General features: G+C 42.2%; 1 long non-coding RNA gene and 1 other non-coding gene across 2 annotated transcripts; both read left to right on the forward strand.

The window, feature by feature from the left end:
• The first annotated feature begins 10,327 nt into the window (after nt 1-10,327).
• Nucleotides 10,328-10,401, forward strand: Trnat-cgu (transfer RNA threonine (anticodon CGU)). Its single transcript has one exon. It is a non-coding gene; the product is annotated as a tRNA-Thr (tRNA).
• Nucleotides 10,402-10,845: 444 nt separating this feature from the next.
• LOC126295165 (uncharacterized) lies at nt 10,846-55,913 on the forward strand. Its single transcript, XR_007552395.1, has 2 exons — nt 10,846-11,014; nt 55,576-55,913. It is a non-coding gene; the product is annotated as an uncharacterized LOC126295165 (long non-coding RNA).
• Nucleotides 55,914-72,089: the final 16,176 nt, after the last annotated feature.

The raw sequence follows: 72,089 nt of genomic DNA on the forward strand, positions 1-72,089 counted from the left end.
ATTTCCATGTTAGAGCTCATTTTAGTTTCGTCAGTATGTACGCTTAATGGAGCACGTTATCATGATTTCACACGGGGTACTCTCTCTACCTGTGCTGCTTGAACATGTGCCTTTACAAGTACGACACAACATGTGGTTCATGCACGATGGAGCTCCTGTACATTTCAGTCGAAGTGTTCGTACGCTTCTCAACAGCAGACTCGGTGACCGACGGATTGGTAGAGGCGGACCAATTCCGTGGCCTCCATGCTCTCCTGACCTCAGCCGTCTTGACTTTCATTTATGGGGGCATTTGAAAGCTCTTGTCTACGCAACCCCGGTACCAAATGTAGAGACTCTTCGTGCTCGTATTGTGGACGGCTGTGATACAATACGCCATTCTCCAGGGCTGCACCAACGCATCAGGGATTCCATGCGACGGAGGGTGGATGCACGTATCCTCGCTAATGGAGGACATTTTGAACACTTCCTGTAACAAACTGTTTGAAATCACGCTGGTACGTTCTGTTGCTGTGCGTTTCCATTCCATGATTAATGTGTTTTGAAGAGAAGTAATAAAATGAGCTCTAACATGGAAAGTAAGCGTTTCCGGACACATGTCCACAGTACATATTTTCTTTTTTGTGTGTGAGGAATGTTTCCTGAAAGTTTGGCCGTACCTTTTTGTATTTTGTAACACCGCGTATAATTTGTATGGTGTCCCCGTTTCTTCTCTTTCCTCGTTCTAACAATGTTGTTATCACTAATTCTGTAACTATACCTGCCACTGTCAAAACTTATTCTCCGGTTGACTTCACTAAACCTGCCAGAATCACTGGTTTAGTTATTCGGCCTTAATTCTCCGAACAAATTTCGTACAACGCGCTTTCCTTGTTACTCCGAGACTAGATTTAAGTTGTCGCTAATCGTGGACTGTACAGCTGACCCTTAATAGTGTAGCGATCTGAAAAAAATTTACGACAAAATTTCATTTTCTTGGGTACACCGTAAGCCACTATGTAATCTTTCTTACCTGTTATACTCTGATAGTCTGAATCTACGGATTTCGCTAAGTATTAGAACAACGCTTATTATTCGCATAGCAAATCAACCACATAAATAATCAGCGATTGTCATTCACCCATTCGGATTTATTCGGCTCAGCCAGTATAGCCCCGCCCCCTATTGTCTGCTGGCAAGTTTTTGTTTCTAGAGGGGGCGGGGATTCCCCTCGCAGAGACATGAAGAATCAAGTTATGATTCGTTCAGGAATCATCTTAGAGTGTGTTCAGAAATGTTCAAAAACCAACACTGATGCGTTTCAAAATCATGTGAACAATCGATAGACAACGTGCGCTGGATGCTAAGCGCTTTGTCGAACACAGTTTTTTCTTCAAGAATATCAATTTGGCGCCCCCTGAAATTGCTCACAGGGGCGGATACCCCCGTTTGCCCCCACTGCACAGATCCGGGCTTGTATATCCTTGGAAAAACAGTCTTTGTACAGCTACAAATTGTCGCTGTTGTATGGAGCATCTGTTTAGTCTTACGTTGCCCGAGGATGGTCAATTGAGCTGAAGGGTGCATAACAACGAACTGTTAAGTAAATATACTGTCTAATGAAGTTTATACACTACTGGCCATTTACATTGCTACACCACGAAGAAGACGTGCTATAGGCGCGAAATTTAACCTACAGGAAGAAGATGCTGTGATATGCAAATGATAGCTTTTCCGAGCATTCACACAAGGTTGGCGCCGGTGGCGACACCTACAACCTGCTGACATCAGGAAAGTTTCCAACCGATTTCTCATACACAAACAGCAGTTGACCGGCGTTGCCTGGTGAAACGTTGTGGTGATGCCTCGTGTAGGGAGGAGAGATGCATACCATCACGTTTCCGACTTTGATAAAGGCTGGATTGTAGCTTATCGCGATCGACATTGCTGCTCGACTTGGTCGAGATCTAATGACTGTTAGCAGACTATGGAATCGGTGGGTTCAGGAGGGTAATACGAAACACCGTGCTGGATCCCAACGGCCTCGTATCACTAGCAGTCGAGGTGACAGGCATCTCATCCGCATGGGTATTACGGATCGTGCAGCCACCTCTCGATTCCTGAGTCAACAGATGGGAACGTTTGCAACACAACAACCATCTGCACGAACAGTTCGACGACGTTTGCAGCAGCACGGGCTGTGGTTACCCTTGACGCTGCATCACAGACAGGTGCGCATGGGATGGTGTAATCAGCGATGATCCTGGGTGCACGAATGGCAAAACGTCATTTTTTCGGGTGTTCTGTTGACAGCATCATGATGGTCGCAACCGTGTTTGACGACAACGTGGTGAACGCTCATTGGAAGCGTGTATTCGTCGTCGCCATACTGGGATATCACCCTGCATAATGGTATGGGGTAACATCGGTTACACAACTCTTTCACCTCTTGTTCGCATTGACGGCACTTTGAACAGTGGACGTTACATTTCAGATGTGTTACGACCCATGGCTCTACCCTTCATTCGATCCCTGCAAAACTCTATATTTCAGCAGGATAATGCACGACTGCATGTTGCAGGTCCTGTACGGGTCTTTCTGGACACAGAAATTGTACGACCGCTGCTCTGGCGAGCACTTTCTCCAGATCTCTCACCAATTGAAAACGTTCACCTCTCTTGATGAACTGTGGTATCGTGTTGAAGCTGCATGGGCAGCTCTACCTGTACACGCCATCCAAGCTCTGTTTGACTCAATGCCCAGGCGTATCAAGGCCGTTATTACGGTCAGAAGTGGTTGTTTTGGTTTCTGATTTCTCAGGATCTATGAACCCAAAATGCGTGAAAATGTAATCACATGTCAGTTCTAACATAATATATTTGTCCAATGAATACCCATTCGTCATCTGCATTTCTTCCTGGTGTAGCAATTTTGTAAGGTGTCAGGCAAATCCAACACCTTCCATGAGAACCCTGACATGATAAGCAAATCCAGTGGTATGTCACATAGCTCCGAATAAATCGTGACATTAAATTAACCGAAGTAATACGAGTAACGAGTGAGCAAATAAAATACCGCAGACTAACACAAGAATGCCTAAATGCATGTCATACCTTCCCACCGTGAGGCAGACGCAGTTCCGAGGGGAGAAACGAGAACAGAAGTCGAGAGCAGAACCGTGTTAAGCTAGAAGGCCCTACGATAAGGGAGGGACTGGACACCCACGTCGCCAGCCTACCGCTAAGACCACACCACCTGCACGTTTTAGCGTGAGACTTTTTCTCGTCTCTGTTACGTCAAGGACCACCCCCCAGCCCATGTTAAAAGCTAGAACCCTCCAGAAGAATAGTATATATCTTACGATAACGCTAAAAGGAACACACCAGCTGCAGGTTTTAGCGTGAGACTTTTTCGCGTCTTTGTTACGTTGCAAACTTTAAAAACATTGCCCCACCACGAAAAGTATAACGTTTCTCATTGGATAGACAGAATTTTTGTAGGCGGAGCTTAAGGTTAACATTGAGACCCTGAGTGGTCAGATGAAAACACAGCCAGATAGTTTTTTTAAACCAACTTCGGTAAATTGTAGGAAGGAGTTAGTTCCGAGACGGCGAGCTGGATGGTGCTGCGCCGGCCGCCGCCCCCCTGACGAACACCGAGAAGGTAGTGAACGCACGCGATGCCGCATGTTTGAGCGCATAAAGCTTCACTCAGAACTGCAGAAGTCTTATCTGTTACACCCCCTTTTTGCGTTATACTAGTGTCGATCGTCAATTAAAGCTCATGGTGTTCACATTTGCCACTTGAAGTAAAAATCTCAAGCGCGATGATTTTTCTGTTGTATAGTTATTGAGAAGCCACATCAGCCAATGTAATTTAAGACAAGTTAGATAAGTTATTAAAGATAATTGAGGGTCACTGTAGACCATTTCTGATAGGTTTTCTCTTTTGTGAAACTTAATTTAAACCTAGATTATAGATGTGATATGGCATAGGTCATCCTTCGATTCATTGTAGAACTTGTAAACCCACTCAGGGAATATTCGTTCACATTTTTGTTGAACGCAGTTGGTTTTTACCATCCTGTATTAAAACACTTCCTTTTATCAATAGTGCAATTTATAAACGATGTTTTGTGAGTAGAATAAAATTTCCAATGGTTAACTTAACTGTTTTTTCGACGTTATTTTACCAGCTAACTAAAAATGGGAAAGCCTTGAACCCCTTCCACTAAATTTCGTTAGTATTAAGATTCTTTTACAGGGAGTGCAGTGGAGCTGACGCTGAGATCGTTAAGTATTTGGTTATATCATCGCTAGTCTCACTAAACTCTTCTGAATTCTACGTGTCTTGTGTGGTCTCCTTACCAGCAACAGGTCCCAGGTTCAAACTAGCCAATTCCCTAAAAAACACGCTCAGAGCGTCGTTGCGCGAAAGTGGTAGGGAGACACGATATAGAACAAACAGACACCACCATGAATGTTTAGAATTTTAATGGCCAGTAGTGTAGGAGAAGCGTCCAATTAGTAATGGACACATTTTTATTCTGGGCATATTTCGTTTGAAAAAATGTGTAATTTGTTGTGGGACATTGTAGAGTATTCCCGCTTCGTCCTCTACAGTTTCATGCAGTTCTGATACGTGGTGGAGCTATGCATATCCCCCAAAAAGACGTCTGTAACGAGGGTACGTTCCAATCAGAGAGCTGTCGTTGATCTGATTTTGGCGGAAAACCCTAGCATTGCAGATAGCCATAGATGCTTGCATATGTGGAAGGAGCCCTAGCAGTGAACAAAAGCACGGTGAGTCGTTGGTCGAGGCGTCTGTCATCATCACAACGAGATCGCGCAAACTGCCCAATCAACCGCGTGCAGCACACAACTGTGACTCCTGCAATGTTGGAACGTGCAGACACTCTCACTTCAGACAATCGATGGATCGCAACCAAGCACTTCGCTCCACACCTGGACGTCTCCGTTGGTGGTGCTTACACTCTCGTTCGCCAGATGGGGTACTCAGAGGTGTGTGTTCACTGCATTCTTCACCCCCTAACAGAAGACCATAAAGAGCGACGAATGAGCTGGGGAATGGCTTGCGCATATGTGGACCATGGGGAGGTTATTTATGCAGTCAGTCGTTGTCTCTGACCTTGAGCAGTAGAGCGTGACCATGCGGGCATGCAGGTCCTTCCAGGAAGATGGCATAAAGCCGTCACACTGAACGGAGATTATGTTGAAAAGTAGTTTTTTGTAGCCAAATGAGTGGGGAATAATGTAGTCTATTGGAACCTTGAATAATGTGAACCTGCTTTCAGAAAAAAATACGTTCTACTGCTTATTGAACGCCCATCTTATATATATAGGGTGTTACAAAAAGGTATGACCAAACTTTCAGGACACATTCCTCACACACAAATAAAGAAAAGATGTTATGTGGACATGTCTCCGGAAACGCTTAATTTCCATGTTAGAGCTCATTTTAGTTTCGTCAGTATGTACGCTTAATGGAGCACGTTATCATGATTTCATACGGGATACTATACCTGTGCTGCTAGAACATGTGCCTTTACAAATACGACACAACATGTGGTTCGTGCACGATGGAGCTCCTGTACATTTCAGTCGAAGTGTTCGTACGCTTCTCAACAACAGATTCGGTGACCGTCTGATTGGTAGAGGCGGACCAATTCCGTGGCCTCCACGCTCTCCTGACTTCAGCCCTCTTGACTTTCATTTATGGGGACATTTGAAAGCTCTTGTCTACGCAACCCCGGTACCAAATGTAGAGACTCTTCGTGCTCGTATTGTAGACGGCTGTGATACAATACGCCATTCTCCAGGGCTGCATCAGCGCATCAGGGATTGCATGCGACAGAGGGTAGGTGCACGTATCCTCGCTAACGGAGGACATTTTGAACATTTCCTGTAACAAAGTGTTTGAAGTCACGCTGGTACGTTCTGTTGCTGTGTGTTTCCATTCCACGATTAATGTGATTTGAAGAGAAGTAATAAAATGAGCTCTAACGTGGAAAGTAAGCGTTTCCGGACACATGTCCACATATCATATTTTCTTTCTTCGAGTGTGAGGAATGTTTCCTGAAAGCTTGGCCGTACCTTTTTGTAACACCCTGTATAGGTTAACAATTAATAATAAGATGCTGCTCCACTAAGTCAGTACTGGTTCTTCGTCAAATTACGTTCGGCTACCACTGTTGTCGAGGGATGGCAAGGCCTGACTCCAATAATAATCAGCTTCAAGTGGCTGTAAGCTTAGGGTGACCAGACGTCCGGATTAATCTGAACATGTCCTTTTTTTCTCTTTGTCCAGGGTCTGTGCGGATTTTTACGGTGTCCTGCTTTTTCGCAAATTTGAGGGTAATACTGTTACATTTACAATTCGTCCTGTTCTACTGCTCTTTTCTTACATACTTGGCACAGGCCGACCGGTGTGGCCGAGCGATTCTAAGTGCGGTCTGGAACCGCGCGACCGGTGCGGTCGCAGGTTCGATTCTTGCCTCCGGTATGGATGTGTGTGGTGTGCTTAGGTTAGTTAGGTTTAAGTAGTTCTACGTTCTAGGCGACTGATGACCTCAAACGTTAAGTCCCATAGCGCTCAGAGCCATTTGAACCATTTTTATTGGCACAGCCTTCATGACAAACAAGCACGAAAGGTGGCGCCAGGATCGTCGATGTTATCGTTGATAGACCTATAACCGAATGCAAATATCGATTATTTAAAATTTTCGTTTCGTATTTCCGCTTTGTATTGGCTTGACTTCCTGTAGTGCACCTGTGATTTGTGAGTGTAATTTTGAACCGAGTGAGTTACCTAAAATATTTGGCTATGCCTATACGAAAGTGTACATTTTCTGATGTCCTTTTCTGCAAATATCCGGCTTTCAACAAAGGGTGAAATGAATTTGAAGCGGAATGTAAGATTTGTGGAGGCTGGAACATACGTCTCAGGGGCCAATAAAGGAAAGAAGTAACCCTACAGAGTGTCATGGTTTTATTTCATTGTTTGATAGCCATTCAATTTATTTGTATTCGGTAGGTTAAGTTGTAGTTTACATGCCGTCAGCTGCTGCTTGAATTGTAGATGTTGGTAGCGGTGCGGCGTCGAATGAAGGGAAGCGAATGGTCTTACGTTTTTCGCTTTGTAAACAATTCCGTGTTGTTGACGTAACAAAACAATTGACGACACATTGTCACCACAATCAATGTGTTTAATTTTTTTTATATTGCTCAGTTAACCACCACCTGACCATTAGTAACAATTGACAACTAGTTTTAATTCCCGGCAGAAACACGCAATCTTATTGGCTGCCTGAGCGCTATAAAACGAAATGCATGTTGCTTTGTCACTGAAATGTTAAATTTCTTCCAGAGGTGGCCAATATATTGAACATCATATTGCCACTCAGAAGCATAAAAAAATAAACTCATTTATTAAAAGTGAAAGTGTGTTTGATGGGGAATACTGCAGATCAGGATAGCACGCGTCAGCTTTGGACGAGTCACAAGAAAGTAGCCGATCAGGAGCGGCGTTTAGGCAGCCGTCTTTGTTAAATCATAAAACTACGCGTAAATACTAAAACAATTGATGCTACACTGTCACCACAGTCAATGGTTTTAATTTAAAATAAAAAGGTAGTGCTCTGGGAATCACCAGCTGATCACGAGTAACAATTAACTACTATATATACGAAGACAGTAACTAGTTCTCGAAAAATCAGTTACTGTTGATAACCAGCTTTTCGCTGGAATAAATGATGATAAACTGAAAACCCTCAGCTGCCGACAGGTGTTGTTGATATACCTCGATGTGGACAGCTGAAAATGTGTGCCCCGACCGGGACTAGAACCTTTGACCTCCTGCTTACAAGGCAGACGCTCTATCCACCTGAGTCACCGAGGACACAGATGAATAGCGCGACTGCAGGGACTTATCCCTTGCACGCTTCCCGTGAGACTCACAATCCCAACTATCCACAATTCTACATACGTATTGTACCTTATAGACATTTGCCCAACCACTCAACTCGCGCACGCTTTGGCGATTCCAGTAAGAGTTTGGGCAACCTGTGCGCAGCTGAGGTTTTCAGTTAGTTTATTTTATTTATTTATTGTTCCGTGGGACCACATTAAGGAGAAGTCACCATGGTCATGGAGCGAGTCAGTACATGAAATTGTAACACAATTGTAGAAACAGATTAAATCAAATATAAGTAACATATTCAGGCGACAAGTCGTTAATTTAAATGAAGAAAATCATAAATGTAACACTGGAATTTGCTTAATTTTTTAGCTCTTCCTGGAGCTCCTCGACAGAATAGAAGGAGTGAACCATGAGGAAACTCTTTAGTTTAGACTTAAAAGTGTTTGGGCTACTGCTAAGGTTTTTGAGTTCTTGTGGTAGCTTATTGAAAATAGATGCAGCAGAATACTGCGCTCCTTTCTGCACAAGAGTCAAGGAAGTGCATTCCAAATGCAGATTGGATTTCTGCCTAGTATTAACTGAGTGAAAGCTGCTAACTCTTGGGAATAGGCTAATATTGCTAACAACAAACGACATTAAAGAAAATATATACTGTGAGGGCAATGTCAAAATTCCCAGACTATTGAATAGGGGTCGACAAGAGGTTTTCGAACTTACATCACACATACCTCGAACAGCCCGTTTTTGGTACAAAAATACCCTTTTTGAATCAGAAGAATTACCCCAAAAAATAATACCATATGACATAAGCGTATTAAAATATGCGAAGTAGACTACTTTTCGTGTTGAAATGTCACTTATTTCAGATACTGTTCTAATGGTACACAAAGGGGCATTTGGTTTCTGAACAAGATCCTGAACATGGGCTTTCCACAACAGTTTACTATCTATCCGAACGCCTAGGAACTTGAACTGTTCCATCTCGCTTATAATATGCCCATTCTGTCTGATTAAAATATCAGTTCTTGTTTAATTGTGAGTTAGAAACTGAAAAAACTGAGTCCTACTGTGATTTAGCATCAAACTATTTTCCACAAGCCATGAACTTATTTCATGAACTACATTATTTGATAATGTTTCAATATTACACACAAGAGCCTTCACTACCAAGCTGGTGTCATCAGCAAACAGAAATATTTCTGAATCACCTGTAATACTAGAAGGCATATCATTTATATAAATAAGAAACAGCAGTGGCCCCAGCATCGACCCTTGGGGAACACCGCACGTAACAGTGCCCCATTGGGACTGAACATCGCTACCACTCTCAATATTGCGGAGAATTACCTTCTGCTTTCTGCTCTTAAAGTAAGAGGCAAACCAATTGTAAGCTACTCCCCGTACTCCATAATGGTCCAACTTCTGCAGTAATATTTTGTGGTCAACACAGTCAAAAGCCTTCGTTAAATCAAAGAAAACACCTAACGTTCACAACCTTTTATTTAATCCGTCCAAAACCTCACAGAGAAAAGAGAATATAGCATTTTCAGTTGTTAAACCATTTCTAAAACCAAACTGTACATTTGACAGCAAATTATGTGAATTTAAGTGCTCCAGTAACCTTCTATATACAACCTTTTTGATAACTTTAGCAAACACCGATGGCATAGAAATAGGTCTGTAATTGTCAATATTATCCCTGTCTCCCTTTTTATAAAGTGGCTTCACTACCGAGTACTTTAATCGGTCAGGAAACCGACCACTCCTAAAGGAAAAATTACAGATATGGCTAAGTACTGGGTTAACATACATAGAACAATACTTCAGTATTCTGCTAGATACCCCGTCATATCCATAAGAGTTCTTGGTATTTAGTGATTTAATTATCAACTCAATCTCCCTCTTGTCAGTATCATGGAGGAGCATTTCAGGTAACAGTCTCGGAACACTTTTTTCTACGAGCGTTATATGATTCCCTGTTGGGACTAGGTTTCTATTTAGTTCACCTGCTATATTCAGAAAGTGATTATTAAATACTGTACATATATGCGACTTATCAGTAACACGGACATTCGCACTGCGCACTGATTCTATATCCTCTACCTGTCTCTGCAGTCATCATTTATTCCAGGGAAAAGCTGCACGGTCATCAACAGTACCTGTTCTTTCGAGAACAAGTTACTGTCTTCGTATATATAGTTAAAGGCTACCCAGCCATTGACCTTCGTCTGTGCGAGTGCACACAGTTTGCCCAAACTCTTACTGGAATCGTCAAAGCGTGCGCGAGTAATGAGTGGTTGGGCAAGTGTCTATAAGGTACAATACATATGTGGAATTGTGGACAGCTGGGAATGTGTCTCACGGGAAGCGTGCAAGGGATAAGTCCCTGCAGTCGCTCAATTCATCTGTGTCCTCGGTGGCTCAGGTGGATAGAGCGTCTGCCACGTAAGCAGGAGGTCCCGGGTTCGAGTCCCGGTCGGGGCACACATTTCAGCTGCCCGCATAGAAGTATATCAGCTACACCTGTCCGCAGCTGAGGTTTTCAGTTACTCATCAATTAAGTAATAGTTTTACCGGTAATTCCCGGCAGTCACGTGACTTGTCCAAAGGTGACGGGTGGTATCGTCATCTGCAGTTGGCCCGTGTGAGGTGTCCTCCTTTTTCTTCTTTTGCCCTCCTTTTTGAAGCTGCTTGTCCTCCTTTTTAAACAACTGCATCTGGTCACCCTAAGTAAGCTGCAGTAGTGACGCCGAGATGAGACTCGCCCAGGATGGACTAGCGCAGAGAGCTGTGCCAAACCAGTATTTGGGACAGAAGACCGCAACAACAGCATGTAACTGTGTGATGAGGGTCTCGCAATCTTACAATTGTGTCTGCGCACGTGAAGGCGGCCGGGCAGATGAAGTCAGAGAGGGAATTATCAGACCGACCAATGGCCTCCCAGGGCCCACAGCAGCCAATCAGAGTGCGCCGAGCGGCTAGGCTCGCCAGCCAGCCAGTGTGTCGAGGGAGCAGAGACCAGCGGACATGGCGAGGCTACGGTCTGTGTTGTTTGCCGCGCTGCTCTTCGTCGCTTCGTGCCTCCTCTTCTCAGCAGGTAAACACCGCCACCGCGGTCCCTGTCAGGTGAATCACCTACCACGCACAGCAGCCTTTTTATTTATTTGTTGTACTTATTACATCGAACCAGGGAGTGACACATGCAATAAGGCTGGCGCTTATCGCTGAAATGACCGGTATTCAGTTATATCGAGTTTTTCCAACTCCAGTTTAACTGGACTGTTAAAACCGCTCAAAATAAACGGTTTCAGAAATGATTTACCGTTCTTTAGTCTTATTATTTCCTAATGTAGTAAATGCAGAAACCAAACTGTTTGGAGAATTCAGACTCGCTCATTTTTAAGACACACAGAATCAAAACAAAACTTCCTGGCAGATTAAAACTGCGTGCCGGACCGAGACTCGAACTCGGGACCTTTGCCTTTCGCGGGCAAAGGTCCCGAGTTCGAGTCTCGGTCTGGCACGCAGTTTTAATCTGCCAGGAAGTTTCATATCAGCGCACACTCCGCCGCAGGGTGAAAATCTCATTCTAGAATCAAAATATTCAACTAAACAGGTTAATAAAAGAAGACTTAGTCGATCCACCGCTCGATGCTTTCCTCGAAAACTGATACGTGGTTGAAAACTGCAGTACAAAAGAAATCACCAGTGTTCCCTTATTGGTTCTCATTTTTTCCAAACTCTCCTCAAAAACCATGTTGTAATCGCGGACCATTGGGCATTACCAGTAGTCAGTGCTAAAGGATGAAAACGGAGAGTGAAGAATTCTATTTTTCGTGTTAATTTGTCCGTTTTCAAGGGCTACAAGGAGATAAAGGTTTGTTAATTAGACACATGCAGCAGATCGGCTGTTTTCTATTTTTATTGTAAGCATGAGTGAATTGTTATGTTACGGGTTTTCTCCTCCTATTTTTCTCACAATTTTATTATCTTTTAAAACAAATGGAGCATTGCACTTGACTCACGCTGCACTTCGTAAACACTTCCAGCCTGAGGATGGTGGCATTCTGTAAAACAATCGGTGACGTAGAAACTACCATATAGACGATATGTGACAAGTCTCGCACATTGCACGTACACACGCGCCATCTAACAAGCCACTCCACATTGTAAATTCAATACCGTGCCAATTCTTACTCGTTTCTGCTGGCGTTGCCGGCCGAGCGGTTCTAGGCGCTTCAGTCCGGTCGCAGGTTCGAATCCTGCCTCGGGCATGGATGTGTGTGATGTCCTTAGGTTGGTTAGGTTTAAGTAGTTCTAAGTTCTAGGGGACTGATGACCACAGCAGTTGAGTCCCATAGTGCTCAGAGCCATTTGAACTGCGCAGTAGTATGGGGACGCTACACGTAAACAAACATCGACTGCTACAGTCGCAGGTTCGAATCCTGCCTCGGGCATGGATGTGTGTGATGTTCTTAGGTTAGTTAGGTTTAAGTAGTACTAAGTTCTAGGGGACTAATGACCACAGCAGTTGAGTCCCATAGTGCTCAGAGCCATTTGAACCATTTGAACTGCGCCGTAGTATGGGGACGCTACACGTAAACAAACATCGAAACACACGTCAGTCGACTACAGTGCACGAAAACCTAAATCGGGCAAGGTAGAAGTATCTTCCTACCCATTCGCAAAGTGTACAAGTTAGGTGGGTCGACAACATATTCCTGTCATGTGACTCACATGCCGTCACCAGTGTCGTATAGAATATATCAGACGTGTTTTCCTGTGGAGGAATCGGTTGACTATGACCTTGCGAGCAAATGTTTTCGGTTCCCATTGGAGAGGCACGTCCTTTCGTCTACTAATCGCACGGTTTTGCGGTGCGGTCGCAAAACACAGACACTTAACTTATTACGGTGAACAGAGACGTCAATGAACGAACGGACACACCATAACCTTGCTAAAATATGGAAAGTAAACTTTTCATTGAAGGGAAGAGTTGAACCAAGGACCTCTCGTGCCGCAGCTGCTCACGCTAACCACGGGAGCACGGCTCTGCTCAGTTCACGCTCTCCATCTTGCGCATGGACAACTCAGTTTGTATATTTCGCCTATTTTTTCATAGTTCCACACAAATTCTTCCTGTTTTATCGATTGAGCTGTGTTAAGTTTTTCAATGCCTATCCACTATACCAACTTATAAGTAAATCTGATGGGGGTGCGATGGGGAGATTTCCTTGTTAAAGCCATTTGAATCATTTGAGCCATCTGCCGGCATTATTCGTAAAATAACACTGATTACATTTCCCATTTGCTATAGTAACGCAAGATTTTTAAAGCAATGCAAATTTTAGAAATAAAAATTACCCATTCTCTAAGAAACGATTATTTAAAACGAAAAATTTTAGCACTGCAACTACGGTTAATTGATGTTTCGGTTTTTTAATAAGTTACTAGTGAAAATAGAAACAGCTGTTATAACTGGTACCAAACAAATACTGAAAAATACCGGTTATTCAGAACTAAAACACTGGTACTGGTTTAAACCGGTCGGTTTTTCCCATCCCAAACATACAGTACCTTTTTTGTATCACAGTTACCTAACAATTAACAATTTAGTGTGACAGAATCTGTGCCCCCTCCTCCCAGCCCCTCGCACTGTCCATGGCAACATATTAACTTTTCAGACAGACTAGATACACTGCCATAGTGCGAGAACACAAACAAAGCCCACCAGTTAAGATGCAGTGATACCAGTACTCTGCCTGCTCTGTAGTCTTTCTCGCGCAGTTAAAAAATACTATTCAGTTAAAAAAATTGACTTTTGCATCCTATAGCCTCATACGACAGCTCCATGGTCATCTGCCTACGTTCTCGTTAATGATCATAATTGTTGCCATATTTCGAAACTGATTAACCCACCGCACCAAAGTCGGAAAGTTTCCAATGAAATATAGCAGTCATAACGCAGTTATGTTTGGTGCAAACTCACACACTGCAGCGAATGAAATGTACCTAACACAATGAAATCTTTATGCAAGCGCAACGGATTTTACTAAGCCTCACCACAACAACACACTAATGCATTTGCAATTGCAACGAAATTCTGAACCAGAGAGCTATAAGTGAGCATCTGTGGGCAAGACACATAAATTTCGCAACTAATTATGATACAAACCATACACCTGGGCATCTCTGACTGCCCTCTCTGCTTGATGAACAAACCTTTCACGTGCTTCACTTCGCCTTAAACAAACGGTTTATTTGATACTGTATTTATTAGATGATTTGCACTAAAGCCATTTGTAGTCTTTCTACTTATAATTTTGAAATGAATTTCTTTGACTCATAGAGGCATTTTTCTGCTACATGCATAAATAAATGCATAAATATTAGATGAAAATCATTTGTTTTGCTTACCATCTCGTATTTCGTGAGACACCTCAAAGTGACAATGCTCGTTTCAAAAACAATAGTAGTGTTGAGATAAAGCTGCACTGAATTAGAGGTTTTAATAATATACGCCAGCAGCTGGAAATCTTCACCCCAGCAGTGCCAACATATTTTCAGCAAAGTATACTTCTAAAAAACGATGGAGGTACATTGTGAGCACCACAAAATGTTTTAAAAAATTTCGTTAATAATTTTTTACTTCCATTTACAAAATACTTTTTAAAGACACGTTGACGTATAAGTACGGTACATAACCTGAAATTATTGAATATACCATTCACTGTGCAAAGTCGCATCTACTAGAAAGGGGGGAGACATTGTGATTACTTCAAGTAGACTTAATTTTTAGGTTTAAAATAACTATAGAGCACGGTAGAAGAACTCGTTAAAACAATAAAAGCTGCCTATAAAAATGCTGATGTGTGGCCTACGTAATACATATCGATGTGGTGTTGAATCCATTGTTATCCGACGCATTTCGGGTGTAGCCCACCATCAGGTGTCAGTGTGACAAATAATAAAGACAAGTGCAAATAATGATATCATACAAAGCAGCGTAATCAAAGAAATGATATTACATGATCCTCAAATGTAATTAATTGTATACAAAGTAAATACACGCCATTTAAGATCATTACAAGCATTGACAGGGACGTTGAATAACTTCATTACAAAAGTCTAGCAAAACATATGTCGTTGTGTACAAAGAGTAGACCTAACAGCAGCTGATTACAGTTGCAATGTTGCTAACGGAGCCTCAATGTAAGCCCTTATCGCTAGCGGTCTGCACTTCTCATGCACGTTGTCCGCATCTCGTGCTCGTGCGGTAGCGTTCTCGCTTCCCGCTCCCGGGTTCGATTCCCGGCGGGGTCAGGGATTTTCTCTGCCTCGTGATGGCTGGTTGTTGTGTGATGTCTGTAGGTTGGTTAGGTTTAAGTACTCCTAAGTTCTAGGGGACTGATAACCATAGATGTTAAGTCCAATAGTGCTCACAGCCATTTGAACAATTTTTTTATGCATGTAAAAAAAGGAATATTAATACAAAAGAGCAAAAGTTAAGCTAGCTCTAGTGTGCACAAACATCAGTTCTAAAAAGCAGTATTCCGTTAATAACAACGTCATACAGAACCAAATTATCTGATTTGTTCATGATTGTAGTAGGGGATACCACATCTGATGCAAAGTTGATTAAAATAATTATTTTTAAATAAGGCAAATAAAATTAAAATTATCTAGGTTTACCATCATAGTTATGCAAGAAAGTCAACAATAAAGTACAACACAACAATTCAGTTTTCGTAGAACAAATGTATTTCTACATGCCAGCTTTATATTTACAGTAAAACTTCTGAAAGACAGTTCACTAATAAACTTAAATGTCGTCTTTTAAATTCCATAAATATAGTGAAAGCTAAACGAAATAAGCTGTGTTGGTTTTCATTGCTTTTTCCGGTTCACAAGTAAATCATTGAAAAACTCAAAGAACCACCTACTACTGCCTGAGCTCTGGTCATTTATTATAAGTTCTCACTCTCATTACCCATATACATTTCTATTTTTTCAAAAATATCCAATATTATGATCTTATTACGAAAATGCAAACTGGACAGCTCATATTCAGTATTTTTAAGCTGATGTTAGTTCTCCTTTAAATGAAATTGCAATGCTCTTAAACTAATTATGTATCCGTGTTCACAAGATCTAATTGAAACTCCCTTCATGTTTGTTCGTTGTAATATTTCCCACATGAACGGCAGAAAATCTTACAGATACCAGTACTACAGAATTTATTAGGTGGTGGTTCTAAGCTGTGTCGCAGCAATTTAACCAGTTTATTATTCGTTTGCTATCCCACTGTATTACTATATTTGCGGAGACATCTGCTATCCTATCTAACATGGACCCATACTATGACAACGAAACATACTTTTTCCGCCTCCTTGTTAACCACTTCATTCTTTTCTACTCTGTTGAAAATCTTTCTTCCAATTCTCCTGACTGCCGCCTCTGTAAAGCCATTAGACATTCCGACTGGAAGCACCATTTCAGTTTCTTCCTCAATCATATCTTCTGAGCAATCTAACTCAGCTAGCCGTTAAAACCTTCAAGTAAAATAAACATGCTTTTGAGTTGGCAGGCGGCATGACTCTTGCGGTATAATCAAATTCGTAGCTGTTGGCTTCCGAGATGTTTCAGTTTTAACAGTATGCCCTATTCTGGTGCTTTGTATGTCCACAAAATTTTATTGAACCCACAACTTCGATTTCATGAGTTAACTACATATTTCTATGTAAGGAGTTAGAAATATTGAAATATTCGTTAGCCCGGAACGTCATTTTCATCACCAAAAAATTTATGAAAATGTGGTCGACGTATCTACGTTACACTGTAGTCTGTTCTCATGCTGTGGCGTATGTTTCAAACAATTTGCTCTCTAGAGAATTTATGAAAATTTTTGAAAGGGTGCCTGAGATACTTGAGCCCATTACAAGACCATTTTTTGATGACTTTCTTATTGGAAGTAAAGTAATTAAAAGATAAGGATATTTTAAGTCACTCCAATAGCTCAGAAGAATATACGTAGCGACTATTCTTCCAAACACAACGAAATTATATTTGCTATAGCTGCGATTCACTGTCATACAAAACTGTTTGAAGGACATCATCTTTATGCCAGTGACTGTTATAGTTTTTTATTACACTACTGCAATTTCTGCCTTAGGCCATTATCAAGTGCTGATAATGGCATAAGTCCGAAACTGCAACAGTGAAATAACAACCTATAACAGCCACTGGCGTAAAGATGATGTCCTTCAAAAACAATAAAATTGTTATAAATAACTTCCAATGTTATATAAATTGGCACATTCGTATAAAGATTATTAATATCGAAGGATACAAGACATTCATTTTCAGGCAAGACTGTATTTTGTAAAACTGTGCCATCTCAGAACTATTTTTGACACTGAACAGCTTTTGGAAGGTACAAAATTCTTTAATTTTTGCTTGACATAATCTATTTACAGAGTATTCTGGACTTTTACAAGCGCTATCTACAGGACGAATATGGTTGTTTTCTTTACGGAGCTTGATTTGTGCTCCTAGAAGGGCGTTTTTAGGATTCATCATCAGTAACTTTTTCTTTTTCCATTTAGTATCTGGAAGCGTAATAGAATTGTTAATAGCATTTCTGACAACATTAACAAAAGGTGCAAGTGACTATTTCCCTGTACTATTTCATTTTCTTCAAAATATTTTTCTGTTTTGGGAATGTTATCTGCATCGTTAACAACAACAAATGGGGTACTCTAGTCAGGCTTTGCGACCGACATCTTATTTTTTAACAGTTTTTAGTTTAATTTCTGTACGGAGTTACACAGGCGCTTCAAAGGCCGATTTTTATTACGAGAAAGTGCAAGTGAATTATATGTTTTTATTGATATATTCCGTCTGTACAGATTGAGACAACTTTAGTACCTTGCAACCACTCATAATCTCTGAAATAATTTCTTTAATCAACTTATTAACGAAGTTTGGTGGCAGGTTAAAGTTTAAGCCTCTGTTAAGCAGTCATAAATCTTCGTGTGAGAGTGTGGTACCGGTCAAATTAACTAGTCTTGCTTCGAATTCGTGTTTAATTACTTGGTCTGTTGCAGATGTACTGCACCCGACGCGGTTTACGATCAGATGTTGCAACTTCCGCAAAGGCCTCCGTTGAACAATACTACACTCCTAACACATATATTCGTAGATTAATGTAGCCCCATCATACTCAATTGCTTTGGAGTGAGTAACGCACGAAAACGAGCGTGGAAAAGATTTGCAAAATTGTTAGTTAAAAGTTTAGATTTGTGTATTACTCTGGTTTCAGTTTTTATCCAAGTCATATCAGACCTAGCTATGATGCAATATGCACAATATGAATCACTTTACATCTTAATTTTAGCGTACTACCATCCACAAAACTATATGAATGACCTGAATTGCGTTTCGCCTGATTTGCATGCAAGCCGCATAACATAACTGTCTTGCGGGTCCTCTAATGCCATTGCAGTACAGTCGTTTCACTTTCCAAAATTGCTACCACAAGACATCACAAGGATTAAAGCAATCACTCCAGTTGCAAATTCTAGGAAACGCATAATTAGAAATCAGACAGTCCTTAACACTTGTAAACTCAATTTTGTTACAGTACGTGAAATTTCAAAATCACTACTTCACTCATTAGAACGTAAGTCACATATTTCATTACAGCAATCTTTCGGCAAAGTTAAACATTTTAACGAACAAGATATTTTGAGAAAATATCTCGACTAGTAAAGTTCTCTGATAATTCGAAGTATTTTTGCTCATTAAATGGTTTTCCCTACACTTGTGAAAAGTCGTTAGTGATATGAGTGGTTTGTCAAAAACTGATTGTTGAACTAACGAGTTAAAAGCAATGTGACTGACGGCATCAAGCTCTCTATAAAAACCTCAAAATTAACATGGTGGGACCACTATTTTCTCTGCACTCATGATTGAGCAATTATTTCTGCACATATGTGAATTTTAAACATCACGTCCTTTTCTGTTCTGTATCTCGATTGCAACCAAGCAGCTTTAGCCACTGTAACTAAGGAAAGCTTTCGTGCTGACCGAGACTCGATCACAGCAACTTTCGTCATCGGTGACCAGGCATAAAGAGTCGTGAAATATCGACGTTTCCACCAGTAACAGTTGGCAAATGTAAACTTGAAATTTAGCGTTCTGGCTGGAGTCCTGTGAAGATGCTTATCTTCCTGTTACCTAACCACGAAAAACGTTTAATGTAATTTCAAGTAGCAAAGTCTGCACGTGTTTAAAATGAAGTGACATGATGAAAAGTTTAGTGACGCGGACTCGAACCCAGCAAGTAATCAGATTGTTAACTAAGTAAAATCAGATGTTAGATATCGAATTTTTTCACCAGCAGCGAGATATTCGAATTTGAAATGAAGATTTAATTTTTTTCTTGACAGAGAATGGAATCCGGCACCTACCACCGTTTTTTTTTCTGTCCAGGAATTGTTTGCACACCAGAAGAGAGATGTGTGCACATTTCACGAGAAATAACGACACTTTCCGTTATTGCTGACAACACATGAAGAGACATTAAAAACGAAAATTATTATCACTAGTAGTTCGGTGTGCATAAGCTAGGGCTTGAAATGAAACCATGCAAATTTTTGTAATGGATCAGGATTCTAACCAACATACAGTGTGTGATCAAAAATATCCGGACACTTGCTGAAAATAACTTACAAGTTCGTGGCGCCATCCTTCGGTAATGCTGGAATTCAATATGGTGTTTTCCCACCCCTAGCCGTGATAAGAACTTCCACTCTCGCAGGTATACGTCCAATCAGGTGCTGGAAGGTTTCTTGGGGAATGGCAGCCCATGCTTCACGGAGTGCTGCGCTGAGGAGAGGTATTGATGTCGGTCGGTGACGCCTGCCACGAAGTCGATGTTCTAAAACATCCCAAAGGTTCAAAAATGGCTCAAATGGCGCTGAGCACTATGGGACTTAACATCTATGGTCATCAGTCCCCTAGAACTTAGAACTACTTAAACCTAACTAACCTAAGGACATCACACAACACCCAGCCATCACGAGGCAGAGAAAATCCCTGACCCCGCCGGGAATCGAACCCGGGAACCCGGGCGTGGGAAGCGAGAACGCTACCGCAATCCCAAAGGTGTTCTATAGGATTCAGGTCAGGACTCTGTGCAACACGGTCCATTACAGAGATGTTATTGTCGTGTAACCACTCCGCCACAGGCCGTGCACTATGAACAGGTGCTCGATCGTGTTGAAAGATCCAATCGCCGTCCCCAAATTGCTATTCAACAGTGGGAAGCAAGAAGGTTCTTAAAACATCAATTCAGGTCTGTGCTGTGATTGTGCCACACAAAACAACAAGGAGTGCAAGCCCCAGCCATGAAAAACACGACCACACCATAACACCACCGTTTCCGAATTTTACTGTTGGCACTACACACACTGGCAAATGACGTTCACTGAACATTCATCATACCCACACCCTGCCATCGGATCGCCACATTGTGTGCCGTGATTCGTCACTCCACACAACGTTTTTCCACTGCTCAATTGGCCAGTGTTTACGCTCCTTGTACCAAGCGAGGCGTCGTTTGGCATTTACCGAGGTGAGGTGTGGTTTATGAGCAGCCGCTCGACATGAAATGCACGTTTTCGCACCTACTGCCTAATTATCATAGTACATGCAGTGGTTCCTGATGCAGTTTGGAATTCCTGTGAGATGATCTGAGTAGATGTCTGCTTATTACGCATTACGACCATCTTCAACTGTCGGCAGTCTCTTTCAGTCAACAGACGAGGTCGGCCTGTACGCTTTTGTGCTGTACGCCTCCCTTCACGTTTCCACTTGACTATCACTTCGGGAACAGTGGACCTAGGAATGTTTAAGAGTGTGGAAATCCGGCGTATGACAGAAGTGACACCCAATCGCCTGACCACATTCGACGTCCGTGAGTTCCGTGGAGTGCCCCATTCTGCTCTCTCACGATCTCTAATGACTACTGAGGTCGCTGATATGGAGTACCTGGCAGTAGGTGGCAGCACGATGCACCTAATATGAAAAACTAGGTTTCTGGAGGTGTCCGGATACTTTTGATCACATAGTGTATTTGGCTTTCGTCGATACCTAGGGTAGTTTGCAACCTTGGGGAAAACAACGAAATGATCGAACGATATCGCTCTGTATCGGTCAGACACCACGAGAGAGGATTCGGATTCGAATCCCAGACCAACATCAGATTTCGCAACGACTCACGTGCAATTAAAATTTCCTGTGACCTTAAATGACCATCGGGTCATTAAATGCAATAAAGTTTCTGGTGTAAGGAAGCTCACTGGCTACAGAGTTTCTGTTTGCTGCAACTTGTGCCTCTGCTATGGCCCAACCTAAACCAGCTCTCCCTCACTTGGAAGCGAAGCGATATGATGTTTATATTGCGGGTCATGAATTAAGGTGCAACTAGACGTGAAGGAGATCTGTTCGGTTGTGTTTAAAATACATCGCAGAAGTGGGAATCGAAACCATACCCCGCAACTAAAAGACTGTGATCGGTGCGTGAGACTACTGAAGCCCACACCGGCTAGAGTGATTATTGTGTCGTAACGTATGATGTGCATAACTTACAAATTATACACGCTAAGAAAAATTCGGTTCTCTATTAACTGGTTCTGTCATCAGGCTTCTGACACGAAAATTATGCTCGTCTCATGTCAGGGGGATGTAAAGAAGCTTTCCACGATCATAGCCTCGGTTCGAAGCCATTACGTAATTTTCACTATTTCAAGAAATTTCTTAGATTTCGGTTAATAGTGTCATTATCGCTATTAACTTCTTAGTTCTACTGCTGCCACACGCGTGCTTGAAGGCATTTAATGCTTCTTGTTCATTTTTAGAAGCAGTTGCCCAGAAACAGGCAAGTACAGGATGCGGCGCGGGAACTTCCTTATTTGAAACGCGCGGAACACAGCGGCCGTTTCTCATTGTTGAGTGGGTTTCACTGTGAAACTTAACTTTTTTTAAGGTTAGTTTAGTAGCGATCATGCAGTGTGCAAGAGAGGAGAGCGCGTTCGCCGTTGCGGCCTACTTTTCGAATGGACGTCCGGTCATTAGAACTCAGGGTGCATTCAGGAAACAGAATGAGATTTTCACTCTGCAGCGGAGTGTGCGCTGATAATGAAACTTCCTGGCAGATTCGCAGGAGAGCTTCTGTAAAGTTTGCAAGGTAGGAGACGAGGTACTGGCGGAAGTAAGGCTGTGAGGACGGGGCGTGAGTCAGGCTTCGGTGGCTCAGATGGTAGAGCACTTGCGCGCGAAAGGCAAATGTCCCGAGTTCGAGTCTCGGTCGAGCACACAGTTTTATCTTCCAGGGAGTTTCATTCAGGAAACAGTTCAACATCGCGCCTGCAGGTCGCGTTTCTGGCGAGAAATCAATTGTTATGTGGGTACATACCTTTATGGATACTGGAAGTGCAGGAAAAGAAACCAGGACATCCAAAAACCACCAAAACGCCTGCAAACATCGAGAGGGTAAGGATGTCGATTTTGAATTTCCCCAAGCGTTCTGCACACAAACATGCAGCCGCCCTTGAGATTTCTGAACGCAGAGTGAGACGAATTCTTCAGGAAGAGTTGAAATTTCTTCCATATAAATTGTCAGTGGTGCACACACTTCATCCACGTGACTCTGTTTAACGAAAAAATCCGTGTGAAGCATTGATCGATGAGCTGCCTCATGACGCCTTACTGTTCTTCAGCGACAAGGCACATTTCCGTTTGTCTGGTTGCGTGAATTAACATAATATACGGTGTTGGAGTGGCACGAACCGCCTAGAACATGAGCAGCCCCTGCATAGAGAGCGTGTGACTGTTTTGTGTGCACTATCTAAAGTTAGCAGAATTGGCACGATAAGGCCAGAATGAGATTTTCAAAAATCAAATGGTTCAACTGGCTCTGCGCACTATGGGACTCAACTTCTGAGGTCATCAGTCCCCTATAACATAGGACTACTTAAACCTAACTAACCTAAGGACATCACACACACCTACACTCCTGGAGATGGAAAAAAGAACACATTGACACTGGTGTGTCAGACCCACCATACTTGCTCCGGACACTGCGAGAGGACTGTACAAGCAATGATCACACGCACGGCACAGCAGACACACCCGGAACCGCGGTGTTGGCCGTCGAATGGCGCTAGCTGCGCAGCATTTGTGCACCGCCGTCGTCAGTGTCAGCCAGTTTGCCGTGGCATACGGAGCTCCATCGCAGTCTTTAACACTGGTAGCATGCCGCGACAGCGTGGACGTGAACCGTATGTGCAGTTGACGGACTTTGAGCGAGGGCGTATAGTGGGCATGCGGGAGGCCGGGTGGACGTACCGCCGAATTTCTCAACACGTGGGGCGTGAGGTCTCCACAGTACATCGATGTTGTCGCCAGTGGTCGGCGGAAGGTGCACGTGCCCGTCGACCTGGGACTGGACCGCAGCGACGCATGGATGCACGCCAAGACCGTAGGATCCTACGTAGTGCCGTAGGGGACCGCACCGCCACTTCCCAGCAAATTAGGGACACTGTTGCTCCTGGAGTATCGGCGAGGACCATTAGCAACCGTCTCCATGAAGCTGGGCTACGGTCCCGCACACCGTTAGGCCGTCTTCCGCTCACGCCCCAACACCGTGCAGACCGCCTCCAGTGGTGTCGCGACAGGCGTGAATGGAGGGACAAATGAAGACGTGTCGTCTTCAGCGATGAGAGTCGCTTCTGCCTTGGTGCCAATGATGGTCGTATGCGTGTTTGGCGCCGTGCAGGTGAGCGCCACAATCAGGACTGCATACGACCGAGGCACACAGGGCCAACACCCGGCATCATGGTGTGGGGAGCGATCTCCTACACTGGCCGTACACCTCTGGTGATCGTCGAGGGGACACTGAATAGTGCACGGTACATCCAAACCGTCATCGAACCCATCGTTCTACCATTCCTAGACTGGCAAGGGAACTTGCTGTTCCAACAGGACAATGCACGTCCGCATGTATCCCGTGCCACCCAACGTGCTCTAGAAGGTTTAAGTCAACTACCCTGGCCAGCAATATCTCCGGATCTGTCCCCCATTGAGCTTGTTTGGGACTGGATGAAGCGTCGTCTCACGCGATCTGCACGTCCAGCATGAACGCTGGTCCAACTGAGGCGCCAGGTGGAAATGGCATGGCAAGCCGTTCCACAGGACTACATTCCGCATCTCTACGATCGTCTCCATGGGAGAATAGCAGCCTGCATTGCTGTGAAAGGTGGATATACACTGTACTAGTGGCGACATTGTGCATGCTCTGTTGCCTGTGTCTATGTGCCTGTGGTTCTGTCAGTGTGATCATGTGATGTATCTGACCCCAGGAATGTGTCAATAAAGTTTCCCCTTCCTGGGACAATGAATTCACGGTGTTCTTATTTCAATTTCCAGGAGTGTATGCCCGAGGCAGGATTCGAACCTGCGACCGTAGCGGTCGCGCGGTTCCAGACTGTAGAGCCTAGAGCGACTTGGCCTCCCCGGCCGGCTGAGATTTTCACTCTGCAGCGCAGTGTGCGCAGATATGAAACTTCCTGGCAGATTAAACTGTCTGCCGGACCGAGACTCGAACTCGGGACCTTTGCCTTTCGCGGGCAAGTGATCTACCAACTGAGCTACCGAAGCACGACTCACGCCCTCTCCTGACAGCTGCCAGGAAGTTTCATATCAGCGCACACTCCGCTGCAGAGTGAAAATCTCATTCTGGGAACATCCCCCAGGCTGTGGCTAAGCAATGTCTCCGCAATATCCTTTCTGTCAGGGGTGCTAGTTCTGCAAGGTTCGCAGGAGAGCTTCTGTAAAGTTTGGAAGGTAGGAGACGAGGTACTGGCAGAAGTAAAGCTGTGAGGACGGGGCGTAAGTCGTGCTTGGGTAGCTCAGAGCAATTGCCCGCGAAGGGAAAAGGTCCCGAGTTCGAGTCTCAGTCAGGCAACTTTCAGAACGATAAGGCATTGACGGTCACTTCTGAGCGTTATGTTCAGATGACTGAACAGTTTCTTCTTCCAGAACTGGAAGAAATCGATGTGGGTGATGTCTGGTTCCAATAAGAAGGCGCCACAGCTCCTGCGGCACGAACGTCGATGGCTGTGTTGCGCGAACACTTCCCCGATCGTCTCATCTCTTCGAGGGGCGAGCTCTAGTCGCCAGCACGCTCGCCAGATTTAGCGCCGTGCGAGTTTTTCTTACGGGGTCATCTCAAATACTTGGTGTGTACCAGTCGTCTGCAAACCCTTGCTGAGCTACGGAACAACATTCGTGTTGCTATTGCCATCATCGACAGAGACATGTTGCAAAAAGTGGACCGAAACTCTCGACTTACACTCTCCAAATGGATTGAGCAGAACGGAGGACACCTTCAAGATATCATTTCCAAAACTCAATAGAACAAAACTTTAGATGTTACTCTTTGTAAAGGGAAAAGAATTAAATTGATTAATCTAATCCTTCCTTATTCACGATTTTTTAAAATAAGGAAGTTCCCCCGCCCAACCCTGTATTTACTGCACAGCAAATGGTTGCAGCGTTCTGCGTCAAACTGATCGTAACAAGTTTTTAAAAAATCTAAAAACCCGCCTTCATTGCGAAAAAAGCAACTAGTGTTACGTTTTAGCTGACCGGTGTGGCCGAGTGGTTCTAGGCTCTTCAGTCTGGAGCCGCGCGACCGCTACGGTCGCTAGTTCGAATCCTGCCTTGAGCATGGACGTGTGTAATGTCCTTAGGTTAGTTAGGTTTAAATAGTCCTGAGTCTAGGGGACTGATGACCTCGGATGTTAAGTCTCATAGTGCTCAGAACCATTTGAACCGTTTGTTAAGTGTTAACCCAGGTTTCGGCGTAGATAACTACACCTTCTTCGGAACAACAAGAAAACCCACAAGTGCCTAAGAAGACCTTCGTCAATGATTAAAACAACACCATAGCTATACATTTATAAACGAAAAAAAAGGAAAACACAAACAGTACATATGTACAAAGTCAAAACCACTACTTAACTTAATGGTGTACGTCCCACCTCACAGCGGCCTATGTTCGATGGGCCATGACCCGGCATAAACGGCAGCTACAAACCGTCGCTCACTTATAAGCCTGACTCGCTATGTACGCATATGCGCAAGACAAGGGAAGTTACTTGAAAGCGCATGCGCTTACGAATACGAGAAAGTTTATACCTGGGTCGGGGCTAAATAGCCCATATACTCCCAACCGTGGATCATCGTATATCAAAAAATGAAATGGATAGAACAAGAGACGAGCTAAATAGGAGATGAAACCTAAAAATAACCGCACACGGTTGCTTAGTAAAGAAACTTATATATGAAGCTACCTATGACAACAGGAGGAACTGTTAATAACTATACCTAAAGCCAGTAGGGGGGAGGAGCTGAGGGGGCATAATCTAAAGACGTTGTGGTAATAAAGATATAGGGATAAAACGTGAGGTGTTCAACGGGCTAAAATCACCTTCATCGTAAAAGGAAAATGAGGATAAAAAGAAAGAAGATGAACAGCTTGACCAACTTCGAGATCATCAGGCTTACAAGCATGAAGAACAAAGTAAAGCCGCGAAACCTTCAAAAAATTTTCTATATCTTAGTAGGAGTTGGTCATTGAGGATATTGTCTTTAACATGTTGCACATGCTTAAAGATATGCATTTCTTCTAAAACATCCAGTTTTAAGCCGTTAACCTCGACATGAAGTAACTGTTTTGTAATATATTAACGAAATGGCTCAAATAAAAAATTGGTTCAAATGGCTCTGAGCACTATGGGACTTAACTGCTGTGGTCATCAGTCCCCTAGAACATACAACTACTTAAACCTAACTAACCTAAAGACATCACACACATCCATGGCCGAGGCAGGATTCGACCCTGCGACCGCAGCAGTCGCGCGGTTCCAGACTGTAGCGCTTAGAACCGCTCTGCCACTGCGGCCGGCAATATATTAACCAACGATTGCTGACGCGCTGCGATGTTGAAGGTCCGGATCGTAACAAGTAGCTATTAAGTTCCTTCCATGTCTAGGGAATTCTTTTCAATTTGATATCGCATATCTCCAATTATTCGCAGATTACATTAAAAGTAAATTAACTGATGTTACTTCATAACAGAAACTGCGTTGCATTACTTCATTTACTTGCGCTTAGCAACGACGCCAGTAAAATGATAAAACTGGCGGTAAACACCACTTTCAAAGCAAGAGGATATTAAGATTTTCTATTATACGTATATAGGGAATTAGATTAGGAAATAAGACACCAAATGAAGTAAAGGAGTTTTGCTGTTTGAAGAGCAAAATAACTGATTATGGTCGAAGTAGAGAGGATATAAAACGTAGACTGGCAATGGCAAGGAAAGCGTTTCTGAAGAAGAGAAATTTGTTAACATGGAGTATAGATTTAAGTGTCAGGAAGTCATTTCTGAAAGTATTTGTATGGAGTGTAGCCATGTATGGAAGTGGAACATGGACGATAAATAGTTTGGACAAGAAGAGAATAGAAGCTTTCGAAATGTGGCGCTACAGAAGAATGCTGAAGATTAGATGGATAGATCATATAACTAATGAGGTATTGAATAGGTCTGGGGAGGAGTGAGGTTTGTGGCACAACTTGACCAGAAGAAGGGATCGTTTGGTAGGACATGTTCTGAGGCATCAAGCGATCACCAATTTAGTATTGGAGGGCAGCGTGGAGGGTAAAAATCGTAGAGGGAGACCAAGAGATGAATACACTAAGCAGATTCAGAAAGATGTAGATTTCAGTAGGTACTGGGAGATGAAGAAGCTTACACAGGATAGAGAAGCATGGAGAGCTGCATCACACCAGTCTCAGGACTGAAGACCACAACAACAACAACAACAACAACATTATCCGTCATGGTCATTCCCTCTAGATGACTTTGTCGACGTCACCTATTTCAAATGACACAAGGAAGAAAGTATTGCGGAAGATCAACTGTCTTCGTTGCAATAAACTCATTTTATGTAGTCCAAGGTCAAATTTTCACGGAATTGCTCTAACTGTAGTATCCACTCAACAATGTAGAAATATATTTCAACTTTGCAAAACTGTCATCTGACTGCGAGGTCTTCCACTTAGTCGCAGACCAGAAATTCTATCTCTGTGGAACATCAGTTTCAGTAAATTGATGGAGCGAAGACTGTTTAACACAACTCTTTCTCGCCAGAGAATATGCAGCACTTATTTGGCTCTATAATTACACTGCAACAGTAATTCCGTGTGCAAGCAATGCATATGACTCGCAGAATTTATTAGTACCGTGTTATCCAGTTCTGAATATTCCTGACCTAAACTGGCTCCACATCGTTTCAGGTTACAGTCACAATGCCACCTAGGTGTGGCAAACAATAACTTAAGGAATCATGGACGAAAGTATTAAAGTTGAAACTTCATGAATTATATTTTCGTAAAACCTTACTATGTTTAGAGGGAACTACAGAAAATGAAGATCTGGGGGATCGTAGAAAGTGTTGTACTGAATACAATAATTCATTGGTTATTGTGGAGAAAGAGATTTGGGAGTGAGAATTGTACTTGATTCCAGACAGTTAAACAAACACTTGAAGAGAGAAAAGAACTACCCAGAGAATGTAGATGAGCTTCTAAACAAATTTGAAAATATATCCCATTTGTAAAGTCTTGACCTTACTTCTAGTTCTCATCAAATTTCTCTTGAACCTGATTCTAGGAAATACACAGGATTTTTATATGGTGAACGATGTTTCCCATATTGTGTAGTATCTTTTGGATTAAATATTTTTGTGGCTGAATTCATTATGACTTTGGATTACATGCTGGGGAAGAAATTGTTAAATAAACTAACTGTATATGTAGGCAACATACTTGTAATTAGTAAAGTATGGAAGGAACATTTGAATATGTTAAGGGATGTGTTGGGGAAATTAAGAAAAAGGGGGATGACCTTAAAATCAGAAAAGTGTAAATTTGCAGTGACTAATTGATATTTGTGGGACACTGCATAACAGAGAGGCAATTTACCCCAATCAAAATAAAATCTTGGCCACAGCAAAATTTCATAAACCTAGAAAGAAAAAGAGTTAAGGTGATATTTTGCGTTGCTTAATTCCTATAGAAAATATGTAAAGTCTCAAGTCCTTAATGCACCATAACTGAATAATTCTCTTACGAAAAACAGTATTTGGATTTGGGATGAAAATTGTCAGCAAGTCTTTGAGGAGATAAAGGAACAAGCTTGTGACAGTAAACTCTTACTCGGACCCTGGTGGTTCTCTACTATTTTCTATTATGTGTGACAGCATTGACAGTGGAACTTGGCTTATTTGTTTCATGTAAATGATGAGTAAGTGGAGCACTGTTCGATATCTTTTGCAAGTAGAACTTTACAGGAACATGACAAAAATTACACGGTTACGGAAAAGAAACCATTGGCTATTCAGTCAACATTTTTCAAATTCACAAATTACCTGACAGGGCATGAAATCATTGTATATTTAGCTCATAAAGCACTGAGCTATTTACAGGACTGTAAAGTGTTCACAACAGGATCATATGGTTGGCACTTTTTCTGCAACAGTTTAATTATGCCATTAGATCTATAACAGGTAAAGAAAATGTTATTGCTGATGTATTGTCTATACTACCACTGAGGGGTGAGAATAAGAAAAATGGAGAAGAATGTGATAAAAATTTCAAAATTATGTTTATGAGGGTAATTAAAGATGAGAAGGAGGTAACCAAGATTTGTAATGACATCAGGGGAAAACAAAATCATGATTCAAATTGGAAACTTGAGAAAGATATACTGACATAAGGGGAAATAAAAAGTGGGATTATATTTTAAAGTTTTTGATGGGACTCGTTTTGAAGAAATAGCCCAGGCAGTGACACATGGAAGGTATGTTGGCCAGAAAAAATTGTTGATGCTCTTATTTGGTGTGCACATGAAAGCTATGGTTATTGTGAAGCACTGAAATGTATACAGAAAATTCAAGAAAATATGTATTTTCTGTAATATAACAAGAAGGGTTAGAAACCTTTTAGCACCTTGCAACAGATGTCAGAGAACAAAAGTTATTAATCAAACATAAAGAGGCTATGTGCAAAATGCTCTACCAGAAAGGCAATTGGAATTAGTAGTGGTGTATATCTATGAGCAATTGCCAAAATTTCAAGGTGGTTATAGCTATGTTTTTGTGATGATTGATCTATTCTCAAAATTCACCAAACTTTAGCTCTTATGAAAAGCTACAAGCGAGAATATTATCTGTAAAATATGTAAAGACTATTTTCAGAATATTAAGAGACTCAAAGCCATATTGGGACACAATTCATTTCCACAATAAGGAAAAAACTTTTTCAGGGATGAAAACATGAAACATATTTTAATTTTTAGTTTCTATATATGATCCAGCTAGTGATCCATTAGAAAGGTATGTGAGAGAGATAGGTAGAGTGTTTAGAAGATGATGTAGTAAAATCATTCTGGGTGGATAGAATGTGTGAGGGATTCTAAAGACATTTTAAATAATTTACAGCATTCCGCTACTGCATTTTCTCCTTCTGAGATTAGTATGACCAAAACTTGACAATATTTTCAATGAAATCATAGAGTACCCTGAATGTAGAAGTTTAACTGCACCAGAAAGGGAAGAGATTGTTAGGAAGACCAGGGAACAACATAAAAATGTAAGGAACCAGAGACAGGACAGTAATGTAAAAGTTACACAATTCAGGACTGGGGACCTGGTTCCTGTGAAGACTAATGAAACATCTAGAGCAGTTAATAAAAGAACAAAAAAAATTTGATATATGCATTAGCCCATTTGAAGTGATATCATACCCTCATCCAAACGCTTAGAGATTGGTTTATTTTAGAACAAGAAAGATATTTAGCATAACAAATGTAGTACAACTAAAAACTTATGGACACAGAAGGGTAAAGTGAACTGTCATGCGATGTGGAGTGGGAAAGTCAGAAATGTTTTACATTGTATTTTCTGAACACATAAAGCATAACACATAATTTTATTTTACAACAATGTCAATATTCGTTTGGGGAAATTTGTTGTCTTTGCAGATTAAGAGTGTGGCGACCTATAGAGACACAGCCCTGTGTCATTTGCTTGAGTAATTTGCAAAGAATCTCCTCTATGTGCTCTAACTATTTGCTTTCTGTATTAATTTCATCCTATTTGTGGTCTGTGAGTTTAGTTTGCCTGTTACACAACTATATATTACAAATTGTCACAGGTGTTATACACGTGAGACACATTTTACTTGGCACTAGAATAGTTTGTTGAAGGAGTGGACTGAATACTCTAGGCAACCTATGTATGAACACTGATTAAAACTAAACTGGGCTGGGTTTTTTGAAATGAATGCTTAAGTATGTGCACAGAATTTTATGCTTGAAATGCGTTAGATGTACTAGCAATCTTAAGAGAAAACCACAGATATGAATTCCTATTGATACTGCAAAATATGTTTCTTTAGGTTGTTGATCCCCAGTTACTACTGTGGTGTCATTTTTGACCCGAACATTAACATTATCTTATTTATCTCTGGAATGACGCTACTCTTGCGCCAGAGACTGTATGTATTCTCTTAGAAGTCAATTCTCTTCAAGGAAACATATTAGTGCAGGTCTTGACATAGTTTATTAGAGAGTAATTGGATTTTTCGCTCACTGAAGACCTCAGGATAGCACTTACGTGCACATTACTTCTGAATATTCCATTGTGTTTTCTGAGTTGCGTGTGTGGCCTAACAACGAGTAGTGAATCTATTCGCATCGACGGACATGTTATGATGGCCGAAGGGGTTATGGACTACTTGGATAACATAGGAAATGAATCTTCAGAAGAAGAACGAAGCCAGGACCATGATTCCGATATAAGTGATTGTGAAATTGAACACAGTGTTCACAATACACACACATCAATTTCTGATTTGGATGTCTCTGAAGACAAAATCTCTCAAAATGATTCTGGTAGTTACTACTATGGGAAAAACAGGTTCAAATGGTCTTGAAACTCGCCCAGTAATTCTAGAACGAGAAAATCTAATATTATTGTTCAATTACCAGGATTGATTGGACCTGCTAGGTAATGTATGCCTTCAACGTCATTTGAAACATGGTTTCTGCTTATTACAGATGATATGCTGAACACTATAACAGATCACACAAACGCACAAATTTCTGAAGTGAGTGCAAATTATGGCGTGACTGCGACTTATGTTGATCATGTGTCTCTAGAAGAAATGCGAACTTTTTTTGATTGATTTATCTTGCAGGTCCTTGTAGATCTATCATGAGAATGCAGACTCGCTTTTGCTACGGAGCTAACTGTAAGACCAACATTCAGACTAACAATGTCCAAGGCACAGTTTCCTCTTCTTCTGTCTGTTATCATATTTGATAACTGAGCAACAAGGGAACAGAGAAAACAATCAGGTGACAAGTTTGCAGCTATTTCTGAATAGTTTGACAACTTTATATCCTACTCCATAGCAAATTATAGCTGCTCACAATGTGCAGCAGTTGATGAAATGCTTGTAGGTTTTTGTGGACGCTGTTCTTTTAGAGCGCATCTACAAAAAAAAGCCAAAAATTGGTTAAAAATTATGTGTTTGTGTTGTACAAAATGCCACTCTCTGATAAACGCTTTTATTTATTCTGGGAAGGCGACAACGTCAAATCCATCAAAAATAAGCATCCCAACACAAACTGCTGTAAAGCTGGTTGAACCTATTGCAAGGACAAACAGAAATGTAAGTGAATATAACTGGTTCACCTGTGTAGAACTGGATAATGAATTACAGAAGATTGCCCTGACATACGTTGGTACACTCCGTAAACAGGAATGTGAAATTCCAGCAGAATTCTCGCCCAAAGTCCCCAAGAAAAGTAAATCAGTAGTCATGCTATCATCAATGCATCATGACAAGCACATTGATCAGCTGAGTGGTAAACCTGATATTATTCTATTTTACAGTTCTACAAAGGGGTGCACTGATGCTCTTGATCAGAAATGTGTTCTCTATAAATATGAGAGAAGATGTAAAAGGTGCCTGCTAACCATATGGTGGGCTGTAATGGATGTTGCTATTGTTAACAGTTACATAATATGCAGTACTCTAATCATAACACAAATATATGTTGTCGATTTATGAAAGAACTGTCAACAACTGTAACTGAAAAGTACATGGAACAACATGTTACCATACCAACTGTATCAACAAATTCGAAAACATTAGTTAATTGACCATTTCGTTTGGAAGAGCAGTTCCAACCACCAACCTCATGTGAGCCTAAAAGAGCCAAGGATGTAACGTTTGCTCAAGAAATCATAACAAAAACGCATCAGTCACTTATTCAAATGCAACAAATACGTCTGCAAAAACCATTCTCAGCAGGAGACATTATGTGTACAATGGAGCATAGAGCAACTTTATTACGAACAACAATATTTTAGAAATTGAAATTTTTGTTAAGCATAAAGTAATGGCTGTTAATTTCTTTACTATGCATTAAAAATTACATTTCCCCTTTCAGAGATTAATTTGGACCTTAATCAACTAAGCAAAAGATGCAAAGAAGAAGAGTTACAACTAAAATGAAAAAGTTGTTACTTTTAATTTACCTCTGCAAAGAGAATTGAAAAAAATGTAGACATTAAAATAAACATGTTTTGCAGAGTTTCTGGTTATCTTATACCTCATATTTGGATTAAAACAGTTGTAAGCAAGTTGAAATGAATGTGTATAAAACAATTACCGTAAAAATTGAACCACAGTAAATGGAGATACTAATAATTTTTAGGGTCACTAATGATTCCACGATAGTAGTTGTGAAATTCAAAAATATCGATATTAATTCAGGGTTAAGAGAAGCTACTTCATTTAAACAATTAATGTCTGAGAATTACTTCGCTACAACGTACTATAGTGTCATGAGAATATTGTTGTGATTTATGTTTTATACTTTATGTAAATCCTGTGGATAATTTTGTGGTTCAGCTGTAATGAGTAAAAGGAGACTAATGGACACATATTTCACTTCCTACAACTTTATACACACATATTGTGTTTACATGCTATTTCACATGATTTATATTCTACTGACAAAGGGGAAATAAAGTAAGTGATACATATGAGAAACTTCCTGGCAGATTAAAACTGTGTGCCCGACCGAGACTCGAACCCGGGTTCGAGTCTCGGTCGGGCACACAGTTTTAATCTGCCAGGAAGTTTCATATCAGCGCACACTCCGCTGCAGAGTGAAAATCTCATTCTGGATACATATGAGTATGGTGAATATTACTTTCCTAGTGTTCTTGACATCAAGCTGCTAAGTGAGTGGTAAACTGTAAGGAAGATTTTGTTGGAGGTTATCAACAAAATGTCTCAAACATGTTCAGAGGGAAGGGTTCTACATTGTGTGTTCTGTACACACTACTAAAAAGTGATTTTAACTAAGCTGAATGTATGTAGCCTATTATGTTATTGGCAAAATCTTATTGACAGTACATGAATTATCTATGTTTTATGGTACACACAAAATTTGTGCAAAGACATATTGAATAATATACAGAAAAGACAGTCTGACTGATGTGAGTCAAAGGAGTCTGTGAAGCCATTTAGTCAATGCTTTTGTCAGATACATGTATTCTTACATTCTTGTTTTTATGAGTTGTTCACTGCTCATGTGTTGTAGGGTCAACGGTCAAGTATCAGGACTATGGGAGAGTTTCGTTGTGTGTTATGGTATTTTGCAACACTTGTATTTCACATTTTACTTTGGTAAAGGCAAAAGGCCCCACTGTCACATTTGTAACCTTAAATTTGATTTAGATTTAGAAGAAATATCGGAATGCTGCGAATAGTGGAAGGTGACCCTAAATAATGAAAAGTGTGAGGTCATCCACATGAGTGCTAAAAGGATCTCGTTAAACTTTGGTTATATGTAAATCAGTCTAATCTAAAAGCCATAAATTCAACTAAATACTTAGGTATTACAATTGCAAACAATGTAAATTGAGAGGAACACATCGAAAATGTTGTGGGGAAGGCTACCCAAAGACTGTGTTTTATTGGCAGGACACTTAGAAAATGTAACAGACCTACTAAGGAGACTTAGAATACTGCTGGGCAGTGTGGGATCCTTACCAGATAGGACTGACAGAGTACATCGAAAAAGTTCAAAGAAAGGCAGCAGGTTTTGTATTATAGCGAAATATGCGAGAGAGTGCTACAGAAATGATACAGGATTTGGGCTGGAAATCTTTAAAAGAAAGGCGTTTTTCGTTGCGACAGGATCTTCTCACAAAATTCCAATCACCAACTTTCTCCTCCAAATGCGAAAATATTTTGTTGACCCTGACCTACATAGGGAGAGACGATCACCACGATAAAATAAGGGAAATCAGAGCTCGTATGGAAAGATATAAGTGTTCATTCTTTCTACGCTGTACGAGATTGGAATAAAGAGAATTGTGAAGGTGGTTCGATGAAGCCTCTTCCAGGCACTTCAATGTGATTTGCAGAGTATCCATGTAGATATACACTCCTGGAAATGGAAAAAAGAACACATTGACACCGGTGTGTCAGACCCACCATACTTGCTCCGGACACTGCGAGAGGGCTGTACAAGCAATGATCACACGCATGGCACAGCGGACACACCAGAAACCGCGGTGTTGGCCGTCGAATGGCGCTAGCTGCGCAGCATTTGTGCACCGCCGCCGTCAGTGTCACCCAGTTTGCCGTGGCATACGGAGCTCCATCGCAGTCTTTAACACTGGTAGCGTGCCGCGACAGCGTGGACGTGAACCGTATGTGCAGTTGACGGACTTTGCGCGAGGGCGTATAGTGGGCATGCGGGAGGCCGGGTGGACGTACCGCCGAATTGCTCAACACTTGGGGCGTGAGGTCTCCACAGTACATCGATGTTGTCGCCAGTGGTCGGCGGAAGGTGCACGTGCCCGTCGACCTGGGACCGGACCACAGCGACGCACGGATGCACCCCAAGACCGTAGGATCCTACGCAGTGCCGCAGGGGACCGCACCGCCACTTCCCAGCAAATTAGGGACACTGTTGCTCCTGGGGTATCGGCGAGGACCATTCGCAACCGTCTCCATGAAGTTGGGCTACAGTCCCGCACACCGTTAGGCCGTCTTCCGCTCACGCCCCAACACCGTGCAGCCCGCCTCCAGTGGTGTCGCGACAGGTGTGAATGGAGGGACGAATGGAGACATGTCGTCTTCAGCGATGAGAGTCTCTTCTGCCTTGGTGCCAAAGATGGTGGTATGCGTGTTTGGCGCTGTGGAGGTGAGCGCCACAATCAGGACCGCATACGACCGAGGCACACAGGGCCAACACCCGAATATCATGGTGTGGGGAGCGATCTCCTACACTGGCCGTACACCTCTGGTGATCGTCGAGGAGACACTGAATAGTGCACGGTACATCCAAACCGTCATCGAACCCATCGTTCTACCATTCCTAGACTGGCAAGGGAACTTGCTGTTCCAACAGGACAATGCACGTCAGCATGTATCCCGTGCACCCAACGTGCTCTCGAAGGTGTAAGTCAACTACCCTGGCCAGCAAGATCTCCGGATCTGTCCCCCATTGAGCATGTTTGGGACTGGATGAAGCGTCGTCTCACGCGGTCTGCACGTCCAGCACGAACGCTGGTCCAACTGAGGCGCCAGGTGGAAATGGCATGGCAAGCCATTCCACAGGACTACATCCAGCATCTCTATGATCGTCTCCATGGGAGAATAGCAGCCTGCATTGCTGCGAAAGGTGGATATACACTGTACTAGTGCCGACATTGTGCATGCTCTGTTGCCTGTGTCTATGTGCCTGTGGTTCTGTCAGTGTGATCTGACCCCAGGAATGTGTCAATAAAGTTTCCCCTTCCTGGGACAATGAATTCACGGTGTTCTTATTTCAATTTCCAGGAGTGTAGATGTAATTTTTTTTCGAGAGAAGCACTTTTATATAAAAGTTTAATTTTTATTGCATTTTGAGAGGTGTTTAAATGCAGAACTTACGTGAATAATTTATTAGAGATTACAGCGGTGTTGAAATGCAAGCTTCTATTGAACCATGATGTGTACATTTTTCAGTATATTACATAAAAAAATTCTATGACAGACACAGTAAATGCTATTTGCACAGTAATGGTTTCTTTCGATGAACTATGGTAAAGGATAGTTGTTGCCCTACTGTAATGTAACTTTGTTGGATCAGAAAAGGAGTCAGCACAGTAGAATTTCCTTATTAGCTATGGTGTGAAGTGACACATCTGACTGGATTAATAATTGTTAATTGTATAATTTGTGTACTGAAAATATTAATTTGTCATTAAATGAACATTTTTATTACATACCAATATGAGGAATACCTGTGCAAAAGAATGTGCTTGCTCAGTATGCCTTATCTTAGGTGGCCACAATTGTACAGTACTGAGAAACTGAAGGAAGGAAACTACTGACTGCTAATTTTATTAATGTATGAATATACACATTACCATGCTGAAATGAGAGAGACGCTTGCACAAAATCAAGAGCCTTCACAATGTTTCCTTCTTCTGAAAAAAATGAAGAAAATATTACTTTTGCAGAGAAAGCAGGTATAATGTCAAAATGAATGTCTCAACTTGCAAAGAAACTGAAAATAACTTATATCAGTGGAATCCCAAACTGAATATTTTGCTATCTGCACACTGCTTTAACTTTTATTCTGTCTTGGAAGAGATATTTGAGAACGTACATGCATATACACATACATTAATCTTTGTTCCATAGATCATGAATACAACATTTAATAATGATGTGGAACATACCACTTTAACATAAGTCTTCTTTATACAAAATAATTAGTTAATTTTTTCCCCACAAATGCCATTTGAGGATCTCATGTGCCCATATTGATAAAATTAACTCAAACTTAGCTTCCTAGGAAGCTACTTTCTTTGTAACAATATGTGTATAATGATAATGAAGTTTGAGACTTTAATATAAAAACTATAAGCCACTGTGAAGAATTCAATGAGTTGTTGCAAATTTTGTTGGAGCAGATGATTCACATACTCTTTTACAACTAATACAGAATCAAAAAAAAAAAAACAAGAAATGAAGACAAGTATTTGCTAATTAGTTGTTACCCCTTGTATAGGGGGGCAATATATTGATTAACTCACATGAAATAAACGTCAAGTTCAACAAGTGTATCTGTTGTAATGTCATGTAAATGTTTGAAATGGACTAAAAAATTTCACAAGCACAACACTAAAAAACAGAAAATGATTGTTTAAATAAAATATTTGATATAACAGGTTTTTAAAATTGACTAAAATGTATAGAATAAATTTCCTAATCCCATATAGATTCCTAATCTCAACTGATTGTTCTGAAAAACTGTGGTTGTGATTTTTAATAGCTGTGACAGTACTCTCAGAATTGAAAACAAAGATGTGGAACTCATGTAATGATAGTAAGGAACATAGACGGTAGTTGTCATCGAGAAAAGTCACACAACATTTGATTCCATACACAATGCAATAAAATTGTTAGTCGCTTAGGTGAACTACTCACTCATTCATTACCTTTTACATCTACCCACGAGTTTTCTTTTTATTTTTACAATTACTGTCATACCTATCAAAATTTCACAAGAGAAAACTTACTGTCTGTACAGGGTTATGAATCTGTATGTAACTAGGAAAAATTATTATTCACTTTAAAAACGTGTTACAAGTCATATTAATCGTAAGAGATACACAACACTCTGAAGTTGTGGAGAAATGTAATTAGACACCCTTACTCTAAAAAATTAAGACCTTATCGTTAACTGAAGAGATTCTGCATAAATTGAGCAGTTTTTCAAATCTCATGTAAAACTTCCTTATGACACTCTTAGTTTTCTCAAACAGAATATCTTACACTGGAGTAAATGAATCTATCGTGTTATGATCACACTAGTCAACAGCCATTTTGCATATGGGATGTTGTAAACACCCCACAAAATATATTGATGTGAATAATATTCACGTTTAGTGTAACCTCTTCACAAAATATATTCCATAACCCCCCAACAGTAAAAACAGTAATTATTTATATCATTCACATTTAATGTAAGCTTCCAACAGATTTATTCCATAACCTCCCAACAGCAAACAAGAATATAAATAATATTCTCATTTAGCGTAACTACCCAACTGTGAAAATATGTATAGCATTGACATTTAGCGTAACCTACCAATAATACAATGTGACAAACGTCCAGATAAAATTGTTGCTCACTTATAACCTTTCAATAACTGACTGTGAATTTAAACTGGTAAATTTTGGCCCTGAAAATTCATTCTGAATAAATTGAAAAATCTTACCTCAATTAGGTCGCTGGATAACGCGTATATATCTGCTCCTATAAGAAATTTTTCTGGCGCAGCTCTGTGCAATGCTGCCCGATAGATTTGTCATGTATAAAAAGAAACAACTGATTGGGATGACCAAGGATTGGAGAAATTAGTAAATTCTGTAAATTGAAATGAATGGTTGTCAAAAATTACTTTTTACGAGAAAGATTATTATTAAGAAATTTTTAAAACATTTACATGGGACTTGATATAACAATACTACATATGCGCAAGGCTGCTTTTACCTTATATTATAACGCTCAGGCTCCGCCATCGCTCCATTACGACCGGCCCAGCCAACTCCACACACATGACTGCTAGCTACCACTTACTCCTACTGCCACACAGTTCCTACTGCAGTCAACACTGCTCTTTGGTCTCAGATTGTCTTACAGCTTACATATCGCAGGCGGCACGTGAGCAATCCATCGAAATTACGTCAGCTCGAGTGCGCTAGCAACAAATTCTTTAATCATGGACCTCTTACAGTATGATACATCAACTAGAATGTATTTTGGCGTGTAGAATCCGAATATACCTTTCAAATTGTTCTAGCACATACCAGTTTTGCGTTTTAAAGGTTTTTCATTTTTCGTATTCAGTATTTCGGTTTTTAATGCTCTATTGTTTTGATGTTTAATTGTTGGTTTTTGAATTGCAGAGTTAGTACATTGCTGGTGTGGTAATCCAGTGGTATGAGACAGATCTGAAGTGTGTGTTTCCTGTGAAGACAGTGCAAAATTTTTGTATTTAAAACTTACACTAAGAAAAACGGCAACTAATAAATCTCGTTGCTGTCTAAACCACCTGGACAACTTTTGTTATGTGTGTGGAAAATTCAATCCAAAAGCCCAAAGAAAACCAATTACCATATTGCCTGCATAAACTGTACTACAACCTAAAGCGAGTGCTTGAAAGGAAAACGCCTAGCCTTGCCATTCGCTGTTCTGATGGTGTGGTGTAAGCATAATGACCATTATTCAGACAGTTATTCCTGTCTTACAAATGTTTCGGGACATTCAAGTAAAACTAGACATAAAATAAAATATCCAAATGTGTCTTCAGTGCATTTGCCTGTGCCCCATGATGAGAGGTTGCTTGTTCCTGTCTCTAACTTGAAAGCCACCGAACCAGATATCAAGTCGAGTGAATAAGGAAGTATTGAACATACAGAAGAGTACTGCCCTCAACATCATGATACTTCGCCTCAGCTCTTTAATCAAAAGAAATTGAACGATTTGGTTCGGAATCTAAAACTTTCGAAACAGCAAGCTGAACTCTTGGGGTCGAGATTGCAGCAATTAAAGAATTTTTTATGTTTCAATGTTTAATGTAAAAAATAGATTTGAAGTGGTAGCTATTTTACAAAACGAAGACTTACCTGAAAATGCGCATCTTTTGTCATTCAATAATAATAATGTTTGTAGAAATGTGCCAATGGATGAAACATTAGAAGTTATTTGTACCAATTTCATGCTGTTTGGAAAAATAGATCACATGTATGCTGCTGTGCTATTGGAGATAATTAAAATATCCTTATCTTTTAATTATTTTATTTTTAATAAGAAAATTTATCACCAACAAGATGGCCTTGCATTGAGCTCAAGTCTCTGTGGAATCTTTTCAAAAATTTTTATAAATTTTCTAGAGAGCAAATTGTTTGATACTTTTGCGACAGTATGTGAATAGATCTTAGTGTAATGCAGATCTGTTGATGACATTCTCATGATTCTGTCATGTGATGAATATGATGTTCAGGACCTAATGGAGGTACTTAGTTATTTACATAGAAATGTGGAGTTTACTCATGAAATCGAAATAGAGGATTGAGTTAATTTATTGGACTTACAAATGACCAGAACTGAACATACTGTTAACATTGTGATATGTCATAAGCCAACAACTACAAATCTGATTATATCACAAGTTGCACATCACCCACCAGCCCAAAAAATGCGCTAGGATTTCATTTAAAAGAGAGCCCACATCAGCTTAAAACCATTGAAAATGACCTGTCTATTTCGCATTTCGGTAATAAAGGATAGTACTTGCCTTTTTAGAGGAAACTGAAATATATATGTGTATGTGTTGTAAGGGAGACGCAGAACTTATAACAAAGAAGCAGATCTTAATGAGTTATAGGTGGCTCTTTGAGTTTTTCAGTGATTTACCTCTGTATACGAAGAACAATGGGGCCACTTCTGGCCTCTTCCGTTTAATTTTCAGTATGTCTTATGGAATTTTAATGACTATTTGTAATTTTATTTGTCAACTGTCTTACGTGGAGATGGCACGTAACTGAATATTTGTTCTACGAAATCTGTACTATGGTACTGTATTGTATATTACTGTTAACTTTCTTGCATAGCTGTGCTGGATAAAATGAAATAATTTTAATTACCTGTGCCTCATTTAAAAATAAATATTGTAATTAACTTTGTATCAGTTGTGATGCCCTCTACACCAGTTATGAATAAATCAGATAATGTGGTTCTGTAAGACGTTGTTGCTGACTGAAAGTCTTTTATTGTCATACCGTTTTTTACAATTCATGTCTGTGAACACTAGTGGAGGCTGGACTTTTTTCTGTGTTACAAGTCATCAGAAGTGCTGCCGTCTAGTGATAAGAGTTCACGTTATGGCTCCATTAGCGGTGCCTCAACAGTGTAACTGCAGTTCGCTGCTGGTTAGGTCTACTCTTTGTACACAACATACATTGAAGAGGCAAAGAAACTGGTACACTTACCTACTGTCGTGTAGAGCCCTCGCGAGCACGCAGAAGTGCCGCAACACGGCGTGGCAAATACTTGACTAATGTCTGAAGAAGTGCTGGAAGGAACTGACACCATGAATCCTGCACGGCGCACATAAATCCGTAAGAGTACGAGACGTTGCAAGGCATACCATACGTACTCAATAATGATCATGTACTGGGAATCTGGCTGCCAGTGGAAGTGTTTAAACTCAGAAGAACGTCGAATTAAGTCGGGTGATTCTGGGGGAATTAGATTAGGAAATGAGACACTTAAAGTAGTAAAGGAGTTTTGCTATTTGGGGAGCAAAATAACTCATGATGGTCGAAGTAGAGAGGATATGGAAAGCATTTCTGAAGAAGAGAAATTTGTTAACATCGAGTATAGATTTAAGTGTCAGGAAGTCGTTTCTGAAAGTATTTGTATGGAGTGTAGCCATGTATGGAAGTAAAACATGGATGATAAATAGTTTGGACAAGAAGAGAATAGAAGCTTTCGAAATGTGGTGCTACAGAAGAATGCTGAAGATTAGATGGGTAGATCATATGACTAATGGGGAAGTATTGAATGGAATTGGAGAGAAGAGAAATTTGTGGCACAACTTACCTAGAAGAAGGGATCGGTTGGTACGGCATATTCTAAGGCATCAAGGGATCACCAATTTAGTATTGGAGGGCAGAGTGGAGGGTAAAAATCGTCGAGGGAGACCAAGAGACGAATACAATAAGCAGATTCAGAAGTATCTAGGTTGCAGTAGGTACTGGGAGATGAAGAAGCTTGCACAGGATGGAGTAGCATGGAGAGCTGCATCAAACCAGTCTCAGGACTGAAGACCACAACAACAACATATGTAGACATTAATGTTCACGTCTCATAAAGCTGGTCGAAGATTTATTGCATGTAAGAAAAACATAATCCTTCAACTGTTATGCTGAACCACGGTTAAAAATTAACATAAATGTTTTAATTTTACCCCAGAATACCTTCATGCATTCAATGAGTCATTCCACTAAAACACATTGTACCAAGAGGCGAATGGAGTGAGAAGTGCTCTTTGAAGAGGTCCGTCAAATTCTGTGCGAACCACCAGTAGCCAAAATCTGAAGAAGGGTGACTGTAAATCTCGTTGCAGACTGACTACAGGCTTCCATACTGGAATTGGCCTTACTAATTTTCGAAAGATTTGCTTTTAGTGCATACTCAAAATAGTGTTTTACATTCTGGAAGATGTCATCCGGCGTCATTTCACTGGTTAAAGTTTGGTAAGCAGTCCATTTCCTTAAAAAAAATCCGGGTACGTTCGAACAGGACTCGCGCATCGAGGGTTCTGTTCAAAGTTAACTATTCATCCATCCCGAGAACCGAGAATTTCGACGATTTTTGTCTGTTATCGATGTCTTGCAAGATATCAAAATACGTGACACAAATTGCCGTATCTTATGACTGCATTGACGTAGAAGCTTACATTTTTACAATGCCAAGGAACTATAGACCTTGTCACGCGACATAAATTTCAAATTAATACGTCTACTCTTCCCAAAGGAAACGGGTCTTAACAAGGGACAGGAAGGTAGGCACACAATAGAAGTATTCTTCGTGTGATATAATTGCAAATTAACAATTTTTGAAGTTTTTCCTTTACTTGTAGTGTGAAACCTTGCTTCTTGTCAAAATTCATAATTTTATGTCAATGGGAAGTGTCCCATAGGTTTTGTGACTATCAGAAACTGTCACGTAAAAGACCGTAGCATCTCACTGTATTGACGAAGAAGCTTTAATTCTTTACACCGCCAAGTGTCGTAGACCATCTACATCTACATCTATGTACATACTCGACAGGCCACCGTAAGTTCTGTGGCGGAGGGTACCATGTACCAAAGCCAATCACTTCGTTTCCTGTTACACTTGCAAATGGAGCGAACGGAGGCCGATTGTCTATATGACTTCATATGGGCCTTAATTTCTCGTGTCTTACCCGCGTGGCCCCTGCATGAAACGTGCGTTGGTGGTAGAACAATCGATCTGCTGTCAACTTCAAATGCTGGTTCTCTGAATGTTCTCAGAAGTGTTCCTCGAAAACAACGTCGCCTTCCCTCCAGGGATTTCCATTAGAGTTCCTGAAGCATCTTCATAATACTAGGATTTTTGAACCCACCAACAACCAGCCTGGCAGCTCACCTCTGAACTGCTTCCATCTCTTCGTTTAATCTGACCTGCTGCAGGTCCCAAACTTAAGCAGTACTCAAGTATAGATCGCACGAGCGTCCTACATGCAGTCTACTTTACAGATGATCCACACTTTGATTGACTCCCAATAAACCAGAGTCGACCATTAGTCTCCCATACCACAATTCTCAAATGCTGTTTCCACTTCATATGGCTACTTTAGTACGGAATATAAATTTCAACTTCATACCTCTACCATTCCCTGAGGAAAACAGGTCTTAACAGACGTAAAGAAAGACAGAGTGACAATAATTGCCATAAAAGCATTCTTTGTATGCTAATTTCCCTATACTTGTATTATGAAACGCTGTTTCTCGACAAAATTCATAATTCTAGGTCAGTGGGAAATGCCTCATAGGTTTTGATGAGTAACTTTGCGAGTACCGAAATCTGTCACATAAGAGACCATAGCTTTTGACTTCATTAACTTAGTGGCTTAAATTTTTTCCACAGTTAAGGGACTCAAGATGTGAGATAAATTTCAACTTTTTACCCTTAGCCGTTCCGACTTTTGTGTCGGAGAGGCAGACAGACAGATAGGTTGGTTTTGTTTGTGGGGCGCTCAACTGCACGTTTATCAGCCGACAGGACAACAAAGTAATCCTATGAGGGTTCCATTTTTACCAATCTGCGGTGTTGATATTGGAGTTACCAGTAATGTTTGTCGAAAGACACCTGATAGTAGCAGTGAAACTCCCCTCTTTGAGTGCTTCAAGACATTTCTATGTGCCATTGCACATTTGTCCCATATATTCATTTTGCATCACGTTAAAAGTATACAACGCGCTGAAGATCTCGTTGTGTCACTCACTGGAAACTCTCGTTCAGCTTCATTTAGTGCAAATTTCAGGGCGGAGTGTGCCGTTTTACTACCTTAGATTAATTTCACCGTAATTCCGGATTATGTCAATGCTAATAGGATTTCTTCTTTAATTTTTACTGTAGATAGGACCAAATGAATATCAAAAGTTTTACCAGTGCTGCTTGGTGCACCCAAAAAAAAAATAATTTCACATTGATTTCTTTCAATACAATTCATAACCCTGTGTTAAACAATCCGCTGTAATTGTGTCAATTGTGGTTCATTTTCTTTAATGTAGTGATCCAAATCTTTTAAGTTATAACTGAATCCGTTTGTCAGTTCAGAACTAACTTCGAATAATTGATTTCTCACAGGTTGTTGTACTCCAAGTTGGAGTAAACGTTGGTTACCTACCACTAAGTATAAATCCTCTGCCATTATTAAGCCTCATTATATGTATCTCCTTAGAAAGTGATATCCGTACCTAGATTGTCTCTCCTCGGTCTGGCTAGAATGTCATCACTTAGATTGCCCTGATGTTTTATCTGTAGTCTATTAGGATCTGAAGGACTAGACATTGTCAACATTATTGGAAACAGTTCTCAAATTTGGCCTACATTTGCTGTTTGTCTAGCTTCACTCATCGCTTCATCCCACTGGTTATTATTTTGTAATAAACCGCCTCTCCATGTGTTTCACAAATGTAAACATCTGTTGTACGTATATTTTCAACTGATATTGGTCCATGCACTTTGTGAAGTTGTAAACGTAAGTAAAAACACTGCGTTTTTTGGATGAACCGTGTATAGTGGACCAATGGCAGTATCTTTAAATACAACCTCAAATCTGTCAACTGAAAGGCCTCTTTCGCGTCGATTAAATTTCTTTTGTGATGTGTCCCAAGTATAGCAACGTAAGCATTACAATGTTTGTCGCTCACAACCACCCACTCGCACCAATCGTGACCAAAACACCATAGTGCACTATGCGTGACTTAAGGCTACTCCCATGCATAAACGCCATTGGTCTGCAGTGAATAGCTTTTGCTACAAAGTGAAGTGCATGGACATACATCATCAGTGTCAGCAGATGCAGCAGCACAAGTATTGCAAGCATTAACTTTATTAGCTCATAGTCAGTATTATTTACACACATTATCACTTCAGACACTCAGATCATTTTAATACTATTTGTCACATTAAAATTATTTCCTAGATAACCATATTGTAAAAATGGTACTGTTTGTGTTTGAAGCCATCGTACAATGTACGAAAGGTTCCGATAAATAAAAAAATTAAAAATGGCTAGAAACATATTGGTGGTGTGCACTTTTGTGCACAGGTAGCTAGTGACCTAAGCGACTGCATTAGAGTTATTAGCATCACTTTTTGTTATTCGATCATCAAATATGGTTCGGGCAATAAGTGGTGTAAGTTCACGAACCTCTAGTCAACCTGTTCACGAGTCTGTTTTGGCATTGGCCTCTCAGTATATACAGAGTGTCCCACTCAAACCTCCCTGACTTCAAGGACTCAAGAGAGAAAAACAATAGTAGATACTACAATGAAAAATGCACCACATTGTAGAGCTCCTCAAAGAATTTATATTCCCATATATTCCAAGTATCGCCGCCAGAGTACAGCATGCTCGCATGAAGTGAAAATGGCGACTCCACAGCAGTGCGCGTACACAGTTGTGTGGTTTGCAGAAACAAAATCGCCGATTACTGTGCAAAGAAATTATCGTCTTGTGCACCAAGTCCATCTGATGTGAAAACAATTAAGGAATTGTATAGGAAGTTTCTGGCAAACGGGAAGTGTTCTGAAATGTTCTGGAGGAGCATGTTATGGAGTTTCAGAAGATACGGTGAAGGACATCAAACAATTCTCAGAAGCCCACATAAGTCAATTCCTCAAGAATCTAGGCAACTTGATGTACCTCGATCAACACTGCATCATGTACTTCACCAGTGTCTTCATATGTGTGCTTACAAAGTGACAATTCTGTAACATCTGACACCGAACGACAAACCACGCTGACAACAATTTGCTGCGGGTATGCTGCAGTGTATTGATATGAATGCCAGCTTTCTGGAAGGATCAGGTGAGGAACACTTCATCTATCAGGAAGTGCTAATAGGCCTAATGTTCAGATTTGGTTTTTTCAAAATGCGCACATTGTCACTGAACATGTTCGTGGTACCCTAAACTAAGTGTGTGGTGTGGGCTAATGGACGACAGGATGGGGTCACTGTATCTGGACATGTTAGAGCAGTTTGTGTACCCTCAGATATAATACTTACAACCCAACATCATTTTTCAACAAGATGGAGCTCCTCCGCATTGGTCAATGGCTGTTCGCAAGTTCCTGGATAGGAAATTTCCCAATCGTTGAATCAGACGAGTAGGACCCATTGCCTGGCAACCACATTCACTCGACATTACTCTGGATGATTTCTTCATGTGGGGATTCGTGCAGTACCGCGTGTATGCGACCAGAGTGGATGATATTCCTACATCATCATCGTATCACTAACTCGATTGCAACAATAACAGCGGAAATGTTACAAATAACTTGGCAGGAAATTGAATATACTCTTCGTGATACAAATAGTTCACATGTAGAGGTGTACTGATGATAAATAAGTAAATTCTTTGAGACCCTCTACAATGTGGTGCATTTTTCAATGTCGTATCTATTGTGGTTTTTTTCCCTAGGTCTTCGAAATCAGGGAGGTTTGAGTGGGACACCATGTATATTCCTTACTGCCATTTATTGTTAACAATATTAGCATTTTCCCAAGAGTGAGCAGCTTTCACTCAGTTGATACACGGCAGAAATCAAGCCTGCATTTGAATCGGACTTCCTGAACTCTTGTGCAGAAAGGTGTGCTGTATACTGCTACATCCGTTTTCAATAAGCTACAGCTCGAATTCAAAAATCGCTGCAGTAATCTATGCACTTTCAAATCAAAACTGAAGAGTTTCCTCATGCGTCACTCGTTCTATTCTATTGAAAGGTTCCTTGAAAAATTAAGCTGATTCTTGTCATATTGTTGACTGCATTTACTTAAACTTGTGGACTGACTTTTTTCGGCTTCATAAATATTTTATTTTTATCTGTTATTACTTTCATGTTGTAATGTCACGTACTGACATGTCTCATGACCTTAGGTATTAGCTCCTCAATTTGGTCCTATGTAACTTGTGTAAAAAAAAAAAGAAATAAACACTCTATGGAATTCCTAGTTTGCAGGGAAAATGTGGGAAAAATGTGAAATATAGAGAAATGGAAAAATGTGGAAGATGTAGTTAATAAGTGAATAATGAAAGTTGATGCTGATAACCGCCTTGTACTCATTTTCCTCCTAGATCACTACCTGCCTATGGAGAAATGTAAGTAAATGACGGGTCTGTTTCTATCTAATACACATATATTCATCTACAAGGCTACACAGCAATTCACATTTTAGTACCTGGCAGAGGGTTCATCAAACGACTTTCACTCTAGTTCTCTAGCGTTTCACTTTCAAACAGCATTTAGGAAAAACAAACAATTAGATATTTCTCTGTTAGCTCTGATTTCTCTTATTTTATTACAATGATCGTTTTCCTATGTAGGTAGATGTCAACAAAATACTATCGTATTATAGGATATAGTTGGTGATTGAAATTTCGTCAAAAGACGTTCTCGCAAAGAAAACGGCCATTGTTTTAATGATTACCACTCCGACTCACATACATATTCATGAGACTCCCTCCCCTGTTCCTCGATAACACAAAACGAGCTGCGTTTAAGCTGTCTTTCCTAGGTATGTAGTTGAATTAACAGCTTTTAGTCTCTTGTGATTTTCAATGAAACTGAAATTTAACGAATTCCTTAAAGTACTCACGTGGATGACTTCACACTTCTCTTTATTTAAGGTCTACTGCCATTTTTCAAACAATATAGATGTCTTATCTACATCATCGTGCAACCGATTTGAATATTCTAATGACGTTGGTAGATGGTAAATGACAGCTTCATCTGTGAACAATCAAAGTTTGACGCTCAGATTGTCTCCTAAATCATTTATATAAATTAGATACATAAAAGAGTTTGTAACACTTCATTGGGAAACGCCACATGCCACTTCTCTTTTACACGATGATTTTCCATGAATTACTAAGAACTTTGACCTTTTACATGATACCACTGACGTGAGGAATCTATACGATAAGTCGTTTTTATGAGTGGTTTATATTGCGTTATAGATACTAATTTGCAATTACTTTGAAACAGCCATATAATAGTAAGTAATCATAGTGATGTGTAGCAGGTTAGTGTGCTGCAGGTTCCATGTCAGAGACGTCCTATCTCAGGCAGTAATGCTATCTGTAACAGTCACATAGTGCCTGTAGGTGCCCCATTGTTCAATGCTTCACTTTATCATTATTTATTATTATTATTATTATAAATAAATAAATGCATTCTTGGTGCAAAGTGCAACTGCTCGATATTAAAATGTGTGCTCTAATGGAATATTGCAACAGCGTCATATAGACGATAAATACATTATCCATAGAAGCCACATTATAAAAAAGCTAGAGAAACACATTTTTGGCTCTGGCTGCATAACACCACGATTCATAAAAGCTTTGGGGTAACTTGTTTGGGATATTTTGGTACATTTTGGAAAATCAATTACTGCATATGACTAAGTTTTGTCTGGCAGGTGGGGATCTAGTGCTTTTTGTTTGGTATCACAAAGTATAAAGGAGCAAATCTGCATTGGAGCAACAAAGGACGCTCTCATGCACTGCAGTGAGAAGCAGAACAGCACACAATTCTCACCAAGCTGATGTATTGCAGAGACTGAACGAGTCAGTAGAAAGTTTTGTCTATAGAACAAGGAGAATTAATGTAGATACTATTGGGTTGACGGCTGTCTTACGTGAAACAATATATTACATACAATCAGGATCAAGAATGCATTATAAACTGGGCTGTGTATGCCTACCGTTTTACTTAAATATACCTATGATCCAAAGGAGATAGCTAACAGAAACATGATATGTACTAAACACAAGTGTTTTATTTTGTATGTACTTACACCATAGAAGTCTATGGATTTTAATCGGACATTTTTGGTAATGGCAGGACATAGTGCCCCCTCCCCCCCCCCCCCTCACCACATACACAGCATTACTCTGCTAAAAAGTAAGACTGACTGCTGTATTGTAAACTACCTCTTGGTTGTAGTCTTTTTTGTTATCGATTTGATTCCATTGTTCTGCTGAAGGACTGGTAAGCAAATCACATTTCAGAATCATGATGGGGTGTATGTGGAGTAGTTTTTTTAATGGAACATTTGTGAATGGCAGGAGGTAGGAGACCATGTTTGTTGGTAGAGACTCCAAGACAAGCGCCATAAATCTTACATCAAAGCTGGCAAGACATATTTTTTCTCAATCCAGGACCTTGTTAAAGTGATACACCACACATCAAAATTCTGTATTGAGATAAATAATACCTAAATGAACAAATGCGTCAGGTAGAGTTAAGCTAGTCACTACTAAAAATTTCCAATGTAAGTTGCATTTGTAATACTACTGCCGTTCTACGATCTATTGGAAACAATTCCCTGTGTGCCTATGGTTTCTCATGAAGGATGATCCTATAAAACTGTGTTCTAAGTTAGTAACGCTTCATTCACATTATAAAACAGAAACACTAGAGGATTATTATACATCACGATGTTTCACACTTAGAACTATCCTACATGTAGATGGTGAGGGTGAGGTGGTTCCCATTCATGTGGATAGTATCGGTGCTGTTAGAATAAGGGTTTGTTAGTTTCCAATTTAACTATGCTAAACAGCCCAAGTATGGACCATAGCCATAAATGAAACATTTGTACAGTGCAACATATTACTTCCTCACACATATGTCTTGTAATGGGCAAATTAGAGTTAATACGCAGGTTTCACAACAATCACTCTTTAGGTTCATCACTGAGTTTTTTTTATAAATCGACGAAATAATTTTATTTAACGATCATTAGTTTTGGTAGAATGGTAAATTATGTGGAAATCGATTAAAGAGGCTACAGAACTATTTGTGATTTGTCAACCTAGTTACTAGGGTTGGGTCATTGCTAAGTTGCCAACTGAACTAACAGGTATGGCTGGCAACAGCTCCATATTCCCAAAGGCTGTTTTTGCTACTGCTGTCGACAATCGCCAGCAACAAAAAGCACTTGCTGGTGGTAGGCATCATGTCTATAAGGCTATGCTAAATGCATTCCAAGTATGATAAGGTGTATGGAGGAGTGATGAACTAGCTGAAACTGTTATGTGTCACGTTTATATCGTGTGAGGTTTGTTTCTCTGAGCTGCCATTGAAATACTTCGCCAGTTACTCAATAATTCCTTTGTGGAATCACTATCGCCCAAAACATTGCATTTGCCGTATGTATTACTTTCCTGCTTAAGGATGCAATATTGGTGTCACATCAATACTTCTAACCCTCTTCCCCTAGTATCGGCGTCTGCATTAGAGGTGATCTGTATAATGAAGAGGTTTACTCTTGAGAACAAATCCAGGAGAATTTGTAGCGACGGTATATAACCAACTCACAGAAACATCTCACGAAATGACTGCAACAAGGAGTTAAGGATGTTTACTGACAGTTATTTTGTCAATACAAATGGAGCAGGATAGGTGTCAATACACTCTCCACCACACACTGTAAGGTGGTATATGAGTGTTACGAATCTTATTTATCGCTAGAGTCCCCATATGTAGGCATTATGAAACTCTTTAAAGTTAGTTCATTTCAAAAATGTCCTTTTAGTTCCTAAAAAAGCATATGTAGATCACACAGGTAAGTAAAAGGGGGACTTCAAGCTGTTTCTATTTGGGGGGGGGGGGTGATATACTTTACTGTATCTTATATCAAATAGATATTGTACTAAGCACTATATGACTGAAATTAAAGGTTTCCTTAACCATCGCCTTGGAGAGCTATAATTATATCTCCCCCAAAGTGCTGATCATTAAAAACTATTGTCTTCAAGGTGCACAGCAAATTTCAACTTCTTGATTTTGAAATACAGTTATCTTATTGTCATCAGCAGTTCTATTCCTGTAATTATTACATAACAATTTTATAATTGTTCAATAGGGAGGAGGATACATTGTAAGAATTTCTGACGAAAACATTATGAAACACCTACTTATATATTTTTAAACATTATTGTACCTAAGGTACCATCTTGTTATTCACCTTAACAAAATATGGAGATATATCACAGAGACCGAACTAGATCACTATTAAAAATATTACTTCACGTTTACTGCAGCAAATGGGAGTGTACGTGAATATGCTGCTTTACCCTAATTGTAACATTGGAAAATCTAGGATGGAATAATGATAATATTATGAAAACGATAGATTGCTATTCACCCTATAGCAGAGAAGTTTGGTCTCAGAAAAGCACAACAAAAAGACTGTCAAACAAGTAAGCAACCTTGGTTGTGAGGGTGAGGAGGAGGAGGCAGGGATGAGGAGGGGAAGGGATAACAGGGTAAGGGTGGGGGACAGTAAAGTTCTGCTTGTGGGAGCATACAGGAATGAGATAGAATGAGGGTAGAGCAGCTAGATGCATTTGAGAGGTTAGTAGACATGGGGGAGGCAGCAGAAAAGGAGAGAAGTATAAAGAATGTGGGTGCATTGGGGGAATAGAGAACTGTATAGTGCTGGAGTGGGAACAAGGAAGGGGATAGGTGGGTGCAGGACAATGACTAATGAAGGTTAAGACCAGGAGGGTTACAGGAATGTAGGGTGTACTGCAGGAGAGTTTCCATCTGTGCAATTCAGAAAAGCTTGTTGTGGTAGGGAGGATCCAGATGGCACAGGATGTGAAGCAGTCATTTGAGTGAAGAGCATTGTGTTGGTAAGTGCGCTCAGTAACTGGCTGGTCCAGCTGTTTCTTGGCCACAACCTGTTGGTTGCTATTAGTGTGAAGAAACAGCTTATTAGTCGTCACCTCTACGTAGAATATGTTGGGTCTTTCATAGATAAATTAGCAACAATAGATGACAACAGGCTTCCCATCACAACTTCATCTATCTGGTCGTAGTACTGGGTATCGAATAAAAAGTAAGTGGAAGTCAACACACATTGAAATAGGTTCATTAATCCAACATGAAACCTAACCTGAGTCAACTTTAATCAATCAGACAGAGAACGTGAATGAAGAGAGAGACCATGTCAAAAATTACTAAAATATTAGAATCATTGAAACGCATTCTGTCTAATTGACATAATAAATTCACCAAATTCTTGGTATAATGCTCACACAGACCTACTAGTGGACTCATCTTAGTAGCTAGGCATTTGTCACACAATAAGTCAGAGCAACAATGTTACAATCGTCCTAAGAAGAACTACTTCTTGTTTATCTTCAGAAGACCATGTAATGTATCAGAGACAGCACAGTAAGATTCATGATAATCTTTTGCTACGAACAACTTCTCTTCAGGAGGCTGTTAGTCTTTCACTCAACACTTTTCATAGGGCCACTGTATTAGATAGTAGATACATCTTCTGAACGTAAGCCTGCTTGTCCTAAGCAACTGTAGCATTGCCCTTGCTTGTGGATAAAATAACAATAGCTATACAAACTCTAAGTGAATGCAACACACCCCACTCAGTTGCAGTTAAACAGTTAAACTACTCTTGAGTGGATGTATTCCACTCAATACACAACAGACTTCCTCCTAACCTCCTCTGAAGCACCAGGAAGTAGTTTAGAAACAATCTGTTCGACTGAACTAATAAAATCGACGACTGGTGAACGCTTGGGCGCTGGTGCAGAATATAAACCTTTCTGCAGCACAGATAAAGCTGCATTGTCAAGAGCTTTCTCTGTGAGATTGATCATAGAATGTTGCGATACAGTGTCAGACTCCAAGCAATGGAAACTTCCAAACTTTGCCAGATGCCTGGTAGTCACAGAATAATACTGGTAGTCAGACTGCGACCATGAAGTACTGTCTGAAGGGAAAGCCGAAATTTTTGAAGCAATCATTGAATGCAGCCATTCCAATTCCTTGGAAACAAAATCTAGCTGTCGATGAGTGTAATGTATTCTTTCACAAATAGGAGGTAAGCCAATTTGTTCCTTGATGTAAGTGGCGGAAGGGCGGTTAAAATGATGCACGATTTTGCGAAATGTTGAAACCATACTATGATCTCGACACCTCAACATAAACGCCAGTATAAATTGAAACCTTATTTTACTAATGCAAATTCTGTCCAACCTTCACAAGCAATGATCCATTTCTCCCTGATAGAGATAAACAATGGGAAACTGGTGTATACAATGTTCACATAACTTACGGGAATGTAGCTAAATAACACCTTCGACATATACCAAAAGTGCTTACAGAAATGTGATGACATCACTGTATTATAGTATTTCTGCCAACAGGAAAATGGGCCCATTTTAAAACATACACTATGATGTAACATATACTAGTAATATTGGGATGACTCTATTTTTTTAAAATTTTGTTGTGGTATTTGTTTCACAATTAAAATCTTAGTATAAATATATTTGTTGTTAACAACGCATTGCAGAAATTGTTTAACATAGGACAACGGCATAATTTATTAAATAAAGTGCTGTGCTAATTGGTAACCATCATAATATTCACATATATGGAAATAAAGGTATTTGGAAATTAGGTAAAATTGTAAAAAATCAACCCAGTATTGCAAATAATAATTAATTATTAGAGGAAGGGGTTAATCACACTTACCTGCCTTCTTATTCTGCTTAGGGGTAGCAGCTGGTCTCTACCCAGTACTTCATGGTCATGCTAATGCACTTGTAATAAAATGAGGAGTGGGCAGGGGAAAACTTGATTCGTGCTGACCGAGAGAGAAAAGGGGGAAAGGTTTCCCACCTTACTAATCCTTCCCACTGGCCTAACTCAGTGAGGTGAGAGAGACCTCGTCTTAGATCAGTATCTATCACTGAACCCATTGCAATTGAGTGAGAGGCATAGTTGGGGTATCAGGCTATATCTTATACCACAAACAAGTCCCAAGATGTGGGGAATCCACATGAGTAGGGAGTGGATGTGGAAAGTCCCTCTGACCTCGAAGATATCAAGCCCAATTGCCTCAGCCCAACTGCCTTAGTTGTATTCTGACACTGAGAGTGACCTTAAGATTAGATTTTTCTGTTTTGAAACTTCCCTGGTCCACTATTACTGCAGTGTGTTGCCATACAAGAGCAGGCAGGACACTGAACTGATGTTATTGTATACAACTGACTGTTGTTTTCTCTTCTGCTTGCAGCCGGCGCTGGTGCAGTGAGGATAAAGCGCGGGACCTGCGACAACAGCATCGACACGATGAACAGGCTGGCGTGCAACGCCTACTGCGTGGCCCAGCTCAACGGCTACTCTGGGGGCAAGTGCTTCCTCGGCACCTGCATCTGCTACAAGTAGACATCAGCTCCCTCTGTGGACCAACAAACAAGTGTCGTTATCATATGCCCATGCGTTGTAATGTTGCTTTCTTACTGTATTTGTAGCCATCAGTCCCAAGACTGGGGTGATGCTGTAGTGGCAGATACACAGTGTATAGTTTGCAAATTAGTAACAAATAAATAACAACAAATACTTAGAACAAAAGACGCGTTTCCAGAACTGCAAAACCCGCTATTATACAACGATCATCCACGTCTACACTTACGACTACACTCCACTAACTACCTTTTGATGTGTAAGATTGTTTGGTAAGTAATCCCAACGAACACTATTCGTCAATTGATATGGTCCCAACAAGATGAGGCCCCACTTCCCTTTGGACTGAGAGTTCGTTAACTCCTGGTTCAGACATTTCCTGGAAAGTGGACAAGCCAAGGAGCTCGTATTTCGTGGCGGGAGCGTTCACCTGATCTCACCCCAGTTGATTTCTTGTTGTCGGGCCATATGAAAAGCCATGTGCACGAGACGCCTGACAAATGTGAAGAGGATCTCCTGGCAAGAATTTTCGCTGCCTCTGAGGCTGTTCCAGCGATACTGGGGTTACTGAAGCGGCCACAACAGACATTGGTGCAACGTTTCCATGCCTGCATTGACGCTGGGGTACCCCATTTTCAACAACTATTGCGAATGTAGCAGCGTCTGAAACGCCTGTAAGTGAATGGAATTTATTACTGCTGTACTCCGGATTGTCAGCCTGTCTGATATCAATTTAAGTGTGCCGTTACTGGTCCAATAACAGGGGATATTGTCTTAGGGTACTGGGAGTATTCAGCGAGAAGTCTGTAAGTCATGATCGGAGTATGGAAGCTGAGCTCCTTAGTCTGAGCGCTGCGCGAGGCTAAGGTGAAACCTGACTGGATTCTCGCTGATGACTTTCGACTGAGTCGTTCCCAGGCTTGTTCCAGATTGATTCATTTACCCTTCTCCATCATCACTGAAAGTTTCTGACGTCATCACAGAATCCCACGTATCAGCACAACCAGTAGTTTCGCTAATGTAAACGTTCAAAGTCAATCGTTTTTCACTAGAGCACCTACAGGGAAACAGTAACCTAAAGAAAGAGCCATCCAAAGCAAAACCAGTCCGACCACCCACTTCCAAAAGGAATTCTCAAAAAACGAAACATATAGGATAGTGCCAACATTGCTCCTTGCCATAATGACAACGTAAATGAACAACATGTGTCATGCAGAGGTTAGTGTGAGTCCTCTAACAACATGTTCACCAATATTTCCGAAACATCATTCAGGCGTGGTGGTCTGACGGTGAACTACGAGCCTAGAAACCAAGTTCATGGGCTCGAATTCAAGTGTGACAACGAATTTTTCCACGCACATTGAACCTAGCGCTCACCTCTTAATAATGTGAAGGCTCGCCAGAAACGGCACATGGTTCTGATTCTCCACTAAATTCCCTTTCCACAGTTGGATAATTGAGCCACTTTAGGCTACTGACCCACACGAAGTCATTACCATTACACTCAAGTATAAAGATTTCTTGTTCTGCCTCATTTATTTGTTGTGCGATTGGAACAGCTAGTAGTTCCTGCAATACTTTCAAGCACAGTGTTTAATAAAATTTTTCCTTTCTGGTTCGCATCTTCTCACATAATCTTCATGGCGTTGCATTCAATCACATGTGATTGATTACGGAGGACTTACCCTGCATGAAGTCTGCACTTCGATAAAATGTAGTTAAGATATTATGGGCTCCAGATTTGTATGTAAGTAGGTATTGAACTGGGGACCTAGAAATGATGGAGAGGCTTCGTCCCCGCCATAGCCCTTAGTGGTTCACAACCCCACAGCAGGCTACAGCAGTCCATTCACCCCATCGCCGCCCCACACCGAACCCAGGCTAATTATGTTGTTCAGCCTCCAATGGATCCCCCAGGAACGTCTCATTCCAGATGAATGTAAGCGCAATATTTACGTGGTAACGTAATTATTGTATACGCGTACGTCGAGACAGTGTTCGCGCAGCAATCGCCGACATAGTGTAACTGAGGTGGAACAAGGGGAACCAGCCCGTATTCGCCGAGGCAGATGGAAAATCGCCTTAAAAACCATCCACAGGCTCGTCGGCACACCGGATCCCGACACTAAATCACCAAGCGGATTCGTGACAGGAACAGCCACGTCTTCCTGCTCGGGAAGCAGTGCCTTAAACTGCACGGCTAGCTGGGTGGGCAAGGGCTCCATGCTTTCAGTAAGCATTTAACGTTTGTGCAAGGACTATCAGCTGCATTTGAGTCTTTTTTGAGTTGAATTCGTTTCTGTATTTGTGCGTCTTCTTACCAGAAAGTGAAGGAAGCAGTAGGTACGTACAGTCTTATATACACTCCTGGAAATTGAAATAAGAACACCGTGAATTCATTGTCCCAGGAAGGGGAAACTTTATTGACACATTCCTGGGGTCAGATACATCACATGATCACACTGACAGAACCACAGGCACATAGACACAGGCAACAGAGCTTGCACAATGTCGGCACTAGTACAGTGTATATCCACCTTTCGCAGCAATGCAGGCTGCTATTCTCCCATGGAGACGATCGTAGAGATGCTGGATGTAGTCCTGTGGAACGGCTTGCCATGCCATTTCCACCTGGCGCCTCAGTTGGACCAGCGTTCGTGCTGGACGTGCACACCGCGTGAGACGACGCTTCATCCAGTCCCAAACATGCACAATGGGGGACAGATTCGGAGATCTTGCTGGCCAGGGTAGTTGACTTACACCTTCTAGAGCACGTTGGGTGGCACGGGATACATGTGGACGTGCATTGTCCTGTTGGATAAGCAAGTTCCCTTGCCGGTCTACGAATGGTAGAACGATGGGTTAGATGACGGTTTGGATGTACCGTGCACTATTCAGTGTCCCCTCGACGATCACCAGAGGTGTACGGCCAGTGTAGGAGATCGCTCCCCACACCATGATGCCGGGTGTTGGCCCTGTGTGCCTCGGTCGTATGCAGTCCTGATTGTGGCGCTCACCTGCACTGCGCCAAACACGCATACGACCATCATTGGCACCAAGGCAGAAGCGACTCTCATCGCTGAAGACGACACGTCTCCATTCGTCCCTGCATTCACGCCTGTCGCGACACCACTGGAGGCGGGCTGCACGATGTTGGGGCGTGAGCGGAAGACGGCCTAACGGTGTGCGGGACCGTAGCCCAGCTTCATGGAGACGGTTGCGAATGGTCCTCACCGATACCCCAGGAGCAACAGTGTCCCTAATTTGCTGGGAAGTGGCGGTGCGGTCTCCTACGGCACTGCGTAGGATCCTACGGTCTTGGCGTGCATCCGTGCGTCGCTGCGGTCCGGTCCCAGGTCGACGGGCACGTGCACCTTCCGCCGACCACTGGCGACAACATCGATGTACTGTGGAGACCTCACGCCCCACGTGTTGAGCAATTCGGCGGTACGTCCACCCGGCCTCCCGCATGCCCACTATACGCCCTCGCTCAAAGTCCGTCAACTGCACATACGGTTCACGTCCACGCTGTCGCGGCATGCTACCAGTGTTAAAGACTGCGATGGAGCTCCGTATGCCACGGCAAACTGGCTGCCACTGACGGCGGCGGTGCACAAATGCTGCGCAGCTAGCACCATTCGACGGCCAACACCGCGGTTCCTGGTGTGTCCGCTGTGCCGTGCGTGTGGTCATTGCTTGTACAGCCCTCTCGCAGTGTCCGGAGCAAGTATGGTGGGTGTGACACACCGGTGGCAATGTGTTCTTTTTTCCATTTCCAGGAGTGTATATACGCAGTCCTCGCTTAATCCTGTGGAGTATGCTTTTTACTACTTTCGAAAATGTTATATCGCCATATTATGTACTGCACATATTTGAAATATGCCGCACCAGTTGTCTACCAGGTTATACTGTAAATTACTTGACGAACAAGGGAAGAAATATACTGAAGCCCCAAAGAAACTGGTATAGGCATGCGTATCTAAATACAGAGATATATAAACAGGCAGAATACGGCACTGTGGCCGGCAACACCTAAATAAGACAGCAAGTGTCGGTTACTGCTGCTACAATGGCAGGTTATCAAGATTTAAGTGAGTCTGAACATGGTGTAATAGTCGGCGAACGAGCGATGGAACACAGCATCCCCGAAGTAACGATGAAGTGGCGATTCTCCCGTACGACCTTTTCAAAAGTGTACCATGAATGTCAGGAATCCGGTAAAACATCAAATCTCCGACATCGCTACGGCCGGAAAAAGATCCTGCAAGAACGGGACCAACGATGACTGGAGAGAATCGTTCAAAGTGACAGAAGTGCTATCCTTCCGCAAACTGCTACATAGTGATGCTGGGCCATCAACAAGTGTCAGCGTGTGAACCATTCAACGAAGCATCACCGATATGGGCTTTTGGAGCGGAAGGGCCACTCGTGTACCCTTGACGACTGCACGACACAAGGCTTTATGCCTCGCCTGGGACCGACAACACAGACATTGGATTGTTGATGACTGGAAAAACGTTGCCTGGTCAGATGAGTCTCGTTTCAAATCGTATCGAGCAGATGGACGTGCACGGGTATGGTGGCTACCTCATGAATCCATATACCCTGCATGTCAGCAGGGGACTGTTGAAGCTGGTGGAGGCCCTGTAATGGGGTGGGGTGCGCGCACTTGGAGTGATGTGGCACCCCTGATACGTCCAGATACGACTGTGAAAAGTGATGTGTAAGTAAGCATCCTGATGTCCATTGTTCATTCCGACGGACTTGGGCAATTCCAGCAGGACAATGCGACACCTCACACGCCCAGAATTGCTACAGAGTGGCTCCAGGAATACTGTTCTGAGCTTAAACACTTCCGCTGGCCACCAGACTCCCAAGACATGAGCATTGTTGAGCATATCTGGGATGCCTTGCAACGTGCCGTTTGGAAGAGATCTCCAGCCCCTTGTACTCTTACGGATTTATGGACATCATTACACAACTTCTGGTTATGAGTGCCAAAGTTACAACACATAGCTAGCCTACCACTCTAATGCCAACAAACAGATAACAGTACATGGCGGGAATGAGATACGGCTCCACCTCTCTCTGATAATGTCAATATGCCATCGTAAAAATACCTACAGTTAACTCTCATCATCGCTATAATCTGTAATTATTTATCACTTATAACAATTTTTTGGAAATCAATCGGATTTTGAAGTGCGTTTTTCATGGTGTTACGAAAAAATACATCAGGTTATGGTAATTGCTCATCTGTCTGAAACCATTACCAGGCTGAATTAATAGATATGGGATATACGATTGCGTATTGTATAATTATCACGCAATCTACCTCAAATGCATGGTCCCTAAAAATTACTCAGCAGAGTTTCGCGTGAACTATGTTGTCATTCTTTCACGGAAACCTAATTTACTTTGGAGATGCGAAACATGACCAGAGATTGAATATACAAGGGCTATTCAATAAAAAATCTGGATTTTTTTAAAAAATCTGCTTTGCAAGGACGGAATGCAATACTAGTTTTTTTTCAACGTAATCTCTCTCAGTTCTGTGCTTTATGCCAGCCGTGCACAAGCTTCTCAATTCCACAGGCAAATAATTCTTGGGGCTGTGTGTGTACTGCTCCCTGGATTTCCTCACCATCAGTGAACCTTGAGCCACAAACAGTTTCTTTAGTTGGTTAAAGATGTGGTAATCGAAAGGTACAAGATCAGGGGAATATGGAAAGTTAGTGGGGGTTGGGGTGAGGGGAGACAAGCAGGCATTTTTCTGTTTATTGAGGGTATTTCGTTCAGATCTGTAAACATGCTCTCAGCTTTCACTCCTTTTACTATTTGATATGACTTCTACTTCCCCTTAGCCTAGAACTGTGGAAAATGCTCCATGCACACATCCAAACGTGTTTCATTCACTTCTGATATAAAATGTTTTGGAATCCACATTGAATACACTTTCTTGAAAGTCTTTTATGTCTATCTATGTAATGCTTGATCCTTACCCACCTCATATAAGTGGCGACTTCCACAATTTCGAGGTCATGACAGAACACCTAAGGAGCTTTGGCATTGCCCAGGCGACATCTATTGGGGCTTCCCCATGGCCAGATAGTCTTGTGTGGGAGAGAGATGTCTTCTGCATCTCGAGTGACGGCAGCAGTGTCTCTCCAGCCTGCTTAGCACGCCAAGGATCACGCATACATTGCTATAGAATGTTTCTTAAATAAAGTGGTTTTCTCTTTCATTCCCTATTGCTGATGAAGAAATTTCTTTACTGAGTGAATTTTTTTTAACAGCATGTGGAAACGTTACCACTCGGATTTTTCATCATTTATTTACGTGTATGTTGTAGGCGCCTTAATGCGTTGTCACACACAGGTAAAGCAGGGTCATGACTTGGTATTTATTTGATGCATGTGTTTAACATGGTACAGAGGTGTATTGTGCTAGTTGTTTAATGTGGGATGTCTACGTCAGTTGTTTGACGATTGCATGGAGACAATTGGTCAGTCCTGTTTTTCTACTTGTATATCATCACAGGAAGTGGACCAAAACTGCAAATAGCTTGGAAAGTGTATTGCTTATTCTGTTGTTGTTAACAACAAGCACAACACTTATTAGTAATGCAGGGCTGTGTTTCCTCGCTGCAATACCTTTTTGTTGCACTGTGGTATATATTCCATCTTAGAGTGGGTATGTAAGGGAAAAAATCAGATAAAAATGTGGCAAATTACAGTGAGAGGTTGAGTGCTTGCAGAAAATGCCCAGTGATTTGCAGCCAATTGTGTTAATAAGATACAAAACTTGGAAGTGACCATTTTGGACTGTTTATTGTAGTGATATTGGCTATCATTTTTAAGTGGGATAACACCATGACTCACACAATTTGCTGACTGGACAAATTTTTCTATTAGTTTGCATAATACACAACGATGTCATTAATTTACATTAATTCATCTACTTGCGGTAAAGTCAAAGTATCTTTCCTCTTAAATTACGATAATATTAACATCCATTTTGCAGAATATATCGAAAACCCCAGATAATTAGCAGTTAATTGTATTTTTCACGGTAAATGATAACAGCCAAACAGTTGCAGGATGAAGATTTATTAAAACCATTGTGCACAGTTTCGGTATATCTAAATATACCTTCGTCGGAAGTAAAATACACTAAAATCGCATCCTGCAGTGGAGATACATAAAACAATTGTGCCAAAGGCGTCGTTAGTAGTTAAAACGTCATCTCCATTTTAATAAATCTTTATTCTGCAATTGTTTGGCTGTTGTCATTTTTGGTGAAGAATTTCAACAGTTGCTGTTTCAGCCATGTTTGAAATCTTGAAGTTAATTGTATTTATTAACATATGAAATGTAAAGGTGGCCATTTTGGACTATTAATTATGGTAATAATGGCTACCAATTTTAAGCAGGATAACACTCTCTCATACAATTAGGCTAGAAGACTAATATATTCCCCCATATTTAGAGACTATGCCAAGGTGTCATTCATGTACACTAATTGAGCCACATAGTGTATGATGGAGTAGTTTACCTCTTAAACCTCGTTAATATCAATATCCGTTTCCAGAAGATGCCGAAAGTGTCCAATACTTTGCTGCTGATTGAATTAATGAAGATACGGAACTTGAATGTGGCCATTTTGGACCCTTAATATTTGCTACCATTTTTTAAATTAATATGACACAATGTCACTCAGAATATTCGCCTAGAGGAGAGGGTAGAATGACAGTTCCCGCCATTTTGGAGTATTTTAAATACAAAACATCTAAAAAATCACAAGAGCTAAACTTAGAAATAATGACATGCTTTGTAAGGAACATCTTGGTGTCTTTCACCTTGACAAATGTATAAACTTTGTATAGTAATTTTTACCACCATTTTTTAAAGCAGGGTGACTTTGCTGCTGCCAATGTTCTTCTCATTAGCGTACACGTCCAGAATTAGGTAGCCTATGCATTTGCTCTAGTAATGCAAGGATGGGTCGGGGAAGGAGGAGTTTGAATCTTATTAGTGCAAAAAGAAAAGTGGGAGATGGATGGAGGTGGGGGAAGGTTTGCCAAACGCGGGTTTGAACTGTCGTCCTTCCGAATGCGAATTCTGTGTGCTAATCACTGTTCTACCCCTGCAGTAAATTATAGTCATGTGTGGAACCAACGCATCTGCAAATTCTGTGTGAAACGTGACAGTGACTCATTGGTCATTGTGGCCTTACAGGTCTTCAGTGATCTGACGTGTTTTCCAACACCATCAGTGATGGTAACTGTGTCGCTCATCTTAGAAATGGTATGGCTGTTGCCCGCTGGCACATTCCTCAATTTCCCTCTGTGAAGGGGCATTTTAAGACAAAATTCAACAATTTAGTTTTTGTTCTGGTGTTTTGTATTGCAATTTCTGATTTGTTCACAGTGTCCGAATACTGATTTTTGTGACACTGACAGCCTTGCCAAACAACCAAAATTATTAGGATTTCTGGGACAGGTCTGATGACGATGTTTCTCTATACTACTTACTTCCAGCTTCATGTAGTGGCCTTCTGGTAGCTGAGCATGTTTCAGTTAGTATATGTTTTCCTGTAGATTTGTGTTCTGTTTCTTAAAGACGTTCCTGATATCGTCTGATTCCTAAAGATATCTCTTCCATTCTTAATTATAAAACTTATAATGTTGTAAGTTTTCCAATTAAGTTTGGGATAATAAAGTCCCACACATCGATTTTATTGTAGCATCACCGAATACATGTATATTTGGCAACAGAAATTTTGTCCGAAGTTAGCAGACACTTCTGCAGATGGATCTGATGGCTGTCAGAAAAATTCAACCACAACCTATATTCCAGTTGTGGTTGTTCATGATCAAACCATTTCTCATAAACTCTTAATTACTGCCTCATTTGCTGCGAACACACTACCGTGCGTAACGCAGACCATATATTTCAGATGATAACTTCGATTTACACCAAAAGCTTCACTAATATCTGTTGTAACGGTACTTTGACTGGCGCGCCTCCGCCAGAGCAAAGATGTGATTTACGATCGCGCATGCTAAAGAGAACTGCGCCAGCGACAGATTTTCATAAGTATTTTTGATCTTTTTTTTTACTTTTGCATAGGTGGGTGTTTTAACAACTAGTCCATTACTCTCTTGTCATCCTGTCTTCATACGTTTAAAAAGTGTATTTTTTTGGCGCTGATGTTAAAGAATGATTTTAAGTGGAAATTAAAACTCTGTTATCAAACGAACACACGGCGTCTTCCAGTCATTTCAGTAGTGATTCGTAATTTTTATCGCCAAGTTTACAAATTAATCCAGACAGTGAGAACTTCAAGAAATTTACATCAGACTAAAAACAAGAGGACCAGCGAACAATAAAAAAAGGACATCCTGCAAGAAAATCAAGAAGAATTCCAGATGCAGCCACGAAGACTATATTATAATAGATACTACGTTTCTGACAGAATTATAAGGTAAATTTCAACTTATTTCTGATGCTATTTCCTTACAGTCGCTTTTTGTAGTGTTGCCGACCCGGTCTGCCATTCACAATCAAATTACAGCACTATCTCAATCAGTAATACGAAGTCCGCCTTGCCCGTAACTTATTCCATCAAAATTCAAACCACAAACAGATTTTATATTTTGCATTTTCACGGCAGAACCCCGAGGAAAGGAAACACTACACTGTCACAGCCTTTAGCCAACCGACAGTGCTGATAATTACGTGGAACCGAGAGTAAAATTGTCCTCAGTCCATATACTTACAAAAGACCACAAGTAGATGCAATTAAACTGTGTTTATTTGTACAAGTAAATTTCGAACATAAACAGTCTTTTTTTTCTGACGCAGTACAACAAAAGAAGAAAAACGGCCTCCAGAAGTTCTTCTTAGTAATGTGAAGGAAAAATTGGTCACAAACAATTGTTCTTTTTTGAACATAGCTGCTAAGGTTCAGTGACCATGTCAGAATTATATTGGAACAAATAAGCCCTCGGTGACAAATATTAAGTCAAATTAACCAGGTTTCGATGCTACTGTGAGCGTCGTCTTCAGAATTAAACTAACTGTTCTAAAACATATTAGGTATACAATACATTAATAAAATTAAAGTTTGTACTGACTGGGAAGAGATTCCGTACTTACAAGTCGCATTTTAAAAAATCTAAGCCGGAAAGGCGACGTTATGAATAATTGTAAATAAGATGGCGAGACTCTATAGAGTCTAGTTGCAACCCTAGTTCACTCAAGTACGAGCAGGTCTTAGCGGCTCGCCATCTTATTTACAACTATTCATGACGTCGCCTTTCCGGCTTAGAGTTTTTAAAATGTGACTTGTAAGTACGGAATCTCTTCCCAGTGAGTACAAATTTTAACTTTATTAATGTATTATATAGCTAATATGTTTGAGAACAGTTAGTTTAATTCTGAAGACGACGCTCATAGTAGCATCGAAACCTGGTCAATTTCGACTTAATATTTGTGACTGAGGGCTTATTTGTTCTAATACAATTGTCCTTCAACGAAACGAAATTAGATTCTTGAGAGTGTAGATTATATTCTCTTGACCAATGAAAAGTCTGTCTTCAAAAGAGAGTACATGTCGAAAGTTCTGCCCCACGAGCAGCACGACTTGTCCACGATGCAGGGGACCAAGGTTCACAGCACAGGTCGCAGTAGACAGCAGACCACGTGGCGAAGGCGACAGTGATAGAACATTGCTCGCGTCGCTGGCTGGCGTAGATGGAACTGGCTGCAACGGTTTTTTTTCCTTTATTGTGATTTCATTCCCCTGCCCCATATGGGCAGGGGAGGGCTGTCAGCGCCACAATCCGCCGCTCTTCAGCCAAGTGGAACTACAACTACAACAAGAATAAAACGATACATACATAAGGAAATAAAAAAGCGGAACATAAAACAGAGTAAGGGGAGAAAATGGAGGTAAAAGATACACTGACATGGAGATGTTCATGGGGGACAGTTAAAAAAGTCACCAGAAAGTTAAAAAACACAATTGGCGATTCTTAAAACACATAGAAGACACTTAATGCGCAGGCCCAAGTTAAAAGTCGGCCACAGTAGTAAAAACACTCCAGAACAACACTCTTAAAACCCACTTGGAGCACACACGACGAACAATAAAACTGCCAGGTGGGACCTGCCAAGGGAAAAGGTCAGAGAGTGTAGAAAAGGAGGGGAGAGCAAGAAGCAGCTGGGGAAGCGGCGGGATGAAGAGAGGAGGGGCATCAGTGGGTTCACGAATAGGCAGGAGACATGTGGGGCGGGAGATGAAGAGGGAAGACAGGGCAGGAGGGAGCGCAGAGACACTGGAAGGAGGCACAAGAGAGGGAGGGGGAGTAGGAGGGGGAAGCCGCTCAGGAGGAGGGAGGGGGAGGAAAGGGAGCCCAGAGGAGGAGGCAGGAAGAAGGGGTTAGAGTTCGTAGCAAGGGTAGATGTCAGGGCGAAGCTCAGCATCCGGGAGGGGTAGATGGTGGAAGTTGTGTTGGGAGAGAGGGTGGGACACAAGGGTAAAGGCGCGGCAACTGGTTGAGGGTTGAGAGGATGGGAGAAACCAGGGGGTGAGGGGGATCAAGGCAGCGGACAATATAGAGTGTGCGGACGTGTTCAAGGAAAAGGAGAAGGTGGGGGAAGGAGATGAGGTCATAGAGGACGCGCGTGGGGGACAGAAGGCGGATGCAGAAGGCAAGGTGGAGCGCATGCCGTTCGAGGATTTGGAGGGCTTGATAGAACTGGGGAGGGGTGGAATTCCAAGCGTCGCTGGCATAACAGAGGATGGAGCGGATCAAGGATTTGTAGGTGTGAAGGATAGTGGAAGGATGCAGACCCCAAGTCCGGCCGGACAGGAGCTTCAGGAGGCGGAGGCGGTTGTGAGCTTTGTTTTGGATGGTAAGGAGATGGGGAGTCCAGGTGAGATGGCGGTCGAGTGTGAGGCCAAGGTATTTGAGGGTAGGAGTGAGGTGGATAGGACGGCCATAAATGGTGAGGTAGAAATCACGGAGGCGGAAGGAGCTGGTGGTGCGGCTTATGATGATCGCCTGGGTCTTGGAGGGATTAACACGGAGGAACCACTGGTTGCACCAAACGGTGAATTGGTCAAGGTGTGTTTGGAGGGTACGTTGGGACCGTTGAAGGGTAGGATAAAGGGCTAGGAAGGCGGTGTCATCAGCAAACTGGAGAAGATGAACAGGAGGGGGAGGTTTGGGCATATCAGCAGTGTACAGGAGATAGAGGAGAGGGGAAAGGACAGAACCTTGGGGCACGCCGGCAGAAGGATAGAAAGTATGGGAGTTGAAATTGTGGATAGTCACATAGGAGGGACGATGGGAGGGGAAGGAAGCAACGAGATGGACGAAATTGATGGAGAGAGCATAGGTCTGAAGTTTTAAGAGGAGCCCAGGATGCCATACACGGTCATAGGCGTTCTGGAGATCAAGGGAGACAAAGATAGCGGAGCGACGGGAGTTAAGTTGGAGGGAAAGAAGATTGTCAAGGTTAAGGAGTTGGTCGTCAGTGGAGAAGGAAGGCCAGAAGTCACATTGGGTAAGAGGAAGGAGGTGGTGCTGGTTAATGTGGTGGTGAATACAGCGAGAGAGGATGGCCTCAAAGACCTTACTGAATATGGAGGTGAGGAAGATTGGACGATAGGAAGAGCTTTCAGAGGGGGGTTTGTTAGGTTTAGGGAACAGCAGGACACAGGAAGTCTTCCACAGGTCGGGGTAAAATCCAGTGGAGAGGAGGACATTGTACAGTGTAGCAAGGACACAGGAAGCATGGGGGGGGGAGGGTATTCCTTGAGGTGACGGTAGGTGACTCCATCATGACCAGGGGTGGTGTTGCGTTTGGAGCGGAGGACAAGTGTGATGTCTTGTGCGGTGATGGGAGTGTTGATGTCTGAGGGGGGCAACCGATCCAAGTACTGGAAGCTAGGGGCGAGAGGGGGGACAGAGGTATCAGTGCGATCAAGGATGGTGGGGAAGAGGGAGTAATCAAAATGGGGATCGTCAGGAATGGAGAAGACCTCGGACAGGTGGGAAGCAAAATGGTTAGCCTTACTGAGGTTATCAGGAAAGGGTCGATCGTCATGGAGGATGGGGTAATGCGGGGTGGGATGGCTACCAGTAAGGCAGTGGAAGGCCGACCAGTACTTGGAGGAGTTGACAGGGAGGGTGGAGTTGAGGCGTGTGCATGTCTGGCGTCAGTTCCGGCGTTTCTTTGCTGTAAGGAGGTTCTGGATATGTCACTGTAATTGCTGGTGGCGGGTGAGAGTATCCCGGTCACAAGTGCAGAGGAAGGAGTGGTAGAGCCTGCGGGATTCACGCAGGAGAAGGAAGGCCTGTGGAGGAAGCGTAGGGCGGTGAGGGTGAATGAGTTTGGTAGGGACTTGAGCTTCCACGCAATCAGTGATGGTCATCTGAAGGAAGGAAGAGGTATGGGTGATGTCATCAGGATGGTGAAAGGAGAGGGGGTGGCTTTCGACCTGTAAGGCAATGGATTTCCAGTAGGCATCCCAATTGGCACGGTGGTAGTCATGGACAGACTTTGTAGGGGCAGCTGGGCGGGTGGCTGCAGTGGCGGGAGGTGTAGAGGAAATGGTGAGAAGGACAGGGAGATGGTCACCACGAACAGGATCGAGGACGCCAGCTGCGATGTGACCGAGGAGGTCGGGAGAAGCGAGAATAACGTCGGGGGTGGAGTTACTTTCAGGACGGGTCTTCTGTTGGAAAGGAATGAGGTCACCATGGAGGGTGGCGAGGAACTAATGCCACTGCCGAAGGGTGGCAGGGTCACGGCATTGGATTTTGAGGTCAGCGGCGATCATATAGGTGGAGAAGGTATGGTCAACATGGGAAATGAAGTCAAAGGAGAGAAGAGCTGCGGGGCGGATATAGATAGTGGCACAGGTGACGGTGAGGGAGGGAAAAAATAGGCTGAGAAGAAGATGTTCGGTTGGGTCATTGAGGAGGGGTTGTGGCTGGACAGGGAGATGCCGGAGGTGGCCTATAGTGACCCCGCCTGAGGCTAGGGGAAGGGGATTGTCAGTGTGGTGAAGGAGATAAGGAGAGGTTCGGACAACATGGTGGGGTTGGAGGAAGGTTTCATTAAGGATGAAGGAGTCAACCTGGTGCTGGGAAGGGTATGCATGAAGAGGTATTTGTTTGCAGGGAGGGAGCGAATGTTGAAGTAGAGGAGACGATACTGTTGACGTGCCAGGAGGTTGGAGGTGGGAAGGGTGTGGGAAGGGGAGAGAGGGGCTTAAACTAGGGTGTCGAGGCGGGTGAAGGTAAAGTGGGCCTGGTTGTGGGAGTACGTGGCATAGGTGTTTAAGTGGGAAACAGAGCGGGCAGCAAGGGAAATCTGTTGGAGTGTGTGTGGGCGCTGGAAGGGGTGGATGTTCTGCAGGACGATGGTGAGGAACCGGATGATGTCTTCTGCTGTAGGGGGAGGGCGGAGGGAATTGTCAGGGTGGGTGAGTGGGTAAATGGGGCGAATGGAGACAGTGAGTTCAGGGTTGGTAGGAGGGGGCTTGGCTTTGCATTTGGAGGAATAGGTGGGGTGAGGTTCATTGCAGGTTTAGCAGGACAGGTGGTGGGGAGAGGCGAGGTCGAGGTTGGGACACTGTTTAAGGAAGTGGGAGGCTTTACAATGGGGGCAGGTGGGTGGGTTCTTGCAGTTTTGGGTGAGGTGGTCGTTGTACAGAAGGCAGCGCTGGCAACGGTAGGAGTGAGGAGGGCAATGGGACAGGTCAACAGGGTGGCGGTGGTTGAAAATCAGGGCTCCCTGCGTGACAAGGTGGTCGATGGAGGAGGCGGACTCTGTAAAGATACGCATGAGGAAAGTAGGGCCAGAGGAGTTGTAAATACGGCGGGCAGAGAGGACTTCCAAGGCGAGGTGGGCATTCAGTTCCACCAACACCTCAGCCTCCGTGACCACAGGGCTGAGTTTTGTGATGATGGCTGTGAGGGTTGGCGGACGACGAGGCAGTTGGAGCTGACGAGGAGGGGAGGATGTAAGGAAGGGGGTGAGGGATGCGTGGGGCTCAAAGGTGATGTGGGGAAGGTGCCGGTGGAGATCAGTATGGAAGGAGGGAGAAAGAGACTTGATGAGAACAGAGTTCTGCGAGGGATAAGTTGGGTGATGTGTGCACTGGGGATGTACTTCCGGATTTCAAGGGTGAGGGTGCGGGCATCCAGGAATTTCGGATCAGGGTTGGCTAGGACAAAGGTATACAGGGAGGGGGCTGGAGAGGAGGGAGGTGGGGTGGAATCCGTAGTGGGGTCAGTGGGAGAGGGGGTGGGCTGTGACTTTTTGGATGAGGGGGTAGAGGAGAGGTCGCCACTGGGCCGTTCGGAAGATTTTTTGGCGGATGTGGCCTGGGAGGAGGGCTGAGGGACTGGATAGATGGGGAGGTGGTGGGAGGCAGGGCCCTCCTGTGTGGCAGTAGCACCGGATGAGAGGGCAGGGCGCTCTGTGGCGGCGGGCGACTGTGGCGCGGCGGGCGGTGACTCGGGCAGGGGAAGCTGGGGTAGTTGCAGGGGGGAGGGGGGGAAAGTCGTCACGGCGGGCGACAGGAGCTGGAGGGGGTGGGAGCAGGGGCAGAGGCAGGAGCAGGAGCAGCAGCAGGTGCAGTAGCAGGGGTAGGAGCGGGAGTGACATACAGGTGGGGATACAGCGATGGAGAGGAGGTAGATGGGGAGGAGACGGTGAGTAGGGGAGGTGGATGAGACGGGTTAATCCCAGAAGACTCCATGACGTTACAGTGGGGGCAGGTGAAGGGGAGGTGTAGATGATGGTGGTAGTTCGGGCGTCCATGACTGCAGGCGACAGCGAACACCGAGTAACGGCGGCAGCGGCGGCGGCGGCAGAAGCGGCGAGCACCGAGAGGCGGCGGCAGAAGAAGCGGCGAGCACCGAGAGGCGGCGACGAGGCGGCGTCGGCGGTGGGCAGCAGTGACGGCGTGCAACGGGCGACAACGCGACAGGCACGGCTGGGGCTCTCCCACGTCGAAGATACACCCTGAGAGTAGCCCAGGCAGTGCGAGTCCTCGATGAGGAAGTGAGGGAATCCAACCCTCAAAAGGCTGAAGCCGGCTCCGCGTGGGCAGAAATACTCGCTCGGCGGAAGGCTACAAGTTTCCTATTGGCTATCAAAGCTGGGGATGACGCAGCAAGAGGTGTATGTCCGGAGCGACCCACGTTGTTATCTGGTAACCCTCTAGGTCAGGCTGTTCCAGCTCGTCGGCTCAGTTGTGATCTGCAGAGCGCTCCCTGCTCCAGGGAGCCGTGTCGCTCCCTGTGACCATTCAAGTGGG

Source organism: Schistocerca gregaria, chromosome 11, assembly GCF_023897955.1.
Source record: "Schistocerca gregaria isolate iqSchGreg1 chromosome 11, iqSchGreg1.2, whole genome shotgun sequence".
In the NCBI taxonomy this organism is placed as follows: domain Eukaryota; kingdom Metazoa; phylum Arthropoda; class Insecta; order Orthoptera; family Acrididae; genus Schistocerca; species Schistocerca gregaria.